At 33.5% G+C, this 61,837-nt stretch overlaps 5 protein-coding genes and 1 pseudogene across 7 annotated transcripts; 3 read left to right on the plus strand and 3 right to left on the minus strand.

The window, feature by feature from the left end:
* Positions 1-523: 523 nt before the first annotated feature.
* On the minus strand, positions 524-4,622 carry LOC120278624 (annotated as a pseudogene).
* A 7,799-nt stretch (positions 4,623-12,421) lies between these two features.
* LOC120278852 (lipid transfer protein EARLI 1-like) lies at positions 12,422-13,413 on the plus strand. The gene has a single exon (XM_039285593.1). The coding sequence runs from the start codon at positions 12,498-12,500 to the stop codon at positions 13,122-13,124; it is 627 nt and encodes a 208-aa protein (XP_039141527.1). The 5' UTR covers positions 12,422-12,497; the 3' UTR covers positions 13,125-13,413.
* A 13,150-nt stretch (positions 13,414-26,563) lies between these two features.
* LOC120278848 (flavin-containing monooxygenase FMO GS-OX5-like) lies at positions 26,564-30,183 on the minus strand. Of its 3 annotated transcripts, none has more exons than XM_039285588.1 (8): positions 29,668-30,183; positions 29,052-29,122; positions 28,071-28,220; positions 27,841-27,923; positions 27,603-27,738; positions 27,250-27,423; positions 27,057-27,166; positions 26,564-26,805 (listed from the first exon to the last, which is right to left on the minus strand). In XM_039285588.1, exons 1-8 carry the CDS (start codon positions 30,173-30,175, stop codon positions 26,607-26,609), a joined length of 1,431 nt encoding a protein of 476 aa, XP_039141522.1. In that variant the 5' UTR covers positions 30,176-30,183; the 3' UTR covers positions 26,564-26,606. The 3 variants fall into 3 exon arrangements, with proteins under 3 accessions (XP_039141522.1, XP_039141521.1, XP_039141523.1); XM_039285587.1 differs by having other exon boundaries at positions 27,250-27,510; XM_039285589.1 differs by having other exon boundaries at positions 26,658-26,805; positions 26,996-27,166; positions 27,250-27,510.
* A 19,050-nt stretch (positions 30,184-49,233) lies between these two features.
* LOC120278626 (putative lipid-binding protein AIR1) lies at positions 49,234-49,572 on the minus strand. The gene has a single exon (XM_039285362.1). The coding sequence runs from the start codon at positions 49,570-49,572 to the stop codon at positions 49,234-49,236; it is 339 nt and encodes a 112-aa protein (XP_039141296.1).
* Positions 49,573-52,242: 2,670 nt separating this feature from the next.
* On the plus strand, positions 52,243-52,784 carry LOC120278716 (14 kDa proline-rich protein DC2.15-like). The gene has a single exon (XM_039285442.1). It carries the CDS (start codon positions 52,292-52,294, stop codon positions 52,628-52,630), a length of 339 nt encoding a protein of 112 aa, XP_039141376.1. The 5' UTR covers positions 52,243-52,291; the 3' UTR covers positions 52,631-52,784.
* Positions 52,785-59,128: 6,344 nt separating this feature from the next.
* On the plus strand, positions 59,129-59,698 carry LOC120278627 (pEARLI1-like lipid transfer protein 1). Its single transcript, XM_039285363.1, has one exon. It carries the CDS (start codon positions 59,129-59,131, stop codon positions 59,696-59,698), a length of 570 nt encoding a protein of 189 aa, XP_039141297.1.
* The last annotated feature ends 2,139 nt before the right edge of the window (positions 59,699-61,837 follow it).

Genomic DNA, 61,837 nt, shown 5'->3' on the forward strand with positions numbered 1-61,837 from the left:
AAGAGAAGTGTCACTTGAATATTATTTCTCCCACTAGGTGCAAATGGTCTCGAGGAATAATATTCTTGGGATACAATGCCTACTGATTGAGAAACAAATTTGCATTTTTGTTTTCTCAAGAACTCACTTGAACCAGAAGGATTTAGAAAGGGTTCGCAATACGGGAAGAAGATCTTTCTGAAAAGCTAGGTTTTATCTTTTAAAAAAGTACAAGATAATATTTTTAAATGATTGGAGGGGGTATTTATAAATTTGAGAAACCTCTTCGCATCACAACTGCTATGATGTGGAGAGGCGTGAAAACGTTCAGAAACAACCCTTGAAAATATTTTATTACTTTATTATTTTTTATTTATTTAATTTTTTTTTGGGGGAAATTTATGCAATATGTTCTAGTTGCTCATAGTTCCAATTTAGTTTTGATGACACTTGTTCATGACATGGGTATTAGTCCTGTCATTTCAGTAGAATTTTTCACACATTAGCAATAACTATTAAGACATTCATATTTTGGAAAATTTTTTCAAAAACATTTGTAAAAATTTACTTCGAGTTTCTCAATAAGCTGCTTTGCATTTGAAGCGCAGACAATGATATGTCTTGTTCTTGGGTTGATGAAACCTTCTTCTACAGCTTGGTCAATGAAAAAAAGCAATGAGTTGTAGTAGCCATTAATATTTAATAGTCCAACCTAAAACAATGAATAAGTTTGTCATAATTTGTTCATAATTTCCATTATGTATTCTATAATTGCCATTGAATTACCGGCTTGTTATGTATGCCTAATTGTGCCCACGTAATCACGTCAAAAAGTTCTTCAAGAGTACCATACCCTCCTGCATAATAATTTCAATTGAGATTAATTAGTTTTTTTTTATTTCAAGAGAAAAAAATAATGACTTGTGAGAGGATTTTGTATAATGAATGATAACAGAATGATACCAAAATAAAACAATGTTAGTGAATATATAATAAATATGAAATGTAGGTTGTGTACTAAACAGGCATAGCAATAAAAGCATCGGAATTACGAGTCATCTCTGCTTTTCTTTAGTGCATATCGGCCACTGGTTTTACTTCTCCTATAGTGATGTCAGTGATCTGACAAATTTAAAAAACAATGTATTACTGAATAGGCATTGATATTTGTGGTTTGATTTTTTTTTTTTCTTGGAATAGCTTGTCATAAAAGTTAATAAATTTTTGTCATACCTCTTTATCCATTAGAGCTTTGGGAATGATACTGAGTATATGGAGAAAAAATGTTAATAACTTAAGTTTTTTCAAATAAATGCCCTTTTTTTAAATAAACCATACCCAAGAACTTGTCTTCCACCATCGAAGACAGTTTGATATATCAAGCCCATTAATCCAATATTGCCTCCTCCATATACTAAATTAATGTTTTTCATCACCTGAAGGGATTTGCAAGGTTATTTCATATGTTTGTAGTTGAGCATACACAAATGAGTAGGCTATATGATTATAAAAACAATAACAGAGAAAGAACAATGCAACAGAAGAGAGAATGGTGAAAAAACAATTAAAATTAAGTAAAAGTAAGAAGCCAAACCAGTTCTTTGCCAAGATGAATAACAACATCTTGATAACTCTTTTGCTTTCTTACGTTACTACCGCAAAAAAACACAAATTGTCTTGAATTTGGATGTACTTATTCTCTTTCTTTTGTTTTGCTTTACTAACACTGCAAATTGCATTAAATTATAATAAGAAAAGATAAATTCAAGCTACAAGTATGATATGCTTTTTTATTACTATAAATAAAACAAACTGGTTGACAATTGAATAATAATAATAATAATAAGGAAGGATGAGCAAAAGAGGATCTTGGAACCGTAGGAAAATTAGGCTGATGATATCTATTTTTTGTTAAAGTATTACCATGTCTTATCTAGGAGACTGATGATTGTGTGAGAAGAGTACTCTATTTCTATCGGGTGTTATTAATTAGGCTGATGATATCTATTTTTTGTTAAAGTATTACCATGTATTCAAGTCTTTTATTGACATCATCCCTCAAGAATTGATCGAAGAAATCGTTGTATCAATCGTTTCAACATCTTCTAGATCTCTTCATGATCTCAAAATATTACGTGCTGGTAATTTTATTAATTACTCATAGCATAAAAGCCATAGTTGTTTCTTTGATTTATGAGTATATATATACATATATCTTTTGCAGTTGTAAGAGTTTTTATGTAGCATCAAAAAATCGAAAAGTTGGGAAGTTAATGCGGGTTGATAATTTATGGTATCTTGACATGAAGGAGTATATTAGTGTTCTTTAAAATTGTGCCCGGCAAGGCAATTTGGAAGCTAGTTTGGTGCTTGGATTGGTGCAAAACTTATCATTCATTTTTTTTCATGGTAGATAAGTTATAGTACTAATATTGGCAATATATTTTTGACATTGTTTTTCAGATCGACTGTATGAAGTTGAAAATGGATTCAGGCATCCAATATCTAACAAATGCAGCTTTTAAAGGCCATTTACTTGTTGGGTATGTAGGGGGAATTATTTTGTACAAAAATCAGGAAACACGTCCTTCTGGCATGACAATGCTCAACATGGTTGCTATTGGAAAAGTTGATCATGCCTCAAAACCATTTGAAAGCAAAAATTTGGTAATTATAGGATAAATAATTGCAAATATTCTGCAGCAAAATTATTTAGAGATATCGTATGGAGTATAAAATGTAAATGGATAGAAAAAGAGGGATGGGAGTGTGAGAGCTATTTGTGTGGTCGAAAAGTAGATGATGTCGTTTGTAATAAATGGTTAGGTGAAGATGGATTAGTGGGAGAGTTTTGTAGTCAAGTTTGTAGATGGAAATATGAATTTAATTTGTTTACAGAACTTCTGTAATGGATCTTATCTGTAATGAAATTTTGCAGCAATGTTTAAAATTTCATTGTTTTCATTCATTTATTTGTTTAGTAATTTATTTATTTATTTATTGAAAAATAAGTTTGGAATTAGGCTAACATGTTCTTCATGATGTTTTTCATTTAAGTGTTGAAAACATGTTCATAACGTTGTTCTTCATGTCTTTGTCTTTTCGCATACATTTCATTGATCTAGGAGCATTGAAGTTGTTGACACTCCCAATTCAGTTTTGTTGCAACTCCTTCATCAAATAAAATGTAATCCTGTTATCACAATGAAATTGTTAGCAATCAACAATAATTGTCAGGAACTTGATATTTATTTTTGTATTAGTTTTCATAGAAACTTTTGACCAAAAACATATGAAAATTTTAGTACTCAACTAATTTGTCAATATTTATTGATTTAAACTCTTATTTTATCTTATTGTTGAAGTTGTTAGAATTATGTTAAAATTTTGACTTCCAAATCTTTCAAAAATTTCTCATGGATGATGGATTCTTCTAATTTTTAATCTTTTATCGATAAAATAGTTAAAGTGATTTTTTTAACATAATGTGATGGAGATGATAAGTTATCTTTTCTTAAATTCTTTTTGTTTGTCATTATATGATGGTTGTAAAAAATGACTAAATTCATCATGATTTTGCATGGAGTTTTATTCTATGTATTTAACATAATAACAATAATTCTAAAAAAAATTGAAAAAAAAAACACCAATCAACATGCTCCAAATGGCAAGGAGTTAGGTTCAAATTTCATCAATCAATTTTAACATAATAATTTTTTTTAAAAGGTTAGACCAAAAACAAAGTTAGGCTCCTATCCCTTCAAGACTCATCAATTCATTCCAATGCAATCTATCATAATAAAATTTTCAAATAAAAAAAAAAATTCAAAATCCACCAATCAGCATGCACCAAATGGAGTGTAAAGGCTTTAAATGGATAAACTTTATAATATGTATATGTATGTATATTTGTATATATATATATATGTCCAAAATCTCATTTGGAAAGGTTTAAATGAGAGTGTAAGGGCTATTGAGTAATTTCATTTAGTTTGTTTAACCAATCTTGAAAATCCAAATGTCAATTGGAGAGGCTAGGGAGTACTATTAGTTAAGATTAATATATAGTTATATGAGAGGGGAAAAAATCTTTATTAACCACAAAAGAGATTATTTTTGTTGAATTTTGTATTTTTTAAATATATATATATATATCATTGCCATAATGTTAATGTTAGAATTTAGGTGAGTTAAAGACCTGAAAAAATTATATATCAAATATAGTGATATTTTATTTAATTTTTTTCAATCATCAAATTAATCGAGCATATATATAGCACCATTTATTTTCGAGAATTCATAAAATTAAAGTGTAAAAACGTTATACTTTTGCATCAAAATCATAATGGCAAAATTTTATTTTTTAAAATATTAAAAGAGAAGAAAATCAGCCATGAAATAAACACTCAAGAATCTTGCTGACAACTGATCAGTGATCAGTGATCAGTGGACGGGAATTAATTAAAAGATGAGTTGAATAAAAACAAGGGTAAATTACAAGATTAGTCACTAAACTATCCACCAGTTCCTATTTTGGTCACTAAACAAAAAAAATTCTATTTTGGTCACTAACCTTTTAAATTGCTTTCAATTTGGTCACTGACGCCAACGCCGTTAACGGCGATCTGACGTGGCTTAGCCATGTCAGCGAACTTAACCACGTCAGCACCTATCTTTAAATACATGTCTTCTTTCTTCTTCCCCTTTCCCTTTCCTTTTTCTTTCTTCTTCCGCTTTCCCGTTTCTTTCTTCTTTCTTACCCTCACTCCTTCAAAATTTTTAGTAGGAGTCGTCCACTATAATGGCCGAAAGCTATCAGATGGCCTTCCACAAGAAGAAAGTGCGCCATCAGACACAGATTGATAATAAATAGGATATTGATCACTGTCCCTATTTCTTCCTTTATTGTGCAGAGAAAATGATGATTCATCAATGGAGAATCGATGGGTCCCTTGTGATAATCTATCTGAATGAGACATGTAGTATGAAAGCCTTCAAAATGGAGGGGAAAAACTATAATTTATTCTCCAATGGGGTACACCAGGGTCCCCAGAGAAGTCTCTGCTAATTGAATTTGATCTCTCTCCAACTGATACAACTACAATTAATTTAGTGTTAATCAACACTACAACTCTATAATCTAGTACCCAACCTTGCAAATTGATACCATCTATGTCTAAAAACAACAGAAACCAATGACTACAAATTGCACAACTCTCACACAATTAATGCTTAATCCTTGTTTATTCTGCTTAGCAAATTCAATGAACAACTTGCACCTCCCTGAGAACACACACATAAGTACTTAAAAATTAATTCTTTGGCCAAACAAAAACAAGAAAAAAAAACACAATACATGCAGAATGTCATTATGTAGAATAAGCAACACAGAATGTCATTATATTTTAATAATACACAGAATTCCAAGATGATATAGAATAACCAACACATAATTCTGCAGATGATACAGAATAACCAACACAGATCTGCAGATAAACTGGTAATTCTGCAGATGATACAAAATAAGCAACATAGTCATCTGGTAATAACATAATGACATTCAGAATTCTGCAGATAATCTGGTAATTCTGCAGATGATCTCGTAATTCATTACAAAGAAGGAGTGAGGGCAAGGAAGAAGAAAGAAACAGGAAAGGGGAAGAAGAAAGAAAAAGGAAAGGGAAAGGGGAAGAAGAAAAAAGACAAGTATTTAAAGATAGGTGCTGACGTGGTTAAGTTCGCTGACATGGCTAAGCCACGTCAGATCGCCGTTGACGGCGTTGGCGTCAGTGACCAAATTGAAAGCAATTTAAAAGGTTAGTGACCAAAATAGAATTTTTTTTTGTTCAGTGACCAAAATAGGAACTGGCAGATAGTTTAGTGACTAATCTTGTAATTTACCCTAAAAACAAAGATGATATAACTTTTATTGATAATAATATGTATAGTCTTGGATGTTGGATGTTGGATGATGGATTGATAGGGGACGCAAGTGTTAATAGTGTGCGTTAAGGCATGGTATTTTGATCCATAGGGAAGATTGAGAATACTAATACTAATCCTATCCCGAAAATTAGCCTAAATGAAAGTAGTGATGTGTGTGAACAAAACTAAATAGCAAGAGCAAAGAAATAGAAAAAGTCAAGAAATATAGGGAAGAAGGGATGCTTAGGCATAGTATCCCTCTAGAGTTTATTAAGTTTAGAACAAAGGTTGTATAACTATGCAATCCTATTTGAACCGAAAAAAATCCTACAGTATACTAAACCCGTCTTTTGAGGGTGATTAATAACTAACTTAGTAAAGTGCTGATATAGGCATCCCACAATTGCCTTGCACTCTATGAAATCTCAATGTGAATTTAGCAAAGATTTCTGAAATAGACAATTTTTATTGCAACGCAACTGTCCCTAATCCCATATAGAATAAAAATTTGATTTCTCCTAAAATCTATTCCATACGATTGCAAAGAGCATGGAATTACTTATTAAATCACTCGGGAGGATTGAGGGAGGAGAACTTGCAATTTCAAAGTACTCTATTGTTAGGCTTACTCACAATCCCCTCCAATTGTTTTTTGCCTATGCTATGTGGATATTTCTACTCGTCACAAAGCACATCATACAAGAAAACTAAGGCTTTCACCTAGATAGTATTAAAGACATTAAAACCACACAATTGAATTTAAATAGAAATGGATTTCAATTAAGAAACAATTAAAGCATAAAGATCTACAACCAATGTCAAAATAGAATAAACCCTAGAGTTCATCTACGCCCAAACATCTACAAAATTAGCTCTTTGTTAGAGGAGAGCAAACATCCAAACAATAATACTCAACAAGAATTAAATAAAACATCAAAACCCCCTTCTCAATTGCTCCGAGAGGTGATTGCTATAGAATGCCCAAGGACTTTCCACAAACACAGCCAAGACAATCCTTGACGGCTCCAATAAAGCTTTAAACCTCCATCTAGTCTCTTCCTTTTGCTTTCTTCTCCTAGAGAAGATATGCAATAGAAGTTCTCAAAATCGCCACCCAAAGATTAGGAAAAAATTCCTCAAAAGCTCTAGTTTTCGGGCTTTTATAACTCAGAAATCAGGGGATCTTACAACCGTAAGATGTCTTTACGACCCGATCCTTATGGCTGTAATAGAACCTGTAAACTTTTCGAGTTGGGGCTTATGCCCATAATAGTGATTTGCTACAATATCATGAATATTACAATGCTACAGTATCACCCATAATGGCACCTATAAAACCGGCCGTAAGTCATTGTATAAATTCTGTGTTTTTTCCAAAATTAGCTCAAATTACCTCAACCTTATTCCTCTTGATCTATATGTCCTCATTCTAGCCTGAATATGAAATAGATGTAAATTAAGCACCAAATTCAATCATATATTCAACTATTACATACAAAGTGCTATAAATAATATATAATAATAATCAAATACATTCATTCAAGCACTTCTTAGATATATAGTTGTAGAGTTTCATATTTGGGCTAAGATAGAGAATTTTTATCTCTAGACCATTAAGTTTGATAATCAGTTATTATGTTTTGGAACACAATAGCACTGAATTAATACCTGTCGATCCTTATATGAAATGCATGCACTTAAGTTGTTTAAGGATCATATGCTGAATAGATAGGACTTGGTTCTTTAATTTTTTGTAAACTTTTATTTGATAAGCTGTATTGGATAGCATACATTTTTATTGAAACTCTTGAGTGTTTAGTTGTCTTCTCGTCAAGTGTATATATACATTAAATTTAAGAATGATAATTATTAAGTTTATGCATTATTAGTTCGCGTGTATTGGACCCAAATAAGCATCTAGTTTATTTATTATATTAACATGCCATATATAGGTTTGCATTGAAGAGAGAGATTGTATCATAATGCATGGAAGGTAATACTCGGTTTATAATGATAACTTACCACCATGATTCGTGTAATTTATCTCTTTGATGTAGGTATACAAATTTATGGGTTAATGTGAATGGATATTAAGTTACCTATCAATGAGTGTACAATATTCCATTATTTTATATCATTTAGTACACTCATTAGGCATGTATTAGAAGTATATTATGGAATTTGACGCTTAACATAGTGCGTTTTGCATTCTCAGGCTTCAGGCAGCACTTAAAAATGAGAGAGAGCTAAAAGAATTATTCTAGATCATAAACGAAGAAGATGGAACTCTCTCTGTATTAATTGGATATAAGGACAAGGCAAACAAGATGGCTTATGGGCAGCTTACAACCGTAAGCCTTTTCCAGAGAACCTTGCGAGCATACTTATGCCTGTAAGAAAGAGTACAAAGCTAAATCAGAGGACCTTACAGGCAGGATTTATGCATGTAAAGGGGACCGTAAGGACTATCCAGAGGAGGTTACGAGTAGAGCTTACATTCATACGTATGGGTGGTCGTAAGGGCAACACAGAGAAGCTTACGGTCCAGCGCTTATGGTTGCAAGCTGGACCATAACACAAAATAGAACACCTTATGGATGGGATTTACGGCCGTAAGTGACCTCTTAAGGCTCACGACCTATCATCTCTAGCTTCTTACGGCTATGTCCTTACTCTCGTAAGCGGCACAATATAAATAGATCTAATGATGATTTTTAGAGCATCTTTTGTTTCAATTTGGAGGTGAGGCTAAGGGAAGAAGGGGGACGAGTCTTCAGGGCTTTAGATGCAATTCTTGAAGGAGATTCCACTCCACCATTGAAGAGAGGAAGATCGTAGTAATCAAGACCAGTTTGGTGGCATTCGCGGAAGGTCCTTAATTTGGAGATTTCTGGCTATCAACCTTTGGCACGATTGAGAAAAGGATTTTAATGCTTTGTTTTATTCTCTCTCTATATATCTTGTAATTTAAATGCTTGTCCTCTATTAATGGAGGGCTAATTTCATAGATGTTTGGGTATTGTTGAACTCTAGGATTTTATCTTTTGACATTTGTTGTGGATCTTTGTGATTTACTTGTTTCTTAATTGCAATCCATATTATTTGAATCTAATTGCGTGTTTGTATTACTTGATTGCTATCATGGCAAAAGCCTTAGTTATCATATTTTGTGTGCTTTATGACTAGTAAAAATACCCATCTAGTATAGACATGCCACGATTAGAGGGGATTGTGAGTAAGCCTAGCAATGAGGTACTTTGGAGATTTTTTCTCCATTAATGCTCTCGAGTGGGTTAACAAGTTATTTCCGCACTCTTTGTAATCATGTAGAGTAGATTTTAGGAGAAATCACATCTCTATTTATATGTATTTGGATTAGGGGTAATCTTTTTACAAGAAGGATTACCTATTTAAGAAATTCTTGTTAACTCACATTGAGATTTCACAGAGTGTAAAACGTTTATGTGGTAACCAGCACTATACCGATTTGATTACTATTCACCCTAGCAAGAGGGGTTTAGTATAATTTAGGAAATCTTTTTGTTCAAATAGGATTGCATATTTAGACAACTTTTGTCATGAACTTAACATACCCTAGAGGGATTCTACACTTGGACATCGCTTATTCTCCTAATTTCTCTACTCTTTTATTTCGTATTTCTTGCTTTTCTTTTCTACTTTTGCACAACATCACAACCCTGATTAGGCTAATGTTCAGGATTAGGGTTAGTATTAGTAATCTCAATCTTTCTTGTGGATCGATACCCTGCTTTCACGCACACTTTACTACTTGATTAGAGCATACGCTTGCGTCCCTACCACCTATAATAAAGTTGGACAAAGTAGGAGAATGTTAGTTTGAATTCTATTCTAAATTAACTTCGTGATAATATTAATCCAATATAAATTCAAACTGAATAAAATGGTCCATGAATTTATCTAATGGAATCTGAAGTTAATTCTAATTGGCACTTTAGACAATGATCTACTTAAATTTTGTAAGTGGAGTTAATCCTTTGATAGTAAAGATTATATATAGTACAATACCAGGGGTCCCCAATCTAATGTTCTCGAGAATACCTAGCCCCATCGACGGGAGAGAATGGGATAGATTAGAAGAACCCTTGGTTTCTTCATGTGCGTGCAGATCTTAGTCCCTTCGTTTGTCATGTCTGATTTGCTATGGCTGGATTTAAGTGATCTTGCTTCCGCTATTTATTAATTGTTTAATTAATGTGACATAATAGATGCCCTACTCTAGTTTTATAATACGATATATTTAGATGCTTAGATATCATAAGTTTTACTATGATTAATTTTTAACTTATAACTTTCTCGAGGGATGAAGAATTGATGGTGGTGCATTGAGTGGTGGATTATTAATTTATAGGCTCTCAAAGAGATTGATCTACATTATTGACAAATGTTACTTCAGAAAATTAGTGTTTCCAGTCCTAAAAACCAACCATACATGTGGAGGACCACCGTTTGTAATATGTATTGGGGATGTGCAGGTGAAAGTGCTTGCAAGTAGTTCCTTCAATTTGGACTTTCTTATATATACTTGTGATTAATTAACACTTTCTGATTTTTTTCCCTTGCAAATCAGATTCATTAATGATGGAAATAAATTTTAGGATTAAAATTAAGAAAACTCAAAAGATATAAAATTAAATAAAAAACAAAATAGCAAGCAACTACTTTGTCTTCCTAATTTCGAGTACATGGAAAACTATATATCTTATATATGTACAATAACTTGCAGAGAATGCATATGAGTTGTTATTTTCAAAGCAGCATATATTTACTTTATTCAAGCTAAACGTAATTAGGGAAGTGATATGAGAAGGTCATAAATAAATTAATAATTATAAATATTAATATAATATAATATTTAGTCAGATTAAAGAAGAAATAAAGAGTGTTAATTATTTGGAGATTAATTAGATAACAATGGTCTGGTAACTTTCACTAACGATGGTCTGGTAACTTTCACTAACGAAAATGGATTATGTTTCTAATTATAAATTATTTATTTGATGATTAAATGGTAAATTTGAAATTGGTATTGATTGTCCTAGATAAGGGAACTTATGTCCTCATCAATATTGATTGTATCAAACCTAAAATTGTACATTATTTGTTGATGAAATCAAACCTGTAGTTAACTCTTAATAAATGGATTGAAAAATTTGCATCAAGAGGGAAATTTCATGCGGTCTATATATATTTTCATTTAAATCTAATACCTTTGATTTATATTTAAAAAATTTTGAATAAAAATGCAAACATTAATATTTGATTTACATCAGAAAACTCCAATATAATAAATCAACATCAAAGAATTCATCAATTTAAAAAAAAAAAATGACACAACATATATATGTGATACTGATAAATGAGCAATATATATACACTAATAAGTGAGCAATATATATATATATATATATATATATATATATATATATATATATATATATATATTCACAAGCACATATTAGTGAAAGTAGCAAAATGTAAGAAAATATCGTTCCAATTTTCAGTTATATTTTATTAACATCAAGCAAGTGTTGAACCACTGCATTTTTTAGAAATAATTATAATAGGTTTTTAGAAAAGTAAAGATATTTTTCATATTTTTCAACTTCATTTTCACCATATTATTTAATTTAATTAGTATATTTTAAAAATAGTTAAGATCCACATGTATTTAAAATAAATATATATTGTTGGTTTCATTCAAGCTTGGAATGTGGTCTGATATATATATACACACACATGATGAATTGTTTTTCAATATTTTGTCATATGTGATTTTGATAATCTCCTGAAATTCGCATGAAAGCTTGCATTGTTTTCAACTAATGGCACCTCACCATTCTCATGGTATAAAAGTTTTTATAATATTATTTACAATTGTCTTTTAGGAGATATCAGATAAAATTAAAATAATACAAAGATTATTATTTCCACTAAAATATCTTTTGTTTTAAAAAAGATAATTTTTTTCTCAAAATACTTAATTTAAAAGATTATTTCTTTCACACGATCATGTTTATTCTTATCAAACCAATAAGAATTATTACCAAGTGAGGCATATCAATACAACATATATAGAAATATATAAAACCAATAAAAATTTTATAAAATAAAAAAAATCAACTAATTATTAAATATAATTGTTACAAATAGCAAGACCCAGATTACATAAATTGTTAAAATAAATTTACAAAGAAAAACCTTCTTTTCTTAATTTTTTTTATATATAAATTAATATTTTAGTATTATATATATAATAAAAAAATAAAATTCTTAATACAAGACGATTAACGGGCACCAACTTGATGAAAGGTACATGCATATCCCAACTTGATCAAATTAAGTTGAGAACCATGTTTACAAGAAACATGACATTTATGATATATTCCTCGTAAATGTGGTTGAAGAAAAATATGAACCCTTCTTCTTATATTCTCTCTCTCTATATATATACCCTTCATTCCTTCACAATTGTTAACCCACCACCTTAATTCTCATCAACTAGCTCTTGTTCTATACTTGTAGTAGTGCTTGAGCTTGAGCTAGTTGGTCCAATGGCTTCTTCCAAGTCTTCAGCAACCATATGTGATCTCTTTCTCATCTTCAACCTTCTCTTCTTCACTTTTGGGACCTCTTCTCTGACGTCTATCCCTGTACTACACCCACCAACACCTGCGGCTACTCCTCCAAGAAGCGTACAACCTGGTTCTGGTGGCCATGCTCCTGCACCAACACCAGCAAGCCCAGCTCCCGGTAATGGTGGTCATGGTGTACCAATACCTAACCCTATTACTCCTCCAGCAAGCCCAGCTCCTGGCAATGGTGGTCATGGTGTACCAACACCTCAACCTATTACTCCTCCAGCAAGCCCACCTTCTGGTAATGGTCATGGTGGACCTAGTCCTCCAGCAAGCCCACCTTCTGGTAATGGTGGCCAATGCCCAGTGAAGCTCGCTTCGCTTAAAGTATGTGCTGGAGTGCTTAATGGCCTTGTCAGCGTTAATGGACCATGCTGCCCACTCATTAACGGTTTGGCAAGCCTTGATGCTGAGGTGTGTCTATGCGCTGCAATTAAAGCAAATGTCTTGGGATACATCCAAATAGATGCCACTGTTGCCGTTAAATTGATCGTCGGCAGCTGTGGCAAGCCAACTAGTCCGGGGTTCAAGTGTCCAAATTAAACGCCAAACAAGTTGGTGATGATGATGATGCTGGGGCTCACCAGTTTCTGGTTAAGATATCGATACAATAAAAGAGAATAAGAGCTAAGAAAGAATAGTACTACGAGCCAATATTTCCATATATTTATATATGTGGAGGGCTATATAATTAAAGCTAAATATACAATATATATATATATATATATGTAATGAGATAATAATTAATAAGGTGTGGAGATGCTTGCAAGCATTTTTCTCTTGCAGTGTGGACTTCTTGTTTACGCGTGTTTACAAGAACTAATATTACTTGATGTTTATCCTTATTTTCTTTGTTATGCTACGTACCATGCATGTGTGTGTGTGTGTGATTTATAACCCTAATTTTCTGTTATTTTTTATTTTAAATCACGTTCATTGAAGATATATATACTCAAATCAAAAGAGCATCCACTAATTAACATGCAAAATAATTATTGAATAAATTTAGTGGTTATTTTCAATGCAAAATATCTTGTATTATAAGAAAAGTCAAAATAATTATAGATATTTATTTAAGTATTTCAACCTCGATCATGACGAAATTAATACTTAAGAGGCAGCAATCAATATGCAAAAGACTTTTAAAATAATTTGAATGAGCACGACAAGGATTATTAATTATTCTATGATTAATAGCAATAATTTAGTGACTTTTACTATATAACATAAATTATGATTCTAATTCTAATTATGTATGTGTGTTGTGTACTCACTAAAATCAGCAGCGTCTAACCCAAAATTAAGTCAACCAGATTGGTACATGTATTTCAAAATTAATACTTGTAGGCAAAATAAAAACCACATCTACTTGATCATAATAACGAGTTGAAAAAATGCATGCAAGTCGGAAATTTCATGCAGTTCACATATGTATAACTTCGAAGTATACATATGATGCATTGATGTTAGGAAAAAAAAAACATACCAAACGTGATCAAGATGAAATTTCTTCAATAATTAAATATCTTTGCATTGTTCTAAATATACTTTTCACATCTGGACAAGTCTTTTTATGATAAATATTTGTAGTTTGTATGGTTTGCTTTTTTTTTTTTCCTTGAAAATTTATGTTTTTCAAATGTTTGCTTATGCTATGTATATATGGCTATCCGTACAGTATCAAGTCTTCTGATCAACAGCTACTTGATAAAGCCGCAAGTGTGCTTGCCGATCATGTAATAAAGTGTGCGTAAAAACAGGATGTCGGTCCACAGGGAAAAATAAGATTACTAGTACTTACTTTAGTCTAGAAAATTAGCCAAATAAAAAAATAGCGATGTGTGTGAAAACAAAAGAAAACAAAAGCAAGGAATACGAAAATAAGAAAGAAAAGTTAGGAGAAGAAATGATGTCCGAGCATAAAATCCTTCTAGGGCTTTGGCACATTTTTTATTATTGTACCAAATATTGTCATTAATTTTTGGCACGGACTTTGGTCCCATATTTGTCACGATTTGACATAGTTTTATTGGTTTGGTATTTGCCTTGATTGATTTTGTATATTTTATTTTTTTTCACGGTATCTGGTACAAATTTTGACAAAATTTTTTTCCTGTTACGACTTGGCACACTTTTGTTTATTTTGTGAAAAAATTAATTTATATGAAATTACTTTTATTCAGATTTTCTTTAATTGTACCAGTCAAAAATTTTATTGAATTGCTGAACAAAAATCATCTTATTGAATTAACAATACATATACATGCACTATATATACATAAGAAATCATGTAGTTTTACTATACAAACACTTGACTCAAAACAACAATTCAAGACCAAGTAGAAGGAATTTATGTACATATTATCCTCCCAAGAAAACAAACAAGTAATTCTTTGTACACTTGGTTTTCTGGTGGGTGGGAAAACCAACAATCACATCATACTACTGTAGGCCATACAAAAGCAATGCTCCAACTCCCGCAATGCCAACAATAAGACCAACAATCACTCCAATGAGTGGCAAGCCACCACCCACAGGTTTTTTAAGTATTCACATCATACTGAGCAAACCTCTTTTTCTGCGCATTGCATTGCTGGCAGACGTAGCTATCAGGCTGCACATCAAATTAAAGAATTTCAGTATTGATCTATATATTGTTATGTTTTTTTATTATATTAGTCATAAGATAAAAAAAGGCAAAAATTTATTTGTTCATCAAGTGTTAATGAATCCACAATCTCGACATATATGAGTTGCTCTAGCCTGCAAGAGGTGAGGGTGAATAATATATGAGAGTCCAATTAGAAAAGTCAGAAAATGAGACAAACAAAGGGCAATTATAATTGTTCTTGCCTTTTGTGCCTCTGTAAATTTCCTGCCAAAGGCAAGAGGAGTAGGCCTCTTGGTCAATTGTTTTACATCAACTTCAGCACCTCTGTGACATCGAGTTGTTCAAATCAACATGAGGTAGTAATAAGTATTGCCAGAGAAAAAAACCCAGAGCTGGTTGTACCTGAAGAAGATTGTTCACGATTATGGTTCCATCTCCAACATTTGATTGAATAATACTAAGGAAAATAGTATGATTTAGCCCCAACAACTCGCACAATTTTTTGTTGGTTCGGATTGTAAATAATTGTGGCCTATAACAAAGTACCCAATCTCTCCAATGGCTAATAAAAGAGATTTCATTTCCCTGCTTGGATATCTGGAGTATTACTCAAGGAATGCTCAAAATGCTGTAGCAATTCACACTTGCCTGCTCAATTCCATTTTTGTAATCAATAAAATCCTACAGAGGTATGAGCAGATTTAAAAATATCAACACATGCAGAAGAAATTGTAAGAAATAATGAGTAATATTCAAAGGATTTTCATTACCACACTGGCCGTCACCAGAATATAGAAGTCTGTTGGTGCTTCATTTTGTAAAATCACATTTTCCCTCAGAGGCAATACTTGGCTTTCATCTCAGACAACTTCAAAGATATTAAAAAACTACATGATTTTAAAGGAGAAACACAACAAGAATAGAAGGCAAGTGAAGCTAAGAAAACAAAATAAAAAATAAAAATTGGATGCATGAATAGCAATTCATTCAGATAATTTCTTGATAACTAGAAACCGCGTATATGATATAGAGTCACTTGCTATGCTACCAACACCTTGAAATTGATCTGAAAAGCTTGGTATCTCCCTCATTGTCATTTTAGGAATGTGCATGTCATTCTGCATTATATATGCACATGTGTTCTTAAGAACAAACTCTTCTAATTTGAAGCCATTGTATGAAACTTCTCCATTAACCTGCACGAATTTCATGAAACATTACTTCTATTTGGTAGGGGATGAGGAGACTCTTAATTTTTCCACATCTAATACCAAAGTCTACATAATAGACAAAGTAGCCTGTTTTAAGATCATGAGCCATGAACAAGTCTATCCAAGCATGCAAATCCAATACTGGCACCCACACCATTAAACAACAGACACCCCATTTGCCCTTTACCTTAATTTTTGTTATTTATTTATTTATCAACTAGTACGAGGAGCAAGGAACTCATCAAACGACAAAGAGAAAGAAATGTTAAGACAAGCCAATTGTGATCGAAGATTCAACACACACCATACAAAAAAACACATGTGGTTGAATCTCAAAACACATAAAAAAAATAATATTAAAACTTATAAATTTCACTAAATACATTTATTAGTATTGCATCAGTACGTTTAGGATAATATCAAATAAATTTAGATGTAAAACCTAGTTAAAGAGCACATCAACACATTTAAATCATTAACAAAAAATTCCATACCATCAAAACCTTAATATCTTCCAATAGTGGTAACTTGAGAAGACCCACACCCTTCATGAGATCAAATGTCAAAAACAAATAGCAAACAACAAAATAGAGGCATAACAATCGTAATACTTGGCAATAAAGAACAAAATGGTGCAACAAATAGTATCAAAGCGATATACTAAATCACCTGTAGGCGGAACACAAAAGACAAATCACTTTGCTTGACTTGCTCTTGCAGAAATGGTGTTTGATTATGAAGAGATATATCAGGTGTAATTGTAGAAGAGGAGAGAAAAGAAATAGATGAAACTGATCTTGCTTTCTCTCTTCAGTGATACAAAGACAAAGCTTACATACTTATAATAAGATAAAGCAACACACAAAACAAGGATCCAAAATAAAGTAGACAAAAACAATTAAGATAAGTAGGCTGATTTGCCATGCTCGTACAAAACACTGTGTACGAATAGTTGACATTCTTCTCATGCAAACACTGGGCTACTAAAATCAGTCCTCAACGCCGAATTCATTCAATAGTCCATACATCTTACTGTGCTCTGCCAGCTTCACACCAGACAAGTCCTGCTCATATTCAACATCCTTCCTTGAGCTGAATTTCTTCATTCCCAGCTCATCTCTTAGACAGATGAATTTCTGATTCCCCAAGGCTTTTGTGCATATATCAACTAATTGAACTTTTGTACTGCAATACTCCAGCCTAATTGTCTCATTAACAACAAGATCACGAAGAAAATGGTACTTAATATCCATATGCTTCGTTTTCCCATGCATTGCAGGATGTTTAGCAATGAAGATGACTGAGCTATTGTCACACAAAATGAGTGTAGGATTAGGCGAAAATACTCCAAATTCTTCCAAAAGTCTTCTCAACCAAACAGCTTGGCATGCTGTACTAGCTGCTGCAAGTACTCCGCTTCAGTAGATGATAAGGCAATGCAGTTTTGCTTCTTGGATTCCCAAGTGATAATACTCGAGCTGAGCTTGAATATACACCCAGAAGTGCTTCTTCGGTCATCCATACTCCCATCCCAGTCGCTATCCGTATAGCCAACTAAATTGAACTCATGTGCATGAGTATAATGGACTCCCAAGGTCTGTGTACCAGCAACATAGCGCAGAATGCGCTTGACTGCTCCTTGGTGTTGCATGGTGGGTCAACACATGAAACACGAGACCAAACTGACTGCATAGATTAAATCGGGGCGAGTGTGAGTTAAGTATAGTAGTCCACCCACCATACTCCGGTATTTCACAACATCTCCTTCACTTGTACCATCAGTTAGCTTCAATTTCTCATTGGCATTCATGGGAGTTGCCAAATATTTACAACCTTCCATGCCAAACTTGTGCAACAGATCACCTGCATATTTAGTTTGTGATATAGTAATACCTTCATTGCTTTGATGGATCTCAAGGCCAAGGAAGTAATGAAGGATTCCGAGATCAGTCATCTCAAATTGATCCATCATGTGAAGCTTGAAACTTTCAGTTTGCTGTGCAGAACCTTCCATATAAATTATATCATTGACATAGAGACAAACGAACAACACTTCTGCGCCCTTTCCACTCCTTTTATACAATGTAGGTTCACTGATGCTTCTGCTGAAACCTTGTGTGATGAAATACTCATTTATTTTGCTATACCAGGCTCGAGGAGCCTGACGCAAACCATACAAGGCCTTGTCGAGCTTGTACACGAGGTTCTCCTTGCCTTTGTAGATGAAACCCTCTGGTTGATGTACATATACGTCTTCATTTAGTTCACCATTGAGGAAGGCTGATTTTACGTCAAGTTGGAACACCGGCCAACGTCCTGGTGCTGCAATAGCAAGGAAGACTCGAACTGTCTCCATCCTCACTACCGGAGCATATGTCTCAGTGAAAGCAATACCCTCCTTTTGTGCATATCCCTTAACGACAAGCCTTGCTTTGTGTTTGAGTATTCTTCCATCTGAGTGGTACTTAGTTCTATAGATCCACTTCATGCTGATTGCCTTCTTCCCTTCCGGAAGCTCTGTGAGATGCCAGGTTGAATTTCGATGTATGGCTTCAATTTCTCTCTTCATGGCTTCTCGCTACTCAGGCTTGTTTACAGCTTCAGTGAATGTGTTGGGGTTTGAGATGTTTAAGACAAAAGAACAAGAGTCATAGATATCTCGTAAAGATCTATACCTCACAGAAGTATGATGGTTTCCTTCATCTTCATTTGGGTGAGAAATCATTGGTGATGAGTCTTCAACTTGCACTTGTTCATGATCACCATCTTCAGTATCTTCAGTATCTTCAAGTCCATCAAAGACAAACATTTGTTGATTGTGAGCTGGACTATCCCAAGGCCATCTGGAATCTTCATCAAACTCCACGCTTTTATTTACTATTACCTTGCCAGTAGCGGGATTAAAAAGTCTGTAGGCTTTAGAGACAATGCAATACCCAATAAATACACACTTTACAGACTTGGGATCAAGCTTCTGTCGATGCTGTGACTCTACCCGAGAATAGGCAATACACCCAAAAAATGCGTAGGTGCTTCACTGTGGGCCTGACAACATTCAAAGCATGATATGGTGTTTTTTCATCAAGTGACTTTGTTGGAGCTCGGTTAAGTAAATAAACAGCCGTTGAGACTGCCTCTGCCCATAGAAAATTTGGAACACTCCTCTCCTTCATGATGCAACGAGCCATTTCAACTATGGTGCGGTTTTTCCTCTCCACGACACCATTTAGTTCAGGTGTATAAGGTGTTGTCATCTCTCTTCTGATGCCTTCAACTTCACAGAACTTTAGAAACTCAGCTCCTATAAACTCACCTCCTCTATCACTTCTCAGACATTTCAACTTCCTTTCAAGCTGCCTTTCAACTAGCTTCTTATACTTTACAAACTCTTCAAACACTTGGAACTTTCTTTTGATGAAATACACCCAGTTGTAACGGGTGTAATCATCTACAAATAGTAGAAAATAAAGACTCCCCCCCAATGATTCTTCTTGCATTGGACCGCATATGTCTGCATGCACTAAATCAAGAGGATTTTTGGATAATCTCTCAGCTTTCCTAGAGAAAAGCATGTCTAACATGCATACCAATAATGCAGCTTTCACAACATACCTCCTTTTTGCCAACATTTGGAAGCCCAACCACAAGCCCATCATCATGCAAAGTCCTCAAGCCTTTCCAGTGTAAATGGCCATAATGTTTGTGCCATAATACAATCATCTTTTGATCATTTTCAGCTACAAGAACACTTGCAACTTCTTCTATTCCCAATGGAAACATATTGTGTTTTGTCATCAATACTTTGGCCACCACAGCTCCTGACTTCTTATCTTTGATTAAACAGCTTTCTTCATCAAATAAGACAACATAGCCTGTTCTCATTAACCGTCCCACACTAAGCAAGTTATGGGCCAAGTGTGGGACATACTGAACATCTCTCAGTACCCTTGTCTTCCCGGAGTGTGTATTGAGAATTACAGCCCCTCTGCCACCTACTTGAAGGTCTTTGTTGTCACCAAGCCTCACAGATTCTCCTCGTGTATCCTCTAATTCGTGAAAGAGCCCACGTTTACTCGACATGTGGTTTGAGCAGCCACTGTCGACAATCCACACACTTCCTTGCTTTGAGTTGGCTGCATTTTTAACCATAAAAAGATTGGTTACCTCATTTTGCTCCACCATGTTGCTTTCCTTCACCTTGGACCAACATTGAGCCTTTTTGTGACCGAATCATTTGTAGTTGTAGCACTGAATTGTGCTTTTGTTCTGCATCTTCACATCTCCACTTGTACTTGAGAAATTAGTAGACCGTCCTCTACCTCTTCCTCTTCCACGAAATGCACCTCTGCCTCGACCTCTGCCTCCTTGTTGCCGATCAGCATCTCTGGATTTGTTGCCGTCCTGCAGAAACTGAGTGCTAAAAACATTAGAGCCCTCAGTACTCACCTGCAGAGCTCGAACATCAGCTCCATTCTGAGTTCGATTGATACGATCTTCATGAGTTAACAACGACCCGCTAAGCTCATCAATCGTGATCTTATCCAAATCCCTGTGCTTCTTCAATGGCGGTAACTACATGATCAAACTTTGGCAACAACGTTCGCAACACCTTTGCTGCCACAGCCGCGTCATCAACTTCACCTCTATAAGCCTGAAACTCATTCACCACCTCAAGGACTCTTGAGACGTAGTCCTTAACGGACTCATTGGCCATAATCAGAATAGTTTCAAACTGGTGCCGCAATCGTTGCCTCCTCACCGTGACGTACTTGGAGGAACCTTGAAACTCTTTATGTAGGCTCAACCACGCCTGATTAGACGTTGTGGCATTCTTCACACGCGAGAACACCCGCCGATCAACGGACTGAAGGATGAGAAAGAGAGCTTTAGAGTCTTTCTTGCGATTCTCCTTAACCCGAGCTTCAACAGCATCCTTGTCATCAAACCCCTTTTTGACAACATCCCACACCTCCTGTGATTTAAACAAGGCTCTCATGAGTGTGCTCCAATGATCGTACGCCTCTCCGTTGAACAGCGGCACCACAGGTTGAGATACATTGACCATGGCGTTGTTGCTTGATGCCATCACCTTCCAACCTTATCTCTGATACCACTGTTTGATTATGAAGGGATATATCAGGTGCAATTATAGAAGAGGAGAGAAAAGAAATAGGTGAAACTGATCTTGCTTTCTTTCTTCGGTGATACAAAGACAAAGCTTACATACTTATAATAAGATAAAGCAACACACAAAACAAGGATTCAAAATCAAGTAGACAAAAACAATTAAGATAAGTAGGCTGATTTGCCATGCTCATACAAAACACTGTGTACAAATAGTTGACATTCTTCTCATGCAAACACTGAGCTACTGAAATCAGTCCTCAACGCCGAATTTATTCAATAGTCCATAAATCTGACTGTGCTCTGCCAGCTTCACACCAGACAAGTTCTGCTCATATTAAACAATCGTAATACTTGGCAATAAAGAACAAAATGGTGCAACAAATAGTATCAAAGCGATATACTAAATCACCTGTAGGCGGAACACAAAAGACAAATCACTTTGCTTGACTTGCTCTTGTAGAAAGGGCAGTGCTTATGATACCATATTCTTAATGACACAACATAAAATAGATGCAAAACCATATTAAAGCAGTTAAAAACAATATCAACATAAATAGCATAGAATTTCTTGGCTCTAGAAATAACATACAGATCTTATCTTTGAATCAATTTCATGTGGACAATATCAACATAAATAGCATAGAATTTCTTGGCTCTGGAAATAACATACAGATCTTATCTTTGAATCAATTTCATGTGGTAGACGAAGTCAAGCGGAATAAATAACAGACTCTTCAACAAGATCTATTATTCAAGGTAAGATCTATTAACCTTGAATTGGAATGCATCATGGTGTAAAACAGAAAAAGGATACTCACCGATCTTTTTTGTCTCTTGCTTGCTATTCTTTAGCTCTATAGTTTTATGAAGAACAGAAAATCCACTTATCTGAGAAAGCTTCTCTCGAGAAATAATAGCACGAGACATTCTGACAGCTAAACTTCTTCTATAAATGTCACTAGTTGAGAGCAAAGATGGAGTTACATAGTTTCAATTCAGTGGAAAAACTTGTGTCTTGAAAGTTAATGGTAGAGTAAATCCCACATTCAAAAGCAACGAGTTTCCTAACAAGTCTCTAATTGATATCTAATAAAAGTAGCTCTTGAAGTCTAATCCACGGCTTGTTAGAACTTCATCACCAATTGTTGTGTTTGTGCCTAAGATCTGCAACACCAAATAGTTATATCACTATAGAGCAATTAAGAACAAAAGAAGATTCAAAGAAATATAAGCAATTAAGAGCAATAAAATTATACTTTTCATTTTAAGAAGAAGAAGATTCCTTTCTTTTGTCATGATTTCATAGATTCAATTTGTGGAAATATAAGATATTAAGACGAAGGTGTCTAGATTAAAATATATAAAATTACAAAAAAAAATATAGTTTTTCTTTGGTTAATTAGTTGATCTTTTTGAAAACACATGTATCATGATAAAAATGGAAAACTTGCACAAAATAAAAATATGAAATATATAAAACATAAGGTGATGAATTAAAAAAAAATGTATATCATTATAGAACACGAAAAATTAAATTCAATCACATACACAATCAAAGATGGAAAACTATATCAACATTTCAACCTTATCAACAGTTACAATTAACTAAAACTCATCAATTAAATCTCATAAGAATGGAGAACATTGGATACCATAATGAAAGCCTTCAAACTCTGCCATTCTTCCCTAGGGACCAGAATAAGAGACAATCAATGGCACACATGATCCCACATATCACATGTCATACTAGCTGAGAAACAGATCAAACTCAAAGCAAATGAATGACAAGAAACAACATTATCTCTATTTTAACTACAGCATAAACTACTCAATGAACATTATACAGTAGAAAAATGCAAATAAGATTGAACAGAGGTTTTTCTTTTATGAAACTTTTTATGTTTGTACCAAATTGCCGATATTTTTTATATGCAAATAAATAACAAGATTCAATAATCAATGCAAAGAAAAGATGAAAGCTGTAACATTACATTACATTATATTGTTCACGGGTTGGTATGAAATAGAGCACAAAGTGTGAATACCAACAATAACTCCAAATTTGAACATTAGAGAAATCATGAACAAGAATACCAACTATATCATCAAGGCTCCACATGCGAAATGAAACCCATGACACATGACATAGTAAAATGCAGCAAGAAAACAATGTTTGTGGGATATTTAAGCAAATAAAATTCAATCCCAATTCGTTTCTCGGTTGAAAAATATAGGAAATTAATTATTAGTTTTCTTGACAGCTGATATATATTGAATAGGGTGAGAAAATTCTAATGCTTCAAAAGAAATTTGAGAAAAAGACTACAAAGTCTTGTTTGCTTGATACAGCTCTGGAATTGCTTATGTGTGGGCTATTAGCTAGTTAAGATCTATATTAAAACTCTTCTTTGTTCTTTCTTGTTAGAGTTAATGACAAGGGATATAATTTTTTAGTTTTTGACATATTACCTCATATCCTCTTAAGTTATTAACAACACCTAAGATATATTCCCATGATTTGTAGTATTTTCTATAACCTTTTTGATTCTCTTTACTTCCTAACTATAGGTTAATCCAACTGCCTTGCGGATAAATTTAGTTGTTTGACACCACTGAACACCACATGGAACTACAACTAAGATGAATTAAGCAAAGTATCTAATAATAGAGGCAGTCAAAGGATTGATGTGACTCATTTAGATGTTAGAAATACTCATACCAGACATATGATTCAAATTTGTTTTAAGTCACAGGGTGGTGTTTCTTTCAATATTGTAGTAAATTGTGAACCTGTCACGCCCTGAACCCAGCTTGCCGGACTCGGTGCACCGACAAATAGCCGCACACCCATAGTGCGCAGCACAATAGGTATGCAAGGCCTCAGAACCTATTACAAAAAAGAACATACAATGTAACAATACTATAAAGTTCAAAGTCAAGCTTCAAAAAATACAAAATTTGCAGAATACAGATCTTAGAGTTTACAAAACAGACAGAGATTTGATCTCAACTAGACTAGAGACAGGCTTGCTACTTGTTCACTCTCGGTGAGCTGTTAAACTCCTGATCTGAAATAAAAATTAACAACAGATTATGAGCTTGACAGCTCAGTAAGCAACCACTAAAAACATTGGGATCATAAAAAGTCTTAAAATGCAAAATAAAAAAAATCAGTAATATGATTTAGCAGAACAAGTACCACAATACAATTCAGAAACAAAACAAAAACATCCAATAGAGCTTGATTTTTAGATAAATACAATATATGTCTCTCAATAACTATGATCAAAACAAAAATATCATAGTTTATTTGTTTACCCTCGCCAGAATATCAGAGGCCGTTATTCTTCACCGATGGAACGGTGAGAAACTATAGTCTCTTAACAAAATACGTGTCGACAAGGTCAGTGTTTAACCCCCAGTGACAGGGTTAGTGCATAGTTAATTGAGGACTAATTTCTATGTCAAAATACTCCATGTTCACAAAAAAACAAACTATCAAAGTTCAGATTAAGCAAAAACTAAGAAATTTGCAAGCAAAATTCTAGCAATCATATGATCTCATTTTTATAATATCAAATTAAACTAATTATTTGAATCCAAACTTGAAGTGATAATTTGTACTATTTCCAAATAAATGAATAATTAACATAATTCAAAAAATATATATAATTATTCAGAAATTGAATGAATTAACGATATGTTTGGTTGTCAAGAGTGGATTAAGGGATGAGTGGATTGGGAGTGACATGAGGGGTAGTGGAGTAGGAGTGAGAATGAAGAATGTGTTTGGTTGGTAAGGTTTGAAAAGTGTAATTTTTTGGGAATGAGAAAATTAAAGAAAGTAAGCATAATAAAATGACACTTAAAGCCTTATGATTTTTTTATTTAAATATTAGTATCATTAATTAGTTATTAATTAATGGTGTTAAATATAATGATTTAATGTTAATTATAATTTTTTAAACATTGAAAAAAAGTAACTAATTAATTACCAAAAATAAATATTTAATTTTGTTGAGATTTCAAAATATGCAAAGTACAAGGATTCAACTCTCACCTCATAGGGATAGTCATTAGAACTTTGATGTATTTATATTTTTGAAAAATATTAATTATTATAAATTTTAAATTTGAATTAATATAAAATTTTTATATTTATATATTTTTAAATTAAATTTAGCTCCCCCCTCTCCTAATTTTATTCATGGTTCTGCACTGTAGCGGGCGATATTATTGTAGCATCCTTCAAGATAATATTATAGCAGCCGCCAATACTATTACTATTACACCTACCAGTGTATTTTGGACCATTAGATAGAATCAATCATAACCGTTCATTCAAATCATGAATGCCTATAAATACGCTCCACTTATATATTGTATGATATAGAAGAAAAGAAGAGATAGATAAGAGAAAAGAAGAAAAAGAAATAAATTATTAAAGTGTTTGGTAAATATTCTGGCTTTTATTATTCACTTTATATTTGTAATATATTCATTATACTTATAATATATTCATGAAAATTTATATATAGGTTTACATTTGTGAATAAATTATTAGTTGCGAATATAATATATAAATATTTTTAATATTTTTATTTTAAAAAATTCATACCAAACAATTTTTTTATTATTAACCATGACAATAATATATATATATATATAATTGACCAAAATATTCTGGCAAATGACCTGGTTAGCCTTCCATTAATAGTTATTACAAGTTAATAATTAAATATTTATAATGTAAAAAAATTTATAACTATATTAAATAGCACGTGCGGACATCCACGTAGAATTGGGATATGAAAGAAGAGCAAAAGGAGACATCCTACTATAATTATGTTTTAACATGAAATAATTAGAAAAAAAAATTTGTATAAATATTTATTTATGCCAATTAGAGCATTTTGCATAGGTTAAATGGGTTAAATAATTGGAATAAGAGTTGAGCCCGTGAGAATTAGTTTGATGATAAAGGCTTTGACATCCTTAATTATACTCAGTACATCTAAAGCACAAATGGTACGTTGATTCTCACAATGATGATTTAAATATTTCTTTCAGGTTAACTCAATGTTTTGAAGGTGTTAATATAAGCTTCAATGTAGCAATTGACAAAAGCACCCATTTATGAACATCACATAAATTTGTAAAATACAAAATAACACCCATCTTCCTCTTTCCAAAAAATAGATCATCCTTGCTCCTGGTTTGTGTTAAATTCATTATGTATGATTGCTTGTATGGGCTGTCATTGGATTCTGGCTCCCTGCAACAAGATTAAAAAATCTTCGGTTTATGAAGAAAATTTCAACATCTAATGCTAATATTAAAATATGCCACAATTTATATAATAAGCACTTGCACTTCCTACGTAATAAAATTATACCATATTTTTTTATTTTGTAACTAAACCGGCTCTAAAATGCATTAGTTCTTGCACATTGTAAAATATAAACCTTTGAGAGGACCGAGATGGATATCTCTGTCCAATATTCAGCATCCCAGTTGTCCCGATACCTGTCATTGTGAGACTTGAGGCTCTCGATAGCTGCACGATATATTTGTATCCTCCATTCCTCCATTGGTGGCAAACTGACCTCAGAAGTTAGCCAATTCAGATACTCAATCTGTAGTTGAAGATCATATGGGATTAATCAGAGTGATGGCAGTTCAATGAAAATGAGGAGACTAAAATGCAAGTGTTACCAACCTCATTGGGAAGAAGATAGTGTGTATGATGCTTAGGTTGCCCTACACGCTCTAATTCCTGATAATACGCTTCAACTGATGCCATCATGGTCTTTTCTGATGGTAACACCACTTTGCTGGATAAAACATGAGCTATCCACTTGGACTGTAACTGTAACATAATGTTAAAAATCACCTGGGCAAAATAGCACAAAATGATCAAGTCTTTGACTGCCAAAGATTGGGTAGCTTCACCAAGAATTGTATCATTATGGTTAATCAGCTGTTTGCATGGAAAATCTTAAATCCTGTTCATAATGTATTTAGACAAAAATCCAAATTTGAAGGTTTAGAATTTCAGATGCATCAGCAAACCTTATTAGGTATTCCCACAAAAGAAAGCCAAGGGGCCACGGCGGGAGGGAAAACATGCTTATATAGAGGTCCGACTCGGTTGTCTTCAATGCTTATGAACTCAATTGTCTCTAGGAAAGGGAAATGGTATTTGTAACTGTAAGCAATATCAAATCATGATAAAACATAGATTGATTACAGAATCATTTAAGTAATCAAGTAACTAGTTCCATCGCCTGGTAGGATTAGCACAGCGTACCCTGTGCAATAGAATATACAATCAGCATGAAGTGATGCACCATCATCAAATTCCACCTCACAATCTTCATGGACACATTTTACCTGTGTGAAAAACACAGATTTTCTTGCATCAGTCGCATGTTGTGGTGAATATAATTTAACTTAATTAGTGAGAAAGATGGAATATCTGCACACCTTGATAAGGAACAATAGTGAAGACACATATGATTAAACTGAAAGTGTATTTACCATTTTGTGTTGCCAAATATTATCATGGTTATCTAACTTTCCAACTACAGTATCTTTGGCTCTTGAGGCTATATGCACTTCCTTTGCTACTTTTGAAATTTCTCTAGAGATATCACGGGAACTAGCTCCCATTCCAATCAAAACCACAACCTGCATATATCATCAAGGCTATAAATAGAGAAAAATAGAAAAAAGGGATAATTTATTGTAAACATCAATTGCATGTTGGCGGTCATCATCATGGTTACTCAACTTTTGCACAAGAAAGTGTGTGTGCACTCGCGTGTGCATATTAACACCAAATTAGAACATTTGAAAAAGCTGAGGATACAAGATAATAGTGCTGTACTTGACGAGAAGCTGATTCCATTATACATCAAGTACAATTTCCTGCAGGAAACATCTTGTTTCTCCTAGTGCAGCTACTCAATCGTTTTCATTGTTCACTATATTAACAACATTCAGAATCAAACTTGGGAAGCACTGCTCGCAAAATATGATTCTCTTAAATCCAGTCACCAATTTAAAGGTTCTGGCAAAGATAGCTTTCAAAGAATTTCCATCCAAGTAGAGGATAACAAATGCAGCTTACAAGCTTTTCTTGAGTAACTCAAAGTGCGGACCTTTAAGATTGATGAAATTCGTCTATGTGATAGTGTCATCTATGTGATAGTTTACAACATTTTGAGCAGTTCCATTCTTTTAGCAGCTTAAGTTTTGAATATCAGTATCCTGCTCATCTAAGATGCTTCAGAAATTAGCTACTGCAACTTTCATAAGTTTTTTTTTACCATGATGCATTGAACATGCACATATTTGGGACTGGCATATCAATCGGTGCTTAGTAGCTGCCAACATCATAACACCACTATCATTGTATAGGAATGAAAACGAATCATTTGAATGGTATTTTCTAGTGTTGCATAAAGTTTTCCCTTCTATTTTCTTATGAACAAAAGATAGAGAGACGGCTCAAAATACCTGGTCCCTAAAATGCTCAGGAATGCGATAATTGTGGCTGTGTATTTGCTTGCCACGCCATTTATCAATGCCTGTTGCATATTGTAGTGCTTAAGTTCTACTATCCAAAACCATTTATGACAACTACCATATTAAATTATGACCAGTTATAAAAAAAATAATAAAAAAAATCACTCTTTTAACCTTTCCCTCCGGCCAACTCCACCATTACAGTCACCATCTATCGCGCATCATCTATTCTTAATCCCATCACCAGCAACCAAATCCACCATTGCCAACCCCTTCTTTTTCATTTCAAGGTTTTTTTCTCAATCTTTCTCATTCACCTTCTCCTCTACCACTATCATCATACAAATATCAAACAGAAACAAACATTTTTCCTCAAAAATAAGATAATCACACTTCTTTGTTAATTTAAAAAAAAACTAAAAGGAGAGAGATTTTTTTCAATACTCGAATCATAAAAGTTTTTTCCTGGTAAAATGATAATTAAAGTATTTTGATGAACATACTTCACAGTATATTTTAGTTTTTTTTAAAAAATAATTTTCACAACTTTTACTATAAATAAGATTAAAAAAGCAACAAAAGAATCAAGAACATCCTTCCAACTCACCCGGAATCTCAGGGATCCTCGGCACGGAGTGATGCCCGCTGGCGACCACCACCGCCTCAAACCTCTCCTCCGCCACCGATCCATCCTCATTCCGCCACTCCACGCTCCACTCGCCGCCGTCCCCCTCCAACCAAACCCTAACCACCTCCGCACCAAACCGAACCATCTCCAAAACCCCAAAATCCCTCGCGAAACCCTCAAGGTAAGCAAGCACTTCCTCGTGCGCCGGGAACGCCCGGGGATCGACGAAGCTCTCCGATGGCCCAGGAAACGGGTAATCGAGGAAACCCATCAGCTGGCGAGGGAGATTGGTGCGTAGCGAGCGGTATAGACTCCCATGGACGGCCACCCGATCGGAGTCGGTGGTGGGGTCGTAGACCCAGGTGCCGCCGACGCTGGTGGACTTCTCGAAGACGGTGACCTCGTGACCCTGGCGGCGGAGCTCCCTGGCGGCGACCAAACCACCAGGCCCGGCTCCGATCACTGCCGTCTTCACCGATCGAGCCATCCTCGTCGACGTGGGCTTTTAATGGAGTGTTTTCGAGGGGGCTTTATATAGTAAAGGCCATGTGGCCCACTAGCCCATTAATAGGGCCCACAGAGTTGGCCCAAGTGAAGAGGTTTTACTGTTTGACCATTTGCACAAGGTTTTAATAATATAAATAAATCGTTTATAAAACAAAATAATGATCAATGTGGCCCACTACTACTCGCAAGTTACTCGAGTTCAATTCAGGGAAAGCTCAAATTCGACTCGCTTAGGATCGAGTCGAGCGAGCCGAGTTCGAGCATCTTAATACTTGACTCGAGTGCTCACGAGCTTAGTCGAGTAGTTGTATTTGTGTGTATATATATATATATTATATGTTAGTTTGTTTTATATATATAATTGAGTACGAGCTCGAGCTCAAGCCCAAATTCGAGTTCAAGTATAAAATTATCTATGATCAAATTGAATTTATTAGCCTTTATCGAGTTTAATCGAGCTTAATCTGGCGAGCTCGAGTAGTTCGATTAATGTATCGAGTCGAGCTCGAGCTACAAAAATAAAACTCGATCGAATTCGTGTCGAGTATCAAGCAGCGAGTTTTTAACCGAGCTCGAGCTCGAGTAGCTTGCTGCTCGGCTCGAACTCGATCGATTACACCCCTAGCTGTGGGGGATTCATCATTCATCAACGGGGGAATATTTTAGGAATTATAATTATTGTAAATATTATGATATTTTTTATTTAAAAAAAATAATACTACACAAATTTATTATTATTATTAATTAATTATTACAAGCTAAAAAAATAATATTAACCAAAATATTTTGAAAAATAACCTGGTTAGCCTTCCATTAATAGTTATTACAAGTTAATAATTAATCAAATATAATTTTTAAATTTTTATAATTATGTTCTAACATGTAACAATTTTAAAAAAAATGTATAGCTGCATAGGTTGAATAAATGGAACAAGAATTGAACCTGTGAGAATTGGTCTGATGAGAAAGGGTTTGACATCCTTAATTATACTAGCCACATCTTAAGCACAAATGGCACCATGATTCTCAACTAGTATTGAACAAGACAAGCAAGACAATTTATGTAGAGTTTAATAGATTTTATTTTTTTATTTTTATTATTTTTTTATTTTTTATTTTTTATTTTTTTTGTTCTGTGATTCCAAAGATGGTTCAGATTATTATTATTATTATTTTTTTGTTAACTCAAAGATTTGGAGGCATTTCTTTTTATAAGTCATTTACTGTTGAAGATTTGAAAAAAAATAATTATGTGCAAGAAATCACGAGAGGGGGAAAAAATCTTTATTAACCACAAAAGAGATTATCTTTGTTAAATTTTGTATTATATATATATATAGTATTGTCATAATGTTAGAATTTAGGTGAGTTAAAGACCTTAAAAAATTATATAACAAATATAGTGATATTTTATTTATTTATTTTCAATCATCAAATTAATCGAGCATAGCACCATTTATGTTCGAGAATTAATATATTATATCAATCAAAGTGTAAAAAATTTATACTTTTGCATCAAAATCATAATGGCAAAATGATATTTTTTTTAAACATTAAAAAAAAAAAAGAAAATCAGCCCTGAAATAAACACTCAAGAATCTTGATAACAACTTATCAGTGATCAGTGGAAGAGAATTAATTAAAAGATGAGTTGAGTACAAGGAAAGATGATATAACTTTTATTGATAATAATATATAGTAAATTGGGTGTTGGATGATGGATTGACAGGGGACACAAGTATTAATTGTGTGCGCTAAGGCAGAGTATTTTGATTCATAGGGAAGATAAAAAAAATACTAGTACTAATCATATCCTGAAAATTAGCTTAAATAAAAGTAGCTATGTGTATGAACAAAACTAAATAACAAGAGCAAAGAAATAGAAGAAGTCGAAACATCAGGGGAGAAGGGATGCTCGGGTATAGTATCCCTCTAGAGTTTATTAAGTTCAGAACAAATGTTGTATAAGTATACAATCCTATTTGACCGAGAAAAATCCTAAAATATACTAAACCCATCTTACGAGGGTGATTAATAATTGACTTAGTATAGTGCTAATATAGACATTCCACAATAGGCTTGCACTCTATGAAATCTTAATGTGAATTTAACAAGAGTTTCTTAAATAGACAATTTTTATTACAATGCAACTGTCCCTAATCCTATATAGAATAGAAATGTAATGTCTCCTAAAATCTATTCCATACGATTGCAAAGAACATGAAATTACTTATTAAATCACTCGGGAGGATTGAGGGAGGAGAACTCGCGATTCTAAAGTACCCCATTGTTAGGCTTACTCACAATCCTCTCCAATTGTGGTTTTGTCTATGCTATGTGAAAACTTCTACTTGTTACAAAGCACATCATACAAGAAAACTAGGGCTTTTACCTCGGTAATATTGAAGACATTAAAACACACAATTGAATTTAAATAGAAATGGATGTCAATTAAGAAACAATTAAAGCATAAAGATCTACAACCAATGTCAAAATAGAATAAACCCTATAGTTCATCTACGCCTAAACATCTACAAAATTAGCTCTCCATTAGAGAAAAGCAAACATCCAAACAATAAGACTCAACAAGAATTAAAGAAAACATTAAAACCCTCTTCTCAATTGAGCCGGGAGGTGATTGCCATAGAACGCCCAAGGACTTTCCACAAACACCGCCAAGACAATCCTTGACGGCTCCAATAAAGCTTTAAACCTTCATCTAGTCTCTCCTTTTGATTTCTTCCCCTGGAGAAGATATGTAATAGAAGCTCTCGAAATCGCCGCTCAAAGATCAAAGAAGAAGATCCCCCAAAAGCTCTAGTTTTAGGGCTTTTATAACTCAGAAATCGGGGATTTTTACAACCATAAGAGGTCTTTATGACCCCATTCTTACGGCCATAACAGTACTCATAAACTTCTTGAGTTGGGGCTTATGCCCGTAATATTGATTTGCTACAGTGCCACGAATATTACAATGCTACAGTATCACCCATAATAGCACCTATAACCCCACCATAATTCATTGATGAGTATAATTTGCACTCAATATATAGACCTTCTTTAACTTATTATAAATTAAATTGTATTATTTTGAACCAATTTTACTCCTAATCTTATTGTTATTGTATTGTTAGAAAGAAAGAGAATGATGTGAATGAAGAACATGTAAAAAGCACAAAATTTGAGAAAAGAAGAATAAAGTTTCAACAAAGAGAGAACAAGCAAAACAGAAAATCTAGCGCTTAGGCGCTAGCATGCAGCGCTTAGGCGCTACAACGTAAAAAGGTGCAAAATGAAAACTATAGCGCCTAGGCACTACAGCCTTTGGTGCCTAAGTGCTACCCCGATTTTAAGTTATAAAAGGGGCTAGGGTTAAGATGAAAAACTAGGAGGAGAATTTTAGAGATCAAAAGGCCGGGAGCAAAGATTCGGGCCGAATTCATCGTCAAGCTTTAGTTTTTAGTTTTTCTTTATTTATTTGATTATGAACTTTGTTACTATGTCAAGCTTTGCAATTATTATGTTCTAAGTACCTTTTTCTAGGGCTACGATGTAGCCAAACTATGAAAAACTCGATTTATGTGAACTCTTCAATATTGATTTATGAAAAACTCGGAAACCCTAGAATCTCTTGACATTGATTTCTTCTCATCTAACTATCTTTTCTCTAATCCCTGAATTAGATTTTCTAAATTAAATCTCTTCAATATCATTAGTCAAGTAGAATTAAGGTTAGTAATTTTGATAATTAATAAATTCAATTCTCATGGGATATACTCTCTTATCATTATATTACTTGTTTGCGATAGCGTATACTTGCGTTATAAAAATCTCATCAACAATCATTGTATAAACTCTGTGTTTTTTCCCAAAATTAGCTCAAATTATCTCAACCTTGTTTCTCTTGATCTGTATGTCCTCATTCTAGCCTAAATATGAAATAGAAGCGAATTAAGCACCATAATCAATCATATATTCAATAATTATATGCAAAGTGCTATAAATAATAATAATTAAATACATTCATTCAAGCACTTATCAGGTATATAGTTGAAGAGTTTCATGTTTGGGCTAAGATAGTGAATTTTTATCTCTAGACCATTAAGTTTAATAATCATTTATTATGTTTCGAAACACATTAGCACTAAATTAATGTCTGTCAATCCTTATATGAAATGCATGCACTTAAGTTGTTTAAGGATCATATGCTGAACAGATAGGACTTGGTTCTTTTTTGTAAACTTTTATTTGATAAGCTGTATTGTATAGCATACATTTTTATTGAAACTCTTGAGTGTTTAGCTGTTTTCTCGTCAAGTGTATATATTAAGTTTGAGAATGACAATTATTAAGTTTATGCATTATTAGTTTGCGTGTGTCGGACTCAAATAAGCATATGGCTTATTCATTATGATAACGTGCCATATATAGGTTTACATTGAAGAGAGAGATTGTATCATAATGCATGGAAGGTAATACTCGGCTTATATGGCTTATAATAATCGTATTTGTTCAAAGCAACATGAGGTAGTAACAAGTATTGTAAGAGTAAAAACCCAGAGCTGGTTGTACCTGAAGAAGATAGTTCATGATTATGGTTCCATCTCCAACATTTGATTGAACAATACTAAGGAATGTAATACGATTTACCCGCAACAACTGGCACAATTTTTTGGTTCGAGTTGTAAATAATTGTGGCTTATAGCAAAGTACCCAATCTCTCCGATAAGGTCACCTGTCTTCGCCTTATGAACAATTTGCAAGGCATCCAATGGTCAATAAAAGAGATTTCATTTCCCTGCTTGGATATCTAGAGTATTAATCAAGGAATGCTCAAAATATGTTGTAGCATTTTACACTTGCCTACTTAATTCCATTTTTGTAATCAATAAAATCCTGTAGAGGTAAGAGCAAATTTAAGAATATGAACGCATGCAGAAGAAATTGTAAGAAATGATGAGTAATATTCAAAGAATTTTCATTACCACACTGCCTGTCACCAGAATATAGAAGTCTGTTGGTGCTTCATTCTGCAAAATCACATTTTCCATTGGAGGAAATACTTGGCTTTCGTCTCAGACACCTTCAAAGATATTAAAAAACTACATGATTAATTTTAAAGAAATGTCAAGACAAGCCAATTGTGATTGAAAATTCAACACACACTATACCAAAAGACACCTGTGGTTGAATCTCAAAACACAAAAATAACTATATTAAAACTTCTAAATTTCACTAAATAAAATTATTAGTACTACATCAGTTTAGGTTAATATCAAATAAATTTAGATGTAAAACCTAGTTCAAGAGCACATCAACAATCAAGATCATTAACAAAAAATTCCATACCATCAAAACCTTAATATCTTCCAATAGTGGTAACTTGAGAAGACCCACACCCTTTATGAGATCAAATGACAAAAACAAATAGCAAATAGCTAAATAGAGACATAAAAACGTAATACTTGGCAATAAAGAACAAAATGGTGCAGCAAATAGTATAAAAAGATATACTAAATCACTTGTAGGCGTAACACAAAAGACAAATCACTCTGCTTGACTTGATCTTGCAAAAAGGGCATTGCTTATGAGACCATATTCTTGATGGCACAACATAATATAGAAGCAAAACTATATTAAAGTAGTTAAAAACAATATCAATATAAATAGTACAGAATTTTTTGGTTCTGGATATAATGTACAAATCTTTTCTTTGAATCAATTTCATGTGGTAGACAAAGGCAAGCGGAATAAATAACAGATTCTTTGACAGTAGTTTGAGGAGAATGAATGTCAGTCTGTTCACAGTAACCTGAAATACTTGAAAATGTTTCTTGTTTTTTTGGATATATATATCCTCCCATTCTGGTATCTCCTTCACTTACTCCACCTATTTTCCTTCCAGCAAGAACATCTAGAAGTGTAGTTTTACTTGCTCCACTGATACCCATCAACACCGAAAGAATGGCAAGCTGAAATGCTCCACTTATATTGTGCAACAACTGAAGCTTCTTATCTATATACCCTTGTTCTCTCATTTCCTATTTGAATAAAAAGAACCAATTACTACTACATTATATCTAGTCCTAATTGTTCTGTAATTATAATTCTACCAATGGTGTGTTGACAAAATATTGAACATCCTGAAATGTTACTGCTAGTGGTTGGAAATGCAAGACCATTCTCCCTGCAATATCCAAAGTAAGATCTATTAACCTTCAATTGGAATGCATCATAGTGTAAACAGAAAAAGGATACTTACTGATCCTTTTCGTCTCTTGCTTGCGATCTTTAGCTCTATATTTTTATAAATAACAGCTAATTAATCCACTTATCTGATTAAGCTTCTCCCGAGAAATAATAGCACGAGAAATTCCGACAGCTAAATTTCTTCAATAAATGTCACCAGTTGAAAGCAAAGATGGAGTTATATAATTTTAATTTAGTGGAAAAACTTGTGTCTTTTGAAAGTTAATGCTAGAGTAAATCCCACATTCAAAAGCAGAGAGTATCCTAACAAGGCTCCAATTGATGTCCAATAAAAGTAGCTCTTGAAGTCTAATCCACAGCTTGTCAGAACTTCGTCACCAATTGTTGTGTTTGTGGCTGAGATCTATAGAACCTAATAGTTATATCACTACAGAGCAATTAAGAACAAAAGAAGGTTCAAAGAAATATAAGCAATTAAGAGCAATAAAATTTTACTTTTCATTTTAAGAAGATTCCTTTCTTTTGTCATGATTTCATAGATTCAATTTGTGGAAATTAATATAAGATATTAAGACTAAGGTGTCTAGATTAAAATATATAAAATTACAAAAAAAATATAGTTTTTCTTTGGTTGATTAGTTGATATTTTTGAAAACACATGTATCATGATAAAAATGGCAAAATTGCACAATAAATAAAAATATGAAATATATAAAACATAAGGTGATGAATTAAAGAAATTATATATCATTATAGAACAAGAAAAATTAAATTTAATCACATCACAATCAAAGATGGAAAACTATATCAACATTTCAACCTTATGACCAGTTATAATCAACTAAAACTCATCAGTTAAATTTCATAAGAATGGAGAACATTGGATACCATGAATGAAAGCCTTCAAACTCTGCCATTGTTCCCTAGGGACCAGAATAAGAGACAATCAATTATGTCATACTAGCTGAGGTAAAGATCAAACTGAAAGCAAATGAATGGCAAGAAACAACATCATCTCTATTTTAACTGCAGCATAAACTACTCAATGAACATTAGACAGTTGAAAAATGTAAATAAGATTGAACAGAGATTTTTCTTTTCTGAAACTTTTTATATATGTACCAAATTGGCGATATTTTTTTATATACAAATAAATAACAAGATTCAATAATCAATGCAAAGAAAAGATGATAGCTGTAACATTACATTACATTATATTGCTCACCAGTTGGTATGAAATTAAGCACAAAGTGTGAATACCAACAATAAATCCAGATTTGAACATCAGAGCAATCATGAAAAAGAATACCAACTATATCAGCAAGGCTCCACATGCAAAATGAAATCCACGACACATGACATAGTAAAATGCAGCAAGAAAACAATGTTTGTGGGATATTTAAGCAAATAAAATTCAATCCCAATTTGTTTCTTGTGAAATGTTGAAAAATATAGGAAATTAAATATTATTTTTCTTGATAGCTTATGTGTATTGAATAGGGGAGAAGATTCTAGGGTTTCAAAAGAAATTATAGAAATAGACTATAAAGTCTTGTTTGCATGATACAGCTCTAGAATTGCTTTTGTATGGGCTATTAGCTAGTTAAGATCTATATTAAAACTCTTCTTTGCGCTTTCTTGTTAGAGTTGATGACAAGGGATACAATTTTTTAGATTTTGGCATATTACCTCATCTATCCTCTTAAGTTGTTAACAACGCCTAAGATATATTCCCATGACTTGTAGTATTTTCTATAACCTTCATGATTCTCTTTACTTCCTAACTATAGGTTAATCCAACTGCCTTGCGGATAAATTCAGTTGTTTGACACCACTGAACACCACATGAAACTACAACTGAGAAGACTTAAGGAAAGTACTTAATAATAGAAGCAGCCAAAGGATTGATGTGGCTCATTTAGATGTTAGAAATACTCTAACCAAACATATTATTCAAATTTGTTCCAAGTCACAGTGTGGTGTTTCTTTCAATATTGTAGTAAATTGTGAACCATAGAATTCAAACTTCTAAGTATGTTTGTGGGTAATTGAAGACTATAATGAGCAAGAGCATACTAAAAATAAACAAATAAAAAAATTAATAAAAACAAATATTAGCCAAATTGAACTCAATTTTGCTGCGTAAACGTAAAGCCTGATTTCATATATGGGTAGTGACTGTGTGCCCTGAATTTCAGCTTAATCAGGAAGACTTAGTCTCAAAGAATTAGCAGAATCTTGCTCATCAAGTAAAGGCCATCTTTGAGAACCGGTTTGAAATCTCAAATAACAGGTATTGCCATTAATTAAAAAAAAAAAGGTGAGTTGATTCAACTTTAATTTAATTAATATTACTTAAATTAAAATATTTAATATTTTTAAAAAATAAAAATTTGCTTAAGAGTAAATCAGTTAAGCATATGACTTGTTAAATTAACATTACTTCCCTTACAGTAACTCTTTCCTGGTGATCGTAGCGAAGAAGCTTATCAAGGAAATCTATTGCCTGCACAAAAACCAAAGATTGTGTGAGTTCAGGTTTTGTAAGTTTTCTCCTTGCGTTTATGCTAGTCTCACTTGTGTTTATACCAATTTCACTTGGTATGATTAGTTATTTGACTCAACAAAACTGACATTTTGAAACATTTTAATTTTTTCTTTTTTAAAAACAAAAAATAAAAATAAAAAAACTGAACAATAACAAACCTCATAATAATAACAAACTACCCTTTGATAAATATTCTGGTTTTTTCACCATGAACCAACTTGACCAATTAAAAACAGGGTAAATAAAACCACAAAAAATACAAAGAATATATGATAGGGGTTAACACGAACGTACGCACTGATCAAGTAGTAAGTGTGCATAAAGATAAGGTATCGATCCACAGGAAAAATTGAGGTACTAACTCTGAAAATTAACTAGTGGTGTCAAACGGGCCGTGCTTGGCCCAAGCACGGTGCTACAGTACCGTGCTTGGGCCAGGCACGGCCCATACCCTGGGCCGTGCTGGGCTAGGGGTTTGCGGCCCGCGGCCCGCTTCGGGCCAACATGGCCCGGCACGCCAAATGTAAGTTTTTTCTTTCTAAAAAAAATTTTTTTTGGTATTTTTTTTTGTTTTTTTAGGTCAATAAGGCTTTTAGTTCTATGTTTTTGAATTTTAGTATATTATTTTTATATTTTTTAGCAATTTTAGGGTATTTTTTTTTTTATATTTTTGGGGTTTAAAATAAAAAATATAAATGTAATATAACTCGGCCGGGCCACGTGCTGGGCCGACCTTGGTGGTTGGCGGCCGTGCCGGCCCGGCACGATTTCTAGATGGGCCGTGCCGGCCCGAGCACGCATAGTGCATGGGCCGTGTGGGCCCGGGCCGTGCCGGGCCGGGCCGTTTGACACCACTAAAATTAACTTAATCAAAAGTTGTGATGTGTGCAAATAAAATAAGAGGAAAGGGAATTAAAAAAAGAATACAAAAATGAAATCGGTCGAGACTCAAGGGGAAATGGGATCGATGCTCGGGCATAAAGTCTCTCTAGGGTTTTATAAGTCTAGGATAAAAGTTGTATAAGTATAATAAATCTTAAAATATACTAAATCCCTCTTGTAAGGGTGAATAGTAAGTGATTCAGTACAGTGATGATACAGACACCACACAATCACATTGCACTATATGATATCTCAATGTCAATTTAACAAGAATTCATAAGTAGATGATCGATCCTTCAATTGTCCCTAAATCCATACAGAATAGAAATGTGATTTCTCATAAAATCTATTCCCTATGATTGCAAAAAATATGGAATTATTTGTTAATCACTCCGGAGGATTGAGGGAGGAAAACTCTTAACTTCAAAATACCCCATTACTAGGCTTACTCACAATCTCCTCCAATCGCAGCTTGTTTATGCTAGGTGGACATTTCTACTCTTCATAAAGCATATCATATAACAAAACTAGGGCTTTCGTCACGATAGTAATCAAGACATTGAAAACACGCCATTGGATTTAAATAACATGTATTGCAATTAAGAAACAATTAAAGCATAAATATCTATAACCAATGTCAAAATAGAATAAACCCTAGAGTTCATCTACTCCTAAACTAGGGGTGAGCAAAATAATAATAATAATAATAAAAATAAAAACTTGATCCGATGATTCGATCCAGTATCCAATTTTTGGATCCGAATTTTGAGGGTACCCGATCCTAATTTTTAAGATAAAAACCAAAGCAGATTCGGGTCAAAAGCAAATAAAAAGTGGGAACTCGAATCGGGTCCGGTTTTCAGTATATTTTTATATAAATATATATGTATAATATTAATAAATTTAAACTTTACATGGGCTAAATGTAAAAAAATAAAAAATGATAATCTAATCCTTTAAGAGTTATATATATATATACATTAATAAATAAAAGTTTACAAGGGCTACAAGTAAAAAAAATCAAAATCCCTAATCTAATCAATTTAAGAGTTATATATATATATATTTCTTTTAATTTCTTTCTTCAAGTCCTCATCGGCCGTGTCTTCTCTCTTCTCTCTAGTTCATTTATGATGATGAGATATTTGATGTTTCCAAAAATGTTTGATTTTTGTTTGTATTACATAGTATTGATAAAAGTTTTTCTTATTTTTGTTGGGAAGGGAATAATATACGATTTTAATTTTTTTAAATTATAAGTTTACAATATTTGTTATTTATATAATGTTTCCCCAATAAAACTTAAATTTGGATCTGAATATCTGATATTCGATTTGGTTTAAATAGGGTACTCGATTTTCAATATTTGATTTGAAATTGGTCGGATACATGTCGAATTTTTGTCGATCAGATAAAACAGGGTTCTCATTCCATTTTTAAAAACCGAATCGGGTACTCGATTTTTCTCACCCCTAACCCAAACATCTACAAAATTAGCTCTCCATTAAAGGAGAGCAAGCATCCAAACAACAAGGCGCAACAAGCAAAGAAAAAAATGAAAACTCCCTTGCTTAGAGGTGATTGCCGTAGAACTCCTAAGGACCTTCCACAAATGCCACCAAGACAACCCTTGATGACTCCAATCCCTCTAATCCAAGCTAGGTAGGCTAATTTTCCTTCTTGATTCAGCTCCAAAGCCTTGGAAATCCACCCCCTTTCTTTTCACAAACCTCACCATTGAATAGAACAAAAGATACCCACAAAACCCTCATCAAAAATATTTATATCTAGTCATTTCCAGGTTGCTTACGAGCTTAAGAATGCTGTTGTAAGGAGCTGGAATGATGGGTCGCAAGTTTTACGGGATCACTTACAACTGTAAGTCCCATATGTAAGTCTTGTTTTACGGTCCAGCTTACGGCCTTAAGCAGTGTACCGTAAGCTTCTCTATAACAAGACAGACTTTCCTCTACGTAATAAATAGATCATCATTATTCTTGGTTTGCTGTAAATTCATTATGCATGATTACTTATATGGGTTGTCATTGGATTCTGGCTCCCTGTAACAAGCTTCACAAAACTTCAGTTTATGTTCATCAAAAGAAAATTTCAACATCTAATGCTAATCATAGAATGCACTAATTCTTACACATTGTAAAATTGAAACCTTTGAAAGGACAGAGATGGATTTGTATCCTCCATTCTCCTATTGAGAATTGAGGCACTCGATAGTTGCACGATACATTTGTATCCTCTATTCTTCTATTAGTGGCAAACTGACCTCAGAAGTTAGCTAATTCAGATATTCAATCTATAGTTAAAGATCATATGGGATTAATTGAGTGATGGCAGTTCAATGAAAATAAGGAGACTAAAATGCAACTGTTACCAACCTCATTGGGATGAAGACTGTAAGTATGATGCTTTGGTCATCCTACATGCTCTAATTCCTAATAATATGCTTCAATTGATGCCATCATGGTCTCTTTTGATGGTAACACCACTTTGCTGGATAAAACATGAGCTATCCTCTTGGACTGTAACCATAAAGTAAAGATAAAAATCACATGGGAAAAATAGCTCAAAATAATCAAGTAATTAACTGCCAAAGATTGGATAGTTCCACCAAGATTTATTTCATTATGGCTTTTCAACTGTTTGCATGGAAAATCTTAAATCCTATTTATAATGTATTTATAATTTCAGATGTATCAATAAACCTTGTTAGGTATTCCCACAAAAGAAAGCCAAGGAGCCACAATGGGAGGTAAAACATGCTTATATAGAGGTCCATGATGAGTGTACATTGTTCACGTAATTCATATCTATTTTTACACTCATTTGGCATGCATTAGAACCATAATGGGGAATTTGATGCTAAATATTGTGTGTTTTGCATTAACAGGCTTAGGGCAGTGCTTAAAGGCAAGAGAGATCCAAAAGAAGCAATTTAGACCAAAAACGATGAAGTTAGAGCTCTCTTAGCATCACTACAACAAGGATAAGGCAAACTGGATGGCTTACGGGCAGCTTATGGTCCACCTTACAGCCGTAAGTATAGTCTAGAAAACCTTATGGCCATTCTTATGCCTGTAAGGAAGGTTCAGAGTTAATGCAAAGAACTTTACAGGCAAGGCTTACAGCCATAAGGACCATCTAGAGGAGCTTACAACTATAGTGTACACCCGTAAGGGTAGTTGCAAGAAACAGATAGAGAAGCTTATAGTCCAGCACTTATGGCTATAAGCTGGACCGTAACATATTCAAAAGATCTTACGGATGAAGCTTACAGCTGTAAGCATTTCCGTAAGGCTCACGACTATCTTCCCCAGCTCCCTTATGGCCTAGCCCTTACGCCCGTAAGTAACTCGTAAACAGTTGGGTATAAATAGAACGTAAGAGGATTTTTAGGGCGTCATCTATTCTATCTCTCTATTCTTTGGGGTCGATTTTTGGAGGCGAGATTGAGGAAGAAAAGGGCCGAATCTCCAGCACCTTAGGTAAAATTTAGAGAGGGATTTGGCCCGGCATTCGAGGGGATTGGAGATCGTAACCGTCAAGCTCACCTTGATGGCGTGCATGGAATCTACCTGGGCGACTCTCCATCCTAGTGATTGACAAGGGGATTTTTATGGATCCTATGTTTACATTTATCCCTTGTATCTTGAATGCTTGCCCTCCATTAATGGAGGGTTAATTTGTTGATATTTGGGCATAGTTGAACTCTAGGGTTTATATTTTGTGACTTTGGTTGTTGGATCTCTTATGCTTTAATTGATTTCTCCTTTGTAATCATATCTATTTGAGTCTAATTGTGTGAATGGAGGCTTGATGGCTAACGAGGCAAAAGCCCTAGCTCTCATATCTTGTATTGCTACATGACGAGAAGAAATTCCCACCTAGCATAGGCTTACTGCAATTCGAGAGGATAGTGGGTGTCCTCTGGTTAGGGTATTTAGGAGACTTTGTCTCCCATAATCATTCCGAGTGAGTTGATGATAATCTTTATTCACTTTGCAATCATGTGGAGTAGATTTTAGGAGAAATTGCTTTTATACTCTGTATTCAGATTAGGAACAATCTCTCTTTAGGGGGAAGATTGTCTACTTAAGATATTATCATTAGCCGACAATAATGTTTCATAGAGTGTTAATGCGATTATGTGGATGTCTGTATCAGCTCTGAACCAATTCAGTTACACTTTGCCTAAGAAATCGGGGTTTTGTATACTTCTGGAAACCTTTCGGTTCAAATAGGATTGCATGCATGCTTAGACAACCATTGTTTTGTACCTCATAACCCTAGAGGGATGCTATGCCTGGACATCATTCTCTTCCTTGAATTCTCTCTTGTGATTTTCCCGTATTTCCTAGTTTTCTTTTGGTTTTATTTTCACACACTTCACGTATTTCATTACACTAATTTTTGGATTCAGAGTTATTACTAGTATTCACTTCTTTCCATGTGGACCGGCACTCTGCACTTTAAGCACACTTTGTTACACGATCAACACGTACACTTGCGTGTGTCCCTATCAATGGTTTTCCGAATGATATTTTTTTTTTAATTTTTTATTTTATAGTTATGAATTAGTGATATTTTTGAATATTGGTGAATGCTTTGTGAGTACATGAGGGCCAAGAAATTTGTTTATCAAGAATTTATGGTTAGGGTTTCAAAATTTAGATGCGAAATAATGAAGGAAAAAATCAACAAATTAGGATTATTTATGATTCATAGTTTGCAGAATGTTCCTTATATTGATTAGGCATCGTGCCAACAATTGATGGAGGAATGCCAACAAAATAGTTATTGAGTCGCATCATGCTTCATTATCACCAACTACGGTTGAAGTATTAATGTGTGATGGAGATTGGTTGACGGCTTATTCTGGGATTCAAAGAAAAATAAAGGTAAAAATAATCTATGTTTTTCTATTTTTTAAGTTAATTGATAGGGACACAAGTGTACATGTCGATCGCTTAATAAAGTGTGCATAATGCAGAGTGTCGATCCATAGGGAAAAAAGTGAATACTAGTAATAACTCTAATCCCGGAAATTAGCCTAACTAATGAAGTGGTGTGTGTGTGAATTAAAGAAACCAAAAACAAGAAATACGGAAATAAAACTGGAGAGAAATTAAGGAAAAAGACGATGCCTGGGCATAGTATCCATCTAGGGTTATGAAGTACATAACAAAGGTTGTCTAGGTATGCAATCCTATTTGAACCGAAAGGTTTTCAGAATTATAGAAAACCCATATTTCTCAGGCGAAGTGTAACTGAATAGGTGCAGAGTTGATACAAACATCCACACAATCGCATTAACACTTTATGAAACTTTATTGTGGGCTAATGACAATCTTTTAAGTAAATAATATCCCCTAAAGAAAGAGATTATCCCTAATCCAAATACAGAGCAGAAATGCGATTTCTCCTAAAAGCCACTCTACATGATTGCAAAGAGCACGGACATTACTACTAACCCACTCAGAAGGATTGCGGGAGACATAGTCTCCAAAGTACTCTAACCAGAGGTATACCCTCTATCTTCTCGAATTGCGGAAAGTCTATGCTAGGTGGGAATTTCTTCTCATCATGTAGCAATACTAAGTATGATGGCTAGGGTTTTCACCTCAATAGCAATCAAGCATTCAACCACACAATTAGACTCAAATAGATATGATTGCAAATAAAAAATCAAATAAAGTATTAAAGATCCAACAACCAAAGTAAAAAATATAAACCCTAGAGTTCAACTATGCCCAAACACCATTAAAATTAGTTCTCCATCATTGGAGAACAACAATCCAATCCAAAAAAAAAAAAATTAAAATACATAAAGAGAATAACATAATTCCCTCTAATCTTGCAATCTCCTTGGATGGATGAAGTTCTTCAAAGATTCCCCAAAATCAATGCAGAGTTCTCTCCACGAACGGCTCCCTTGAAGCTTTGAACCATCTCCTAATCTCTCTCTCTTGTCTTCTGCCTTCTCTGGCAAGATATCCAAGGAAAACCCCCTAAATCGCTGCCTAAAGAATAAAGAAGAAACTCCCCCCAAAGCCCTAATTTTTGGCTTTTATAACTCAGGAATCGGGGGTTCTTATGGCTGTAACAGTTGCCCGTAAGGTTCTCTGGTTGGAGCTTACGGCCGTAACTAGCCTGTAATAGTGACTATAAATAGTGATTTGCTACAACAACCATGAACAGTGCACTGCTGTAGTAAACCTTAGTCCCAAGGCTTACGTCGTAACAATGTCCGTAAGGTTCTCGGGTTGGGTCTTACGGCTGTAACCTTCTCGTAACAGTGTTGTAAACAGTGATGTGATATAGTAGCATGAACAATGAACTATTACATTAAACGACTGTAATAACACCTGTAAGCTCGCTTGTAAGTTACTCTAAAACCCATATTCTTCTTCTTCCAAAATTAGCTCAAATCTCCTCATTCTAGCCTGAATACGAAATAGAAGCGAATTAAGCACCAATTCAGTCATATATTCAATAATTACATGCAAAGTGTTATGGAATAATAATAATAAAATACATTCATTAAAACACTTATCATTAACTATATGTAAGACCATTTTTAATGTTTTTTGCATTGTGTAGCAGAAGAAGTTCTTGAATTTCCTTTGAAATGAAGCATCTTTGACTAGAACAAAATTAGTAATCAATATTGTTAAGAGTACTATATTTTATTTTTAATTTTTCATTTTGTATTAGTGGATAACACTATTTTTGTCTTTTGTTTTTAGGCAATTATGCTTTTGTCAATATGCTTGGACTTGTGAGTTTATTTGGAGTATGAGGAGTTTGCTTAGAAGGAAGGCTCAAGTGTTCTTATGCTTTGTTTTTAATTATTTGATTATGGACACAATGCTTGTTATTTCAATATGGACAAATGATACTTTTGCTGTTGTTGTTGCTTTATAACTTGTATTGGATAATATGTTTCTTATCCCAAGATTATGTTTGAATTTGTCATTTCATATTTTTAGTTTCTTAATTACGCGCAATTGATGATTTATTTTAATGTAAAAAATGCAAAGTTTTTAATATTTGTGAATATATAGATTCCATTCTTTATAAACAAGCTTCCTAAACGAGCATTAAATGTGCCTTAATATGAGCTTTTAGCGAATTCGAGCTCAAACGAGCATTTAAACGAACTCGAGTTCAAACGAGCCAATAAAAAAAATTTCTTGGTTCGAGCTCGAATTCAGTAATTTCTCAAAGGAGCCGAGCTCAAACAATATATTAGGCTCGATTCGAGCCACGAGCCGAGCTCAAGCTCTTCTTTTTACTCACGGTCGAGCTTGAACACATAAAAGCTCGGCTCGGCTAGGCTCTGCTCAGCTCAGTTAAGCTTGAATACAGCCCTAGGTTTTAATAACATAAGTAAATTGTTTATAAAACAAAATAATGGTCCATGTGGGGGACTCATCATTCATCAATGGGAGAATATTTTTGAAATTATAATTATTGTAAATATTTAAATATTTTTTATTTAAAAAATGTTACAAAACAATTTTTTATTATTAATTGTTACATACTAAAAAAATAATTAACTAAGATATATAAATTTAAAATGACCTGGTTAGCCTTCCATTAACAGTTATTATACAAGTTAATAATTAATTTAATATAATTTAAATTTTTTTTATAATTATGCTCTAACATGAAACAATTCAAAAAAAATTCAATAAAAATGTATAGATATTTATTTATGCCAATTAAAGCATATTGCATAGGTTAAATACATGGAACAAGAGTTAAACCTGGTAGAATTAGTCTGATGAGAAAGGATTTTGCATCCTTAATTATACTAACCACATCTTAAGCACATATGGCACCATGATTCTCACCAAGAATGGAACAGGACAAGCAAGACAATTTATGTAGAGTTACATAAAATACTTATTTTATAAAAACATAGAATACTTCATTTTATTTCCTTTGTTCTGTGATTCCGAAGATGGTTCAGGTTTTGGTTAAATCAAAGATTTGGAGGCATTTCTTTGTATAAGTCATTACTGTTGAAGATTTGAAAAAACATATAATAATTATGTACAAGAGATCATGAGAGGGGGAAAAATCTTTATGAATCACAAAAGAGATTATTTTTGTTATTTTTTGTATTGTTTTTAAAATATATAGTAGCAAGCATGATGTTAGAATTTAGGTGAGTTAAAAACCTAAAAAAATATATACTAAATATAGTGATATTTCATTTTTTTTCCAACCTTCAAATTAATCGAGCATAGCACCATTTATGTTTGAGAATTAATATATTAATTATATCAATCCAAGTGTAAAAATTTATACTTTTGTATCAGAATCATAATAGCAAAATAATATTTTTAAAACATTTAAAGAAAAGAAAATCAGCCAATTTAATGACTGAAAGAAATACTCAAGAATCTTACATAATATTTTATAGGATGACAACTGATCAGTAGAAGAGAATCAATTAAAAGATTAGTTGAATAAAAAGAAAGATGATATAACTTCTATTGATAATAATGTATATATAGTCTTGGGTGTTTGAGAATTATCTTTTGAGAATTATCTTTAGAACACTGCTTCTTTTTAACTTCATTTTTAGAGTTTATGTTATCAAGATATCTTTTGAAAGACTTCTTATTAATTATTCAACTCATCTTCTATTTAGTCTTTTTTTTGTTAATTGATTAGTTTTCATCACATAATTATATATAGTTTCTTTTTATATAATGTATTTGTGGTTTATTCATTTTTTTTAAAAAAAAATTATGTAAGATTTTTTTTGCACATTTATTTCAGTCATTGATTAGCTTAATATTTACCTATCTTTTTTACCTTTTATAATTTTGTGATCATAATAATTTCTGTATTAAAGAACAGAAAAGGAAAAAATTGAAAGTATATTATATATATCACTATATATATTTGCTATGTACATATGCATTTGACTGGGGCGATTAATTATATGACTATTATATTTATTTAAATTAAATGTTTGGTTAATTTTGACTAAATTAAATTAATCATCCCAATTTCTTCACAAAATAATAATATCTTCAGTTGAAAAACTCAAATAATTAATTAATAATTATGGGATACAAGCTCTTATATAGAGCGGAAACCCAATATTTTGCTTTTATTCGAAAGATAAAACTTAGTTTTTAAATTTGAGTTGCGACATCAGAAGACAAACTTCTGAGAACCCTTATTTGATACCTATAAAAAGACAAATATTTAGGAACTATATATATATATATATATATATATATATATATATAATGACCATCATAAGCTCCATAACAACAAGCACTCTCAGTGCATGCATGGAACACATTATTTATAGTAAATTAATTAAGAACTGATCTTTAGATGTCATGATCAGAGCTCCTTCAAGCGCAATGGAAGTTATTCGGAAGAGACCAGCGGCACTGGTTAACCAGAAGGTTAAGGTTCACCGGAATGGTACCAAGTAGAGTGGACTGAATGGCAGTGCAGAGACAAGCTGCAACATTGGCATCAAGAACACCAGGCAAGAGATCGCAGCATGGCTGCATCTGAGACTGGCCAAGAACCACCTTTGCCAAGCCATCGAGCACGTCGACACAGACTTTGAGCTTCAGTGAATCATAAGGACAAGTGCCATAAGGTGTATTGGCACTGGCTGAGACAAAGAAGATGAGGTTGAAGATAAGAAAGAGAGCAGCAAGAGCATTACTCTTGGAAGCCATGGCTGGAGGCTAGTGAACACTGTTGTTAGTATAACAACAAACAGATCTTGTGCTTGTTATGGAATGAGGAAGGTGGTGCATGGGGGAGTGGAGTATTTATAGGCTTCAAGAGATTGGTCAGTTTGTTGACAATGGGGCATTATAATATTTGGGTTAGCAAACAAACCATGTGAAGGACTAGTTATGATCTTTACCGGAGATTTAGGTGCAACTGTGCAAGTGGGTGTTTTCTTAATTTTCATATGAGTTTCTTGCTTGTTTACGGAACAAGTTGCTTGTTATTTTAGATTATCATGTTAACTATGGAGAGATATCTTTAAAGAAGTTTATATATCCTTGTATATTCTTCCGTCTTTTTTTATTTATTTTTATTGTCTATTTTTTGGTTGGTTCATGAGTGAACGTTCCGGCAAGCTAATTTATGAGATATATAGTCATGGATCCTTGCACATAAATGTATGCCTCTGGCTAACTAATACAAGTTTTAACATCTATTAATTAGTTGTGCTGATTATCTTTTCATTATGTCTTAAGATGACTTGTATTCTCTATTATTGTTTGTTTCGATGATCACTATATTTTGAATGACATAGGGATTAACATGAGAGTGATGATGAGGATGAGTTCTTATTTTTACCGATTATTTGTCACCATTAACTTTTCTTTGGAGATCCCTTTATCCTTTTCCTCATTGAAAGTGTTAGTGCAACCGCACTATTATTAGCATGATTTGACACATAGTCAAGATGACATGGCAACCTGTGTGACGTGGTATAATTGATAACATGGCAAGGCATGGTGACATGACAAGGAGTCTTAACTTGGAGACAAATATCTTGAAGATCTTGGAGAAGTTATTTTTGGCAATGTATTACCACTTGAAAACAAGATCATATCAAGGTCATATTTAGGGTGATTTGATTGAAGACTAAATATGAATGGAGCTTAATTGAAGAAATACCTATCAATGGTATGATTGAAGACTATTGATTGTATGATTTGAAAAAACCTTAATGAGGATGATTGAAGACTATTAAGGGCAAGATTTGAAGACATGCCTATTGTTGACATGATTGAGTTGATTGATTGAAGATCAAGTTTAGAGAATCTTTGAAGACCAAACTTGGAAGGATGAAGGCTAAGTTTGGATAGTTTTATAAAGACACACAAGGACGTGCGCCCCTTGCGAGGGGACTGTGTGGTGAGGAACTGAGAAGGTAGGCTAGTTGCCGACAGTCGGGATTGGGAGATTTGGCTGCATCGACTCGGACTAAGCATAACCGGGAGGTGATGGATCTTGACATCGTCCGCAATGTAACCAGAATTCAGTCAAGTTAGTAGTCAGGGCCATGTTGCAATTCATGTTACAACAGGAGTTGCAACAGCTAATTTCGGAAGATTTTTAAATTAGTAGCCACGGAGATTCTAAAAGAGGTATGTACTATATTTGGAACGTTGAGGCGTCTATATAAGCTACCTTGCTCTGAGATTGGGTGTGCAACCGGAGCTAGAGAGTGGGTGCACAAAACAATCTAAAGAGGGTAGTGATCTTTGTTTGTGAGTGTTGAGTGACAAGTGTTTGTACTCATGTATTTTCACTTCTTTTAGTGGATTGTTTATCTCCTGGCTTAAACTCCCCCAAGACATAGGCGAGTGGGACCCTGAACCCAGGTTACCAATATTGTGTGTCTCTTTCTTGTTTGGTTTGTGTGAATTTTCTTTGAATGTTTTGAGTGTTCTCTAAACCACAAATCACACTATCAGAAAGATCAAGGGTTATATGGCTTATTCACAATTCTATCCAAATATATATATATATATACAAACTATTAAAGTAGATGTATAATTTACTGAAAGAGTGTTTCAAGGAACTATTTTAATTTTTTAATTATATTTAAGTTTTTATTTATATTACTTATAATATAATAATTAAAAAACATTAATTACACATAATTATTTATATAATAAATGTCCATAAGATCTTTGAAATCCAATGTATAAAATAGTTTCTATGATATGAGTTATTTAATTATATTATTTAATATATAATATTACCTTGAAACTCCTCACAAAATTTTAAAATCTCCGATGTGAAGTCAGAGAAAATGCATAGTATGTATATAATTTTAAGTGAATAATATTTAATGAGCAGAGTTGATTTTGTAATATTTATCTGAAAAATATATTTAGAGTTTAGGATTTAAGTGCAAGGATCCATGAGTGCCTGATGCTTGATTTTCAAACCATTCAACACACATGAATAAGAATAAACTCATTAATAAAAGATATCCCTCCGTAAATTAATTACATGATAATCTAAATTAAGTAGCAACGTCTTCCGTACTAAACAAGCAAGAAACTTCAACTCTAAATTAAGAAAAAACCCTATTTCACCAAATTCTCCAATAGTCCTTCACATGGTTTGCGAGAAATATCCCTCTAATATTCTCTTACCCCAATTATCAACTTATTATAGTATTCACCAGCAAACCATGCACATGCACATGCGCACCTAAATCACCAGTAGGGATCATAACTAGTCCACCACGTGGTTGGTTAGCAAACCCTAATATTCTAATGCCCTGGTTGTCAACAAACTCATTCTCTTGAAGCCTATAAATACTTCACCCCCCATGCACCACCTTCTTCATTCCATAACAAGCACTAGAACTGACTGTTGTTACACTAACAACAGCGTTCACTAGCCTCCAGTCCAACCATGGTCTCCAAGAGTAATGCTCTTGCTGCTCTCTTTCTTATCTTCAACCTCATGTTCTTTGTTTCAGCCAGTGCCAATACACCTTATGGCACTTGTTCTTATGATTCACTGAAGCTCAAAGTCTGCGTCGACGTGCTCAATGGCTTGGCAAAGGTGGTCCTTGGCCAGTCTCAGATGCAACCATGCTGTGATCTCTTGCCTGGTGTTCTTGATGCCAATGTTGCAGCTTGTCTCTGCACTGCCATTCAGTCTACTCTACTTGGTACCATTCCAGTGAAACTTAGCCTTCTGGTTAACCAGTGTGGTTGGTCTCTCCCTAATAACTTCAACTGTGCTTGAGGGAGCTCTGATATGCATCTGCGTCATCTCCTCTCTGGAGAGGAGAGTACTTCACTATCTATAATAAGTGTTCAAGGTGGGAGTACTTGAAGTTATAGTCTGTCTGGTTCTTATGTCTGTCGTCTATGAATAAGAATTAATATAATAAAGTTACTTCTTGGGATGCAGTGATTCTGAAGGGTTTCCTTTAGATGATCAAACATTCAAAGAGTATTTGAATAATATCATGCTAGCTTGTTTCCTCTGATATTGCTTTGCAACTCATCTATACAAAGAATAATGCGTTGCATGCATAAGTATATCATTATTAAGAATTGAAAAAGTACTGTAATTAATTAGCAGAAATTAAATCTTATTGTTTGTTTGAAACTTTGGCATTCGGAAATAATATTTAATTTGGTTGAATAAAAAAACAATTGATTGTTACTATTATTAATTGTTCCATATATCCTTTCTTTTTGAATAATAGGCACTAATGTCGCTTTTTTTATATGAATATAAATAAGTCTTAAAGCAAGATCTTTGGAACCCGGATGTCATGAGTATGAGAATAGTATAAGAATCCCGGGTGAACAGTATATATACTTTCGATATTAAGCTTGTCAAAAACTATTTTTGGAGTAAAAAGAATATATTATCAGTGAGGAGATTAAGTTGGGAATTTTCCAAAATGAGCTCATGAAGGTATATCTGTTAATCATGTCAAGTTTTTATCGGAACTTGGTTATTAGTTAAAGAAGTTCAATTAACAGGTAATGGTTTCTTGGATTTTTTTTTATAAAAGAAGTTTCTTGGATTTTCTTTGGAGAAATAGATGTGAGATTTCGTCAATTATTATTAATATATATAATCATCATTATCCTTTAATTTCACGAACTAAATAATGATGATGATGATGGTGATGATGATGTAGCCAATTGCTTCTTAAACACCATCTGACAGAAATATCTAGAACAAATATTTGTCATTCATTTTCTTATAATTCAACTAGCTGGATTTATGGATTTCTATTTTATTGTTTAATCATGAAGAGTAGTTTAGAGTTTAATTATTTCAGCAACATATAACTGCGTAATTTACTCTAATGCTCAACCTCTTAACATGCTATTATTTTTGGAATCCACTGCATAGCGCAGTGGTTACTGACATGGGCTTGGGGGAGTTCAAAACCCTGCGTCTGCACTGTAGATCACTGTTTATCTATGGTTCACTGAGTCTTAGATACTGTTTATATAATTCATTAGGCTTTATGTGAGATGAACAATATTTACCCCTCGAAAGTCGTATGACAAAGAGATTTACTATCGTGGGACCAGTTATGATTTATAATATATCATCTTGGATGTTTGTGACAGATTTTCATTTGTCCCATGTGTTAGTTTGCCTCACATGAAAAATTCCTAAGAGATTGTTAAACTATTATAATTGGTGTAACTCTATACCTAATTGTTCTTTTTTATATCCTTAAATAAGGGCTCTAGACCTATTTGTCCCTTTCACATTTTTAAATAAGGGTGCTTGCAGTCATTTATATAAAAAAAAACCTATTATTCCACATATATATATTTGAATAACAATGTAAGCAACATACTTTATAGCAGCCTATATATATTCCGAAAAAAACTGAACATACTTTATAGCAGCTTAGATATTTGAAGAAAAAGCAAATATGTAAAATGTGTTGGAGAGCAGCTCAGCCTCACCAGCACCACTTTGAGGATCCTGCGAAGAAGGATAAGGGGAAGAGAAAAGTTTAGTAACCAAAAAGATATATAGAATGAGAGAAAACGTTGTTCTTCTGAAGCTTGGGTAAATTTTTTAGTAAGTCACTAAACTTTGGCTCATTTTTACTTTGATCACTGAACTTCAATTTGTATCAATTTGATCACTCAACTTTAATTTCATTTCACTTGATAGTAAATCAAGATATTTTAATCTCCAAATGAATGATGTGGCTCTTTTTCGATGACGTGGACATCTCTAATACACTTAATAATGTGTCAATGGGAGGACTGACTTAGATTTTTAAACAGTCATATAATCAATTGAGGATTGAAATCCTTGATTTATTACTGGTTGAAATCAAATTAAAGTTGAGTGACCAAATTGATACAAATTGAAGTTCAGTGATCAAAGTGAAAATGAGCCAAGGTTTAGTGACTTACTGAAAAATTTACCCTCTGAAGCTTAGTTGACCCAACTTACAATACCCTTTTTACACATTAAAACAGACCACAACCCAAAAAGTCAAAAAGTCTCTCATTAGACACTAACCCATTGGCCAGTCAGCATCCACCCTCTCAAACCCCATTGGCCTGAATCCTTAAACATTAGATACTATATTTTAATGCCCCACTAACCCCTGTGATTTTACCTCCCTGCCCTCAGTACAGTGCTCCATTCCTTTCTCCATTCTCAATATGGTTCTGTTCATCTCCAGCCATCCCGAGCATGGTTGCCGGCCATCCCTGCAGCACCATGCCGGCATACCATCTCACCTTCAATCACCCATCACCATCAACAAAATGTTGATCTAACCACCAAGTCTCTGTTATTTCACCCAACCTGTATATTTGAAAATAAACTGAACATACTTTAATTATAGCAGCCTATAAATTTGAAGGAAAAGCAAACATGTAAAATGTTTATCTAGACACCAAGGCTTTGTTATTTTACCCAACTTGTATATTTGAAAATAAACTGAACGTACTTTATAGAAGCATATATATATTTGAAGATAAACTGAACATGTAAAATGTTTAGCCACCTAGTCTTTATTATATTTGACCTAACCGTTATAGATTATGCCAATAAATATCTACCATTTGTGCTTGATCAATTTATCAACATGCACACCAATAAACATACTTTATAGGAGCCAATATATATGAAAATAGAAACATGTAAAATGTTTAGCCACCAAGTCTTTATTATTTGACCTACTATACCCTTTATAGATTATGGCAATAAATATTTGCCATTTGTGCTTGATCAATTTCTCAACATATACACCAATAAAAATACTTTATAGGAGTCAATATATGTGAAAATAAAAACATGTAAAACGTTTAGCCACCAAGACTTTATTATTTGACCTACCCTATATAGATTATGGCAATGAATATCTGCCATTTGCGCTTGATCAATTTATCAACTTCTACATCAATAAACATTCTTAATTATTTCAATTTGTTGGAGCAAATGAACACTAAATGAACAGTGAAAAAGAAAAAGAATAATCCCACATTAGATATTTAAGGCAAGTATGAGTGATATATGTAGTTAGAGAGGCTACGTGAGGTCTTTTTAATATTAGGCCTTTACCACATATATCTCCTGCTCACATGCCAAGAGTATTTTATTTTATACCACTTTATTTAATAAGTAGTGTATTTTTTTTTCATAATTTCCAATTGTAAAACAAGGTGATGAGTGCATGATATATGCCCTTAATTTGTATAGTATAAACTCATGCACTTACCTTATTTTTTAACATGAATTTTTCTACTTTTATGCTATGTTAGGTATTTTGTGTTTATTGTTTATTGATTAGGTACTAGGAAATGAGGACGAAAAAAATGAAAATTAAAATGCACAGAAGTGAATCAAGCATCAAAGCACAATTACAGAGAAGAGCAAGGGCGTGCGTGTCACGGGTGAGGATAAAGTGCAGAGCATAATACCCAGGACAAAGTTATTCTACTCAGAGTATGACTGTGCTTAAATAGCTTGTGTGTGCTCGATCATTGGCTGTACTCATTTCTAGAAGTCCAAAATAGTGAAGATCTAAGTTAAGTGCTACTAGCAAAAAGCAAGGGTCAAGTGCACCTCAAATATGGGAATGCACTATATTTTTAATTTCAGTATAAAAGCCCGATTGCTAGGTTTTTAAAAGAGAATTATTGGTGAAAGTTTCATGATGAGTGTACAATTTTACAATATTTAACATCATTTTGTACACTCATTAGGAATATATTAGAGTAATCTTAAGAAATTCGATGTTAAACATGGTGTATTTTGCATTCTCAGGCTTTGAGCAGTTCTTAAGGATGAGAGAAAGCCAAAAGAAACATTCTAAAGCCAAAACGACGAAGATGATTCTCTCTTGGCATCAATCAGTGAAGAACATGCAATGTAGACTCACTTACGGGCAGCCCCTCTGTTGGCCAGCCCTGACCGTGCCCACACACCGGCTCTCAATGAAACCACCAATGATACGCCCACAAGTAGAGGACCCACTACCCCAAAAGACCAGCTTGGTAGGGTGGGGTTGCCCCCCACTTATAAACGCACATTGAGTTCATCTACAAGCCGATATGGGACTAAAGGGGTGTATCATAAGAGCACAGCATGGATCCAGGGACTGGCTTACGGTCACTTAGAAAATCTAAGCATGTTGGCGCAGACTTGGATCTGCTGTCTACTAGCAGGACAAGTGCCAAAGGGTGCAGTTGCAGGTGTACTTGAGATGAGGTTGAAGAAAAGAAAGAGAGCAGCAAGGTGGTGCATTGAGGGGTGGACTGTGGATTATTAATTTATAGGCTCTTAAAGAGATTGGTCTACATTGTTGATAAATGTTACATAAGAAAATTAGTGTTTCCAGTCGTAAGGTGGAGGACTACCAGGCCTATGTAATCTGTATTGGAGATATGTAGATGAAAGTGCTTGCAAGTAGTTCCTTCACAATTTGGACTTAATTTCTTATATATACTTGTGATCATTAATTAACACTAATTTTCTGATTTTTAGTCCTTGTAAATCAGATTCATTAATGATGGAAATAAAGTTTAGAATTAGAATAAGAAAACTCAAAAGACATAAACAAAACCAAAATAGCAACAACAACTTTTTCTTCTCCTAAACTAGTGCATGGAAGACTATATATACTTATGTACAATGACTTGCAGAGTATATATATATATATATATATGAGTTGTTATTTTCAAAACAGCATCTATATTATTCAAGCTAAACGTAATTAGGGAAGTTATATGAGAAGTCATAAACAAATTAATAATTATAAAAATTAATATAATATAATATTTAATCAGATTAAAGAAAAAATAAAGAGTGTTAATTATTAGGAGATTAATTACCAAACAATTGTTTGGTAACTTTCACTAGAGAAAATGAATTATGTTTCTAATTATAAATTATTTATTTGCTGATTCAATGGTAAATTTGAAATTGATATTCATTGTCCTAGCTATGGGAACCTACTTATATATGTCGATCCTCACCAATATTGGTTGTAAACCTAAAATTGTACACTTGTTGATAAAATCAAACCCACAGTTTGCTCATAATAAATAGATTAAAAAAATTGCAGAAATTTCATGCGGTCTATATATATATATTGACACAACATATATATGTGGATTATGAACTAATAAGAGAGCAAAATATATGTATATACATATTCACAAGCATATATTAATGAAAGTAGCAAAATGTAAGAAGATGTCTTTCCAATTTTCAGTTATATTTTATTAAGATCAAGTAAGTGTTGAATCATTGTATGTTTTAGAAATAATTATTATAATTTAATTTCTTAAAAATAAAGATATTTTTCATATTTTTCATCTTTTATTTTACCATGCATATTATATATTTTTACTGGCGTGTTTTAAAAATACTTAATAAGATCCACATGTATTTCAAATAAATACTTATTATTGGCTTTCCTTCTCGCTTGGGATATGATCTGATATATATACATGAATTTTTTTTCAACATTTTGTCATATCTAGAACTTGCCATGAACACTTGCTTTGTTTAATTTCAACTAATGTCACACCACCATTCTCATGGTATAAAAATATATTATAATATTATTTACAATTGTCTTTTAGGAGATATCAGATAAAATGGAAATAATATAAAAATATTTTTTACCTATAAAATATTTTAAAAAACAGGATGTTTTTTTCTCAAAATACTTAATTTGAAAATTATTTCTTTCACACAATCATGTTTATTCTTATCAAACCACAAAAAAAAAATTATTACCAAGTGAAGGATAACAACACAACATTGGGATAAAACCAATAAAAAATAATTTCATAAAATAAAAAATCAACTAATTATTAAATATAATTGTTAGACAGCAACAACCAGTTTACATAAATAGTTAAAATAAATTTACAAAGAAAAACCTTCTTTTCTAAATTTTTTTTTATAAATAAATAATTTAGAAAAAAAAAAGAAGTAAAGGAAATTCTATATACAAGACAATGGTCAATGGACACCAACTTGATCAAAGGTACATGTATTTCCCAACTTGATCAAATTAATGCGAGAACCATGACTACAAGAAATATGCCATTTATGATTTATTCCTTACAAATGCCCTTGAAGAAAATTATTCTCTCTCTCTCTCTCTCTCTCTCTCTCTCTCTATATATATATATATACCCTTCATTCCTTCAATTGTAAACTCACCACCTTCTCATCAATTAGTTCTTAGAGCTTGAGCTTGAGCTTGAGCTAGTTGGTCCAATGGCTTCTTCCAAGTCTTCAGCAACCATATGTGATCTCTTTCTCATCTTCAACCTTCTCTTCTTCACCTTTGGGACCTCTTCTCTGACGTCTATCCCTGTACTACACCCACCAACACCTGCGGCTACTCCTCCAAGAAGCGTACAACCTGGTTCTGGTGGCCATGCTCCTGCACCAACACCAGCAAGCCCAACTCCTGGTAATGGTGGTCATGGTGTACCAATACCTAATCCTATTACTCCTCCAGCAAGCCCACCTTCTGGTAATGGTCATGGTGGACCTAGTCCTCCAGCAAGACCACCTTCTGGTAATGGTGGCCCGTGCCCAGTGAAACCCATTGGGTTTGAAGGATGTGCTCATGTGCTTGACGGCTCTGACGTCGACCTTAACGGACAATGCTGCAGACTCGTTGACGGTTCTGTAGACATTAACGCACCGCTGTGTCTATGCACTGCAATTAGAGCCAATTTCTTGAAAGTCAACGGCACCAACAACGATGTTGCCATTTGTCGAATCATCACCCGCTGTGGCGGGAAAGCTCCTCAGGGGTTCCAGTGTCCTAATTATTAAACTCCAAACTAGTTGGTACTGATGAAGTTACTATATATACATAGTTTCTGCATAAGATGATATAATAAAAGAAAATAAGAGCGAAAAATTAAAACTAAGTGCTAATTAAGATCAGCCAATTCTATATATGTGGAGGCCAGGCCATATAAAGCTAAATATAATATATATACATATGTATTATATCGAGATAATTAATAAGTTGGAGATGCTTGCGAGCAATATTTCTCTACACTGTGGACTTCTTGTTTGCTAGTGTTTGCAAGAACTAAAACTTGATATTTATCCTTATTCTTAGTTATGCTAACCATGTATGTTTGACTAATTAACTCTGACTTTCTATTTTTTTATTATTTATTTTTACTTTTTTATTATTTATTTTTACTTTTTTATTTTAAATCACAGTCATCAAAGATAAATAAAATGGAAGTTGATATTACAGTCCTTAAACTTCATTTAAAAACCATGCCAAAATTCGTATAATTTAAAAAAATAATAATGAGAAAATTTCATACTAACAATATATAATATATATACACACATTCAACTCAATTATGAAGATAGAAAAATACATAATTGAGACTTAATATAATAAATATGTGGGGTGACTTATTCATTATTAAAAAAATAACAATAACAATAAATATATATATATATATATTTTATTCATATAGTCCTAATGCGAGTAAATTTTTTGGGAGGTAACCAAACTTTGATGTTGTATTTTTTCGGTATCCCAACTTTGATTTAGATCAAAACGGTTACCCAGCTATGATTCTCTTTCACTGACAGGCCACCCAAACAATTCTGGCTCATATGTGCTGACGTGGAGGCCGGTTTTTATACACTCAGCCTTTGAAATCCAAGTGTGTCTGCCACGTCAGAATAAATTTCCATGTCAAAACACTGTAATTCCATGTCAAACAATGCTTGCCACGTGTGGAGTCAGTCAAGTGTCCAACAATGCTTGCCATGCGTCAACAAAGCCCCTTTCGTCTTGAGAAAGAAAGAAGGAGACCGTGCTCATTGTTTGGTTTCGAAAACGAGAAGGATGAAGAAGAGGTGACGGTGTTGGCCTTGGTCGTAAGCGAGGAAGAGAAGCTTATGGTCGGCGGCAAGTGGTCGCCCGTTGAACGGAAGAAAGCTTGCTGGTGAAGATGGTTGTTAACTGGGAAGTGCAGTCCGAAGGAGAAGAAGCCCCAGCTTACCGTAAGTGCCCTTCTTTGAAATCCAAGTCATTATGCAACTGTTTGGCTGTGTGAAGTTTGAAATGGAAGATGAACTCGAAGGTAGGGTTTGTAGGGTTTGCAGGGTTTTAGTCTTTACTCGTCTGTTGCATGGATGAGGTTGTAGATCTGGTAGATATTATAGTTTTAGTAATTAGTTATAACATGTTTGGATGCAATTGTAGCAGCTTTATTATGAGTAGTGTTTGCAGGGCTTGCACTTTTTTTTCACATGAGTAGTGTTTTCCTAGGACCCATATGGGTCCCCATTTAATTTTTAAGTTAATGTGCTGTTGATTTCTTTTATCATTCTTAGTAAATTAGTAGATATTGCTTAATACCAACCTCCCAGTAATGCTACATGACTTGACTGAGTTAAGTGGTTAATTTGGTTAATTTGTAATGTTATTGTGTACTATTTAACTGATTTGAATGATTTGTATAGAGTGTTCTTGGTTATGGAGGACTATATTAAAATATTTAACCTGTTTGAATGCACTTGTATCTTTCTTAAAATATTTCGCTTCTATTTTTTTACTCATGTGTAGTGTCTCCCATTTAATTTGGTTCCCCATTTAATTTGTGAGTTCACGTGCAACTGATTGCTCCTATCATTCTTATTAAATTAGTGGATGCTTGATTTGCAATGTTATCTGAGATAACTAAGTTAACTGGTTAACTTGCTTGATATGTAATTTTCTTGTGTACTCATTAACTGAACTGATTTGGATGGTTTTATTTATCGCGTAATTTTTATATCTTGCCATCAATGTTAACTGGATAACCAAAGTTCAGTAGCAACTTGTTTGTTTGGTTTGAATATTTGCTTCAACAAAACCTGCTGGAGTATATTTGTACCCTGCTTGATATTTTGAACCAAGGTTTATAGTTCAAATAAGAGTCATGGTTCGACTTG

Source organism: Dioscorea cayenensis, chromosome 16 (genome assembly GCF_009730915.1).
Source record: "Dioscorea cayenensis subsp. rotundata cultivar TDr96_F1 chromosome 16, TDr96_F1_v2_PseudoChromosome.rev07_lg8_w22 25.fasta, whole genome shotgun sequence".
Taxonomy (NCBI): domain Eukaryota; kingdom Viridiplantae; phylum Streptophyta; class Magnoliopsida; order Dioscoreales; family Dioscoreaceae; genus Dioscorea; species Dioscorea cayenensis.

Bases quoted from the DNA above. Each gene is read 5' to 3' on its own strand.
- LOC120278852 (XM_039285593.1), top strand. From the start codon at position 12,498: ATGGCTTCTTCCAAGTCTTCAGCAACCATATGTGATCTCTTTCTCATC.
- LOC120278848 (XM_039285587.1), bottom strand. From the start codon at position 30,175: ATGGCTCGATCGGTGAAGACGGCAGTGATCGGAGCCGGGCCTGGTGGT. The intron at 27,924-28,070 runs GTAAATACACTT...TTTTTCACACAG, and splicing joins ATATTTGGCAACACAAAATG to GTAAAATGTGTCCATGAAGA. The intron at 27,511-27,602 runs GTTTGCTGATGC...CCATGCAAACAG, and splicing joins TTGTGGGAATACCTAATAAG to CTGATTAACCATAATGATAC.
- LOC120278626 (XM_039285362.1), bottom strand. From the start codon at position 49,572: ATGGCTTCCAAGAGTAATGCTCTTGCTGCTCTCTTTCTTATCTTCAAC.
- LOC120278716 (XM_039285442.1), top strand. From the start codon at position 52,292: ATGGTCTCCAAGAGTAATGCTCTTGCTGCTCTCTTTCTTATCTTCAAC.
- LOC120278627 (XM_039285363.1), top strand. From the start codon at position 59,129: ATGGCTTCTTCCAAGTCTTCAGCAACCATATGTGATCTCTTTCTCATC.